The 69584-nt window shown below is 46.6% G+C and overlaps 4 protein-coding genes and 2 non-coding genes across 6 annotated transcripts; 4 read left to right on the forward strand and 2 right to left on the reverse strand.

Moving 5' to 3' along the window:
* The first annotated feature begins 1423 nt into the window (after positions 1 to 1423).
* Positions 1424 to 11057, forward strand: CCT6A (chaperonin containing TCP1 subunit 6A). Its single transcript, XM_056865244.1, has 14 exons — positions 1424 to 1581; positions 3641 to 3704; positions 4742 to 4876; positions 5482 to 5655; positions 5819 to 5922; positions 6522 to 6632; positions 6862 to 7021; positions 7159 to 7241; positions 7866 to 7962; positions 8573 to 8720; positions 9492 to 9625; positions 9882 to 9984; positions 10327 to 10399; positions 10962 to 11057. The coding sequence occupies exons 1-14, from the start codon at positions 1445 to 1447 to the stop codon at positions 11032 to 11034; spliced, it is 1596 nt and encodes a 531-aa protein (XP_056721222.1). The 5' UTR covers positions 1424 to 1444; the 3' UTR covers positions 11035 to 11057.
* On the forward strand, positions 5206 to 5332 carry LOC130491850 (small nucleolar RNA SNORA22). The gene has a single exon (XR_008933874.1). It is a non-coding gene; the product is annotated as a small nucleolar RNA SNORA22 (small nucleolar RNA).
* Positions 6280 to 6417, forward strand: LOC130491848 (small nucleolar RNA SNORA15). The gene has a single exon (XR_008933873.1). It is a non-coding gene; the product is annotated as a small nucleolar RNA SNORA15 (small nucleolar RNA).
* Positions 11058 to 19124: 8067 nt separating the features above from the next.
* SUMF2 (sulfatase modifying factor 2) lies at positions 19125 to 28320 on the forward strand. The gene is made up of 9 exons (XM_056864975.1): positions 19125 to 19200; positions 21417 to 21573; positions 23011 to 23125; positions 23384 to 23428; positions 24597 to 24747; positions 26128 to 26183; positions 26258 to 26342; positions 27055 to 27220; positions 28224 to 28320. Exons 1-9 carry the CDS (start codon positions 19125 to 19127, stop codon positions 28318 to 28320), a joined length of 948 nt encoding a protein of 315 aa, XP_056720953.1.
* A 2714-nt stretch (positions 28321 to 31034) lies between these two features.
* PHKG1 (phosphorylase kinase catalytic subunit gamma 1) lies at positions 31035 to 46303 on the reverse strand. Its single transcript, XM_056865178.1, has 9 exons — positions 46171 to 46303; positions 45168 to 45343; positions 41878 to 41932; positions 38389 to 38454; positions 36234 to 36397; positions 34772 to 34862; positions 34205 to 34358; positions 33378 to 33503; positions 31035 to 31314 (listed from the first exon to the last, which is right to left on the reverse strand). Exons 1-9 carry the CDS (start codon positions 46251 to 46253, stop codon positions 31063 to 31065), a joined length of 1167 nt encoding a protein of 388 aa, XP_056721156.1. The 5' UTR covers positions 46254 to 46303; the 3' UTR covers positions 31035 to 31062.
* Positions 46304 to 55762: 9459 nt separating this feature from the next.
* CHCHD2 (coiled-coil-helix-coiled-coil-helix domain containing 2) lies at positions 55763 to 62577 on the reverse strand. The gene is made up of 4 exons (XM_056865302.1): positions 62517 to 62577; positions 59480 to 59717; positions 56653 to 56806; positions 55763 to 55891 (listed from the first exon to the last, which is right to left on the reverse strand). The coding sequence occupies exons 1-4, from the start codon at positions 62564 to 62566 to the stop codon at positions 55881 to 55883; spliced, it is 453 nt and encodes a 150-aa protein (XP_056721280.1). The 5' UTR covers positions 62567 to 62577; the 3' UTR covers positions 55763 to 55880.
* Positions 62578 to 69584: the final 7007 nt, after the last annotated feature.

Below are 69584 nucleotides of genomic sequence, written 5' to 3' on the forward strand. Positions count from 1 at the left end.
TTCTCTTGCTTTCCTTCTTCACTCAGTTTGCATAAAGCACATACACAATACTCAATGTGCAACATAGCGCGTTATCTATTACAAAGACCGTGTCCCGGCAAAAGACTTTGCTTTGCAGAATTACTTGTTGATCTCGGTTGCCAAGAATGACACCCATGGGAACCGCAGGAGTGTATCGTATTGAAATCCATTGTTAGAAATGTATAAAGCTTGAACAATTCTAAACAGCAGTGTGACTCTTTCTTTTGCTTTTGGGCTGAGAGATTTGATCCCAGCTTGTATTGTTTAAATTGGTACCATTAAACGGCATAGCTGTAAAACTACTTCCTGATGTCCAGTGCGTTATCCTTTGATCTGACATACCTGGGATAATGGTTGTATATATACAAACATATCTGTGTAAGCATAAGCAAAGGTATTTATTACGGTCCACGACCAGCAAATACAGTAAAAATACACAAAAAAATGGGAACAATTCAAATAATCATGGTACACATCAACCACGAATACAGATAGACATAATATATTTAACATATTAACACTCCTAAAGAAATACTAAATATAAAAACACGACAAGGATTTAAAATCTGTACCACTCTAGATTAAGAACACTTCTTAGTTTTTTGGGGTTATAGACCTGGGCACAAAACCTGGCAACCCTTTGTGTCGTTTGAGACATATATGTGTATATATATGTCTGTATATATACAAACACCTATTCACATAGATATGTACATGCATCTATATTTGTGTGTATGTATATCTGTGTGTGTATGTATATATACACATACAATTATATATATATATATATATATATATACACACACACACTCATAAATATTTGTAGTTATATATGTGTATGTATATACGCGTGCATATCTGTGTGTGTGTATATATATACACACATATATAGTGTGTATATATATACACACATATATAAATACACATATTTATGAGTATGTGTATGTATATATGTGTGTGTGTGTATACATAGCCACACACATAGTACATAGTATACATGACTATACACATACTCATATAAAAGTGTGTATACATAGCTACTATACAATTTACATATACACACGCATGACTGCGTACAACGTGAGCGGGTTTTAAAAAAGCAACTAATTAATATTCCTAACGTACTTTCCACGCCCAGGCCCGCCATTTTGCCTAGCAACGGTTTCCAACGGCTGCAAGCAGCCGCCTCCCAGCCCGCCGGGCAAGGCTTGAGTGACGCGCCGCCGGCCAATTGGAAACGGGTTCGGGTTGGCGGCCAAGCCAGTGAGCGGCCCCGAGCGGCGGTGGAGCCTTCCAGAAGGGGGCGAGGAAATGACGTCGGGTCCCGCCTCCTCTCTCTCCCTCAGTCGGCCGGCCGCGAGTTGCGCGCGCAGCACCTTCTTTTCCCCTTCCCCTGTCTCTCTCTCTCTGCGGCTGAGGCGAGATGGCGGCGGTGAAGGCGCTCAACCCCAAGGCCGAGGTGGCGAGGGCTCAGGCGGCTTTGGCCGTCAACATCAGCGCCGCGCGGGGCCTGCAGGACGTCCTCAGGACCAACCTGGGCCCTAAAGGAACCATGAAGATGTAAGGGCGAGCAACGGAATGGAGGCGGGGCTACCCCGCGTGCCGTTCAGGGGCGGAAGTGGGGGGGAGGGGTGACGCTGCACGAGGGCCTGGCGGGACCTTTTGTTAGAGGAGGGGGAAAGCAGATCTGGCTTCACTTGTGTTGTAAGCTTTCCCCTCCCCAATCTGTGATCAGAATATTATTGGTCCAGGTTGGTGGAGTTGTCTTATTTATTTATTATTTTCATTTGTTAGCCCGCTCTTCCCGGCCAAAGCCAGGCTCAGAGCAGCTTGCGGAACTTACTGCCACTAGATGTAGCGACGACCGCTAATTTACAGTGCATTCCTAAAGAGAGTTGCTCCAGTCTAAGCCCATTCATTTCAGTGGCTGGTGGAGTTGTCTTGCGGAACATGCTGCCACTAGGTGTAGTGACGACCGCTAACTTACAGTGCATTCCTAAAGAGAGTTGCTCCAGTCTAAGCCCATTCATTTCAGTGGTTGGTGGAGTTGTCTTGTGGAACTTGCTGCCACTAGGTGCAGTGACGACCGCTAACTTACAGTGCATTCCTAAAGAGAGTTGCTCCAGTCTAAGCCCATTCATTTCAGTGGTTGGTGGAGTTGTCTTGTGGAACTTGCTGCCACTAGGTGCAGTGACGACCGCTAACTTACAGTGCATTCCTAAAGAGAGTTGCTCCAGTCTAAGCCCATTCATTTCAGTGGTTGGTGGAGTTGTCTTGCGGAACATGCTGCCACTAGGTGTAGTGACGACCGCTAACTTACAGTGCATTCCTAAAGAGAGTTGCTCCAGTCTAAGCCCATTCATTTCAGTGGTTGGTGGAGTTGTCTTGTGGAACTTGCTGCCACTAGGTGCAGTGACGACCGCTAACTTACAGTGCATTCCTAAAGAGAGTTGCTCCAGTCTAAGCCCATTCATTTCAGTGGTTGGTGGAGTTGTCTTGTGGAACTTGCTGCCACTAGGTGCAGTGACGACCGCTAACTTACAGTGCATTCCTAAAGAGAGTTGCTCCAGTCTAAGCCCATTCATTTCAGTGGTTGGTGGAGTTGTCTTGTGGAACTTGCTGCCACTAGGTGCAGTGACGACCGCTAACTTACAGTGCATTCCTAAGGAGAGTTGCTCCAGTCTAAGCCCATTCATTTCAGTGGTTGGTGGAGTTGTCTTGTGGAACTTGCTGCCACTAGGTGCAGTGACAACCGCTAACTTACAGTGCATTCCTAAGGAGAGTTGCTCCAGTCTAAGCCCATTCATTTCAATGGGCTTAGACTGGAGTAGCTCTCCTTAGTAACGCACTGTTAGATGGGAAGGAGAGAGGGCTCGGACAGATCCATCATGGATGAGAAAAGGAAGTTCATCATGGGACGTAACTTATCATAGCCCGGATGGCTAAGTGGAACCTGGGACGGGGGTGGGTGAGGGAGAGACCAGAGGAAGACTTTTGGCTCGATGCAAAATAAGAGTCCTGTATCACCTTAAAGACTAACATCTATTTCACTACGATGGGTAGCCGTGTTAATCTGTCCCATCGCAGGGGGAAAAGAGCAAGAGTCCAGTGGCACCTTTAAGACTAACAGCATTTCTGGCAGGGTATGAGCTTTCGTGAGCCACAGCTTACCTCTTCAGATATTTCACTAGGAGGCTTTCGTGAGTCAGGGCCCCCTGCATCTGGAGAAAGAGTGCTGTGCCTCCTGAAAGCTCATAGTGAAATAAATGCAGTTAGTCTTTAGGATGCCACTGACTTTTGTTTAATCTTGCTGCATTGGACTAACCGCTGCCCCTTTGCAAGTGTCATTGTCTCTAGGCTCTGCCCTTCCAGGGGGGCAGCCAGGCCTCAGTTGTGAGAACAGGGATCGAAAAGCAGGATATAAATCTTAAAAGTTTACAGGAAAGCATCGGTGTTGGGAAAAGCTTGGCAGCTGCTGATCAAACTGGACAGTGCTGGCCTACTTGAGTGAACAGTCAGGCTCCAAATAAGGGGATGGGCTATGTTTTCGGTAAATTTTCTTAATAACCTGTGCCTACAAAGTGAAACTAGAAGTTGATGGTTCTTTTTTATCCTATAGGCTTGTGTCTGGTGCTGGAGATATCAAGCTTACCAAAGATGGCAATGTACTGCTTCATGAAATGGTGAGTCCTTTCTTCAAACAGAGTGGAAATGTGCTATGGCTTTTAGAGTGCTGGATTATGGCCGGGAAGCTCTGGGCTCAAATCCCCTCTCTGCTATACAGCTCACTAGGTGACCTTGGGCCAGTCGCAGTTACCAATGCCTACACTACCTCACAGAGTTATTAGGGTAAAGCTGAGGACAGGAGAATCATCTATGGGAACCTGAACTCCTTGCAGAAAAGGCAGGGTAAAAAAGGGACAGATAAATAGTGCACCAAAAATTTAAACACAGTGTAATCTAGGGATGTAACATTCTTCTTTTGAAGACAACAGAATACTTTTCATCTAAGTCTAATTTAGAGATACTGTAGCTTGGTCATTTTTTTTATTTTTTTTAGCAAACAGAAACCACACTTTATTCGTTTGCATTGCTGTTATGATCAGTATGGCAGCTTGAACATTTTATAGAAGTCTATGACAGGGGATAAAAGCCAGAGTGGTGTAGTGGTTATGGTGTCGGACTAGGATCTGAGAAACCCAGGTTCGAATCCCCACTCTGCCATGGAAACTTTCAGGCTGACCTTGGGCCAGTCACACACACTCAGCCTGGCAAGTATTTGGATGGGAGACCTCCAAGGACTACTAGGAGCGTGACTCGGAGGCAGACAGTGGCAAACCACCTCCGAACATCTCTTGCCTTGAAAACCCTATGGGGTCGCCATAAGTTGGCTGCAACTTGATGGTAAAAAAAATGACACAGGTTAATGTTTTCCTTTATACTGTTAAATTTTTATTACAAGTTGTGAAATGCAAATTTAGATGCACACCAGGAGTGAGTAGTACAGCCATCTGTGAAATGTCTCACATGTTCAAGAGGCTGTTCCTGATGTTTCATTGGTTAGGTTTTGATGGTGGCTGGAGGGAGGGTTCATATTGATGCGTGTCTGTGGATTGGCCAAGTATGGCAAGGCTCGCTGGGAAGCGCAGCAATCCTGGCCTGTCGCAGTAACAGGAACTCGACAGTGCTGCTGTTGCTCACTACGTCTTGCATTTCTCAGCAAATCCAGCACCCAACAGCCTCCTTGATAGCCAAAGTAGCAACAGCGCAGGATGACATCACTGGAGACGGTACCACTTCCAATGTCCTCATCATCGGGGAGCTGCTCAAGCAGGCCGACCTCTACATTTCAGAGGTACGTCTGTGTGGTTTCTATACTTAGACAGCTCTACTTAGACAGCCTTCAGGGATTTGACTGCATTTAGCTTATTTTGCAATCATTACGTTTTGGAAGCAAAGTATGAAATTTTGCTCATTCGGATCGAGGCCCTTCATATGAGTGCCGCTGCTTAAGGAGGAATTGAGGGGTTGTTGGTTTAGTCTCTGAAACCAGGGTTTATATTTCGACAAGGACCAATTCTCCTGTCAGGTTGGGCTTTTTCATATGTTCAAATCATGTGCTGATTTGTGGCATAATTGACTGTGGCAGCACGCCGATTTGCTGAGCCTTGTAACACCCCAAGTGTGCACAGTGAACACCCAAGTGGGCTTCGTAGCTCTTTTGGCATAACTCTGTGCTAGAATAATGTGTACTTTACCCTCTACGTAGAAAGGAACCTCTTTCCTACGTATTCAAAAGGACAGTACAGATCACGTAGACTCATGGAAATGCCATCTTCTTGGATCCAAGGTGTAAGCATATCCAGAGATCCAGTGTCTTAAAGCATTTTTCCCCCTTTTGCCAAATAAAGCAGCCCTAAAAATCAGGAGGGAGCATTCATTCTTCTATTCTTGTATCAGGGCTTGCATCCTCGAATAGTTACGGAAGGATTTGAGGCTGCAAAGGAGAAAGCCCTTCAGGTCTTGGAGCAAGTCAAAGTAACAAAAGAAATGGATAGAGAAACACTGATAGATGTTGCCAGAACCTCTCTTCGCACCAAGGTGCATGCTGAACTCGCTGATGTCTTAACAGAGGTAAGTGTTCAGGTAGCTTCATGTTTTCTCCTTTCTAAGTAATTGTGTGCAGCTTTCATATTTAAAAGGGAGGAAGGGTAGATGATGACAATCTGGGGAATGGGTAGAAGATTATTTTTTTAATAGTACCGTCCTCTTACCCCACCCCACCCCCAAACACCAGGCTGTAGTGGATTCTGTTCTGGCAGTCCGAAAACCAGGCGAGCCGATTGATCTCTACATGGTTGAGATTATGGAGATGAAGCACAAATCTGAAACTGACACGACGTAAGTGCAAAACTTGCTCTTTTGACAGGGATGAAAGTGGCCCTGTGCTGCTGTTCTCTTTTGTCTTTATTTTTGTTTTATCATTTTTGTTGGTTTGAGTATGCTGCATTGAATTGCCTTTGGGATGGAAATGTTTTGGAACAAAACAATCTTCCCCAGCTGGTATGACACAGCTGTGTGCTTAGCCGGCGGTTAGTCTCAGCTATCCAGCGCTTTCTCTTTAGCCGAAAGGTGAACGGCAGGCAGAGCTCTTTGATTTGTCTGCCCAGCCCAGGCTGCAGTTCATCGCCAAAGCCTTTTCATTAGGCATTTGAAACGAAAGAGAATGGACCTCAAACTGTAAATATTTGTCTGAGGGCATGGACGAATTCTGCATTGGCTTTTATAATAGCTAATGGAGTCAGACACCATGCGAGAGCAATGTTTCTGTCTCGGGCATTGTTGGTGGCATGCTGTGCCTCGGGCAGCATGCCTGCGTCAGAAGCAGATACACAGGTGAGTTGTTTGCTGGGCAGCAGGAGTCCACATGGTGGGAGGCGCTTGTGACCGTGTGTCAAGAGAACTTTAATTCCTAACAAAAGTGAACCGCTTCTTACCAGGTTGATCAGAGGGCTTGTCTTGGATCACGGCGCTCGCCATCCCGACATGAAGAAGAGAGTCGAAGATGCTTTCATCCTTACTTGCAATGTGTCATTGGAATATGAAAAAACGTAAGTTTTGGGCATGCCTGCACACCAGGATAGAAGGCTCAAGTGGGGGGAGATTTGGGCATCTTGCGCACTGCTTCTTCAGCAGTATCTCTGGGTACTCCTGGCTCTACCAGCCTTAGCCTCCCCTTATGCTGCATTAAGCCCTGGTCCATTTTTGCCTGTTCACTCAATGGATATGTACTTTTAACTATTTAGCATCCAGACAATGTGGTTGGTTGCTTGTTTTCAGAGAAGTAAACTCCGGATTCTTCTATAAGAGTGCAGAAGAAAGGGAGAAGCTAGTGAAAGCAGAAAGGAAGTTCATCGAAGAGAGAGTGAACAAAATTATCGAACTGAAAAAAAACATCTGTAAAGACTCTAATAAAGGCTTTGTTGTGATCAACCAAAAGGTGAGATTAGAGGTTTGGAGATAGTGACCTGATAGGCCACAAATGGACCTTTTCCTAATGTGGATGTGCACTAGTGCTGTGGAATACATTGAGAAGATTGCCTCAGCTCTGACTGGTCGTCACTGTTTCTTTTTCAGGGGATTGACCCTTTCTCCTTGGACTCCCTCGCGAAAGAAGGGATTATAGCTTTACGCAGAGCAAAACGCAGGAACATGGAAAGGTCAGTGCCTAGAAGGAAGACTTGTACAGAGTGACCACAAAATGACCTCCATTAGCTAATTGATCACGCTGCTTACCCCCGTTCCCAAAGAGTTGCACCCAAACACCTCTGGGAGAAATGTGCAGGGCAGCCACATGGGCCTCGCTTTTGTAAAGAATTATCAACTAGACAGTTTGCATGCCTGGTGATGTAGTTTTTCGAAGGAAAGTGCTTCAAGTTCTTTCCCATAAATCATCTGATTGCACGTCGCTCCACCCAGGATGTGTGCATTGCTGTCCGATAGTCCAGCCTGGACTTCCTTTTTGCCTGACACAGATCAGAACATTTGGAGGGAACCCATCCTGCTTGGGGTATTTCTGCCATGACTGCAGCATATATAGGCAGTGATGCATTTGGTCTTCAGTTCATCTCCAATGCTTAGTTTGTTTGTTTTTCTGGTGCTTTTCTCTCCTGTGTACCAGATCCACCTGCCTTGTGTTCTTTGGATACTAAAGTTAACGTGGCTTTTATTAGGAGGATGGTGTTGTAAGACATCTTGAAACTGGGATGTTCCTCTGCCCCCTCCACCCCTCGTCTGGGATTGTAGCAATGCTAGAAATACAGTTTCTTTGCTTCCTCTTCCAGGTTGACCCTTGCTTGTGGTGGTGTTGCTATGAATTCAGTAGAGGACATCTCTGTTGACTGCCTGGGACACGCAGGCCTTGTCTATGAATACACACTGGTAGGTGTGACTTAAACATTTATCTCTCTCTTTTGTTATAGCTGGCTTCCAATGGAAGCACTGTGAATTCGGCTGTACTGTTGCTTGACAAATATGCAAAGGGTGAAACTACCTGTTGGTGCTTTTTGGATCTGTGATGGCTAATAGCTGGTTAGATGCTGGGAAAGGAGTTGCACTGGTTTTAAAACAGCACAGTGTAGGTGTTAAGAACAGTGGTTTGGAGCAGTGGACTCTGATCTGGAGAACCAGGTTGATTCCCCACTCCAACACATGAAGCCAGCTGGGTGACCTTGGCCAGTCACAGGAGCTGTCTCAGCCCCACCTACCTCACAGGGTGTCTGTTGTGGGGAGGGGAAGGGAAGGTGATTGGAAGCCGGTTTGATTCTTCCTTAAGTGGGAGAGACATTTAGCATATAAAAACCAGCTCTTCTTCTAACTGGCAGATGGGCCGAGGTTGTGTCAACCACCCTTTTGGATTTTTTTTCTGTGTTCCTCAGTGAATTGGAAGAGGCAGTCCAGCATTTAGCAGCATGTGGTCAGTGGTCTGCTTTGTGTCTGCAGTCAGCGGCTACAATGCTTAGGTGTCCTCTTGCTCTTTCTCTTTGGACAGGGCGAAGAGAAGTTCACCTTCATCGAGAAATGTGACAACCCTCGTTCTGTGACTCTGTTGATCCGGGGACCCAATAAGCACACTCTGACGCAAATCAAGGATGCCATCAGGGACGGGCTTCGTGCTGTCAAAAATGCTATTGAGGATGGTGAGTATCGCTCCAGAGCGCCTCCCAAAATGTCAGTAGTGTGGGCTACTGCTTCAAAAGGGAAATGGATTTGACTGTAGAGCCGCTTGCTGTTTATCCATTATTCTGATGCGGCTGCAATCCTGCTGGCAGTTGCATCGCAGTTAACGGGATGTTACATATTCATTACTATCTTGCCTGCCTTCTGTTCATGGAACTTCAAGGCAGTATGCCACAGGAATCAACCCGGGAGGTCTCTTATCTAGGCAGTGACCAAATCCGCACCGCCTTAACATCAGAAAACTCCCTATACCTTCAGTTGTACTCTGTTACCTTCAAGTTCACTAGTAAGACATGTTAAAACAGTCCATAAATCTCTGTTGTCCAGCTGGGTACGTATGTCTCCTTGTGTGGTTCCTCTAAATAAATGTATGTCCCTCTAGATGGCCATCTGTCAGCAATGCTGATTCTATAACCTTAGGCAGATCATGAGAGGGAGGGCACCTTGGCCATCTTCTGGGCATGGAATATGGGTCACTGGGGGTGGGGAGAGGTAGTTGTGAATTTCCTGCATTGTGGACTAGGTAACCCTGGTGGTCCCTTCCAACTCTATGATTCTAAAATTTGGGGTGTTTTTTACTTAAAATGATAACTCCCAGCAAGCTTTTCTTCTATGGCTTGCTAGCCGCTGAAGATTGTTGCCGCTCAGGACTGAATTTGAGTAGAGCAGGTGCCTCGTGTGTTTTCTGTGGCTCATGTAGCTAGTTTGATTATTGTGGTGTCCTTTCACAGGCTGCGTAGTTCCAGGTGCCGGAGCTGTCGAGGTCGCCATAGCCGACGCCCTTGTGAAACATAAGGCCAGCATCAAAGGAAGAGCCCAACTTGGGGTTCAGGCTTTTGCCGATGCACTGCTTATAATTCCTAAGGTATGGAACTTTGGCAAAAACTACTTATCTTGCTTTGCAACACAAGGGCGTGGGTTGATACAATGCCCCAAAGAGGCTCAGTCTGTAGAGTGTGAGGCGAGGGTGCAATGGCAAGTAAAATCCCCGATGCATTTATGTAATTTAAACCCGCTGCTCTCCTGTGGTTTAATTGTTTACAGTGGACATGCAAGGTGATGACAAATTACTTGAGCATCGTGAACGAAACTGAAGAATTTAACTTGTTGTTTTTTGTCAGGTACTTGCTCAGAACTCGGGCTTCGATTCTCAAGAAACACTCGTGAAAGTTCAGGCTGAATATGCCGAGTCAGGACAACTTGTTGGTGTTGATCTAAACACTGGTAAGAGTGCAGAAAAGCATGTGTATGGTTTTGGGCCAAACGAACTGCAGTGTGCTATGCTCAAAGCTAAACTGCGCTACTCAAACATTTGTGTCAGTGAGTAACTGCGTGCAAACTTTTAAAAAACAAGCAGTCAGCTTGGACACATACTGGAGAATGGGCATGTATCTTTGGCCAGTCCCCGAGTGTTTGGCTGACCTGCTTGTCTCCATGGGAGCCAGTGGCACCACACTGAAGTGCTGTGTGTGTGGGTGTGTGTGTGTTTGAACGGCTTCTGCAAAAATTCTCTTTATTAAATAACTGAAGCACAGTTGGTTGAGAGCACATCTTCTGTGTTTGCAGGTGAGCCAGTGATGGCAGGAGCAGCTGGGATCTGGGATAATTACAGTGTTAAAAAGCAATTACTGCATTCATGGTAAGCTTAACACAAAGGGAATCGTTTTCATTAGCAATAACTTAGAAAAAGGTACTCTCGGTATTGCAAACCGACTCTTCAGCTAATAGGTGGGTTTTTTTAATGGGTGCGTTTTTTCTAGGGGATAGTAAGGGTTTCCCTCTAAAACATACACACAAAAGGCTCCAACTATCTTAGAAATCTAAGGACAGCTCCTAAAGAAGCAGAAGAGTTGGTTTTTATATGCTGACTTTCTCTACCAGTTAAGGGAGACTCAGGCCAGCTTACAATCATCTTCCCTTCCCCTCCCCACAACATACACCCTGTGAGGTAGGTGGGGCTGAGAGAGTGACTTGCCCAAGGTCACCCAACTGGCTTCATGTGTAGGAGTGGGGAAACAAATCCAGTTCACCACATTAGCCTCTGCAGCTCATTGTGGAGGAGTGGGGAATCAAACCCAGTTCTCCAGATCAGAGTCCACCACTCCAAACCACTGCTCTTAACCACTACGCCACACTTGGGTCGGGTCTTGGAGGCAGTACAATTAATACAAACTCCCCCCCCCTTTTTTTTTCCTTTTTAGCACCGTGATTGCTAGCAACATTCTCTTGGTTGACGAAATAATGCGGGCCGGAATGTCGTCTCTCAAAGGCTGAGCTGAAAAGCCCCTTTGAGCAGCCAGCAGCTGTGCCAGGAGTCTCTAAATCCAGTACAAGGGCCACGTCTTTCTCCCTCCTCCCCCCCCCCAGCATCCAGCTTCAGAGTAAGAGGAGGGATTGTTTCTCTAGGAGTTTGGCCACCCATGCTTCTGTTTTCAAATTGGCTAATTTATTTTTTACATGCACTGAAGTAATACATCTGAAGTTACTGTCTTTCTACCCAATAAACAGTTCTGCTCTAGGCTTTGGCTGCAGCATTTTTAATATCTGAGCTTTGACTTTTAAGAGCGGGATCTACTGGTGGAAGAAGGCAGTGAAACTGGAGAGCCAAGAGGGCCCATTCAGCTCACTCAATAAGAGCTTATAGAGCCTCCATTGCCCACAGTTGTACCTCTCCGTCATGCCACTGCTGACTTTCTGCAGAAAGGAAGTGATTTGTTTTCTGAGCTCTTGGGCCTGGGCGGATTGGGAAGGGCACCTGGAAGTTTTTTTTTCTGGGTCCTCTGCTATCCATTATTACTTTCCATTTGAGCTTGTCCTTTTACCTGGATCCCCCCCCCCCCCAAGGAGATTGATTCCTGGAATTGAAAGGTTCCTTGAATAATTACGTTTGCACCTCTCGGAGCTCTGGGCAGCACATGCAGTTATTCTCATGCCTCAAGTCTCTGAGATAGGAGGGAAGAAGGGGCTGAGGTCACCCAGGGAACAACAGAGACTTGAACCCAAGGCAGTCAACTTTACCCAGCTTCAATGCATAGTAGTATAGCCTTGAACTGGATTTGCTGAGAAAGGGTCACTTCTCTGGACATTCTTCATCCAGCAAGATGAGGACAGCAACAACTTCTACCTCTGCCACTTTCCTTAGAAATGCCACCTGAAGTGGCCAAAATCAATCATCTCCAGGATGTGACAAAGAAGCACAGGCTAGCCCACGGTTAATCAGACGTCTTGTTGGGCAAAAACCTTACTTGGCTCTGCCCGCTTTCTAAAAGCACAAGAAAGGTGTCAGCGGCTAGCATGGTGCCCACAGGCACCACGTTGGAGACTCCTGGGCTTCAGGAATACACTGACATGGGATATGTGCCAAAAATGAAGGGTTGATTCTCTTGATTGAATCTCCTCGATTCCCTGCACATATGTAACTTTCAGAGCAATGTACACCACTGCCCCCATCTTAGCCTGAAGGTCTCCTAGACGTAAAGAGGAGAGAATTGGGGTGGGGGGAGGCACCTATGCACACTTATTCCTGAGCCAGCCTTATTAGGCACAGTAGGACTTCCGATAAACAACAAAGGATTGGACTACAAGGCTGCAATTTCTGGGCTTACTGACTGCGAAGCTGGGGCTGAAGCTGGTCTCTTGCAGCAGAAACGGTCAACAATAGTTAAATTGTGGAACTCTCTGCCCCAGGATGTGGTGATGGCTGCCACCTTGGAAGGCTTTAAGAGGTGTGTACATGTTCATGGAGGAGAGGTGTATTCATGGCTACTAGTTAAAATGGATGCTGGTCATGATGCATACCTATTCTCTCCTGGATCAGAGGAGCATGCCTATAAGGGGCGGTGAAACACAGGCAGGATGGTGCTGCTGCAGTTGTCTTGTTTGGGGGCTTCCTAGAGGCACCTGGTTGGCCACTGTATGAACAGACTGCTGGACTTGATGGGCCTTGGTCTGATCCAGCAGGGCTTTTCTTATGTTCTATTAACAGTTTTAGTCCACTATAAACGTTTATGGTTTAGAGCCCATTGTTTCCAATGCGATTAATGGATCCTCACTGTTCAGGTATTCTATATACAGGAAGTGTGTGTTTTTAACAGGTGGGATAAAAGGGCCATGAAATGCAAGCATACAACATTCAGATGGAATCAAGAAAAGCTCTGTGACCACTAGTTATATACTAATAGCAAAGTTGGCCAAATCTGAAGATACTTAAATTCAGTGACTGGAGTTGTGAACAGGAAAGACTGATCTTTGCAGGTTTGCAGGAAAACGTGAAATTGAAAAACACATACATTGATGTTTATTTTTAAAAAACGGAATTATAAAAGCAGCACCTGTAGCTTTAAGCAATGGATTCCCTCAGTGGTTGTTGCTAGGCAACCACAGTATTCCTCTATTTCCTTTATGTGAGTAAAAGACAGGGAGAGGGCAGTATCCTTTCCAGGCCTGTTTTGGTCTTTGAATGAGGACTTATTGGAACCAGGCTTGACTTAGAGTTTTGCCAGCTCCAGGCTGGGAAATTCCTAGAGGTTTTGAGGTGGAGTTCACCTGGAATTACAACTGCTGTTCATAGGGTTGCCTGCTCCTGGTTGAGAAATGCCTGTAGATTTGGGGGGGGAGGCGGAGCCTGAGGAGGACAGGGTTTGGGCAGGGACCTCAATGGGGTATAATGCTATAGAGTCCACCTGCCAAAGCAGCCATTTTTTTCCAGGTCAACTGATCTCTGTCACCTGGAGATCAATTGTAAGAATCCCATGAAATATCCAGCCACCACATGGAGATTAAGCCAAAATTCACGCAGAAACCATATATTCAATTTATGCAATTATATTCCAATACTTCATCCCCCAAAAACCATAAATGCAAAAAACCTCCACAATAGTTGTATAACACAATTTCATCAATTGTATATATTTTCATCAATTGTATATACATATTTCTATCTAATATTGTTTCTTTAACAGCAATATATTCATCAGATGTCCAACAGGCATCTGTGATGAATGAATATATTGCTGTTAAAGAGAAATATTAGATAGAAATATTTATATACTTACAATTTCAAATATGATTAACAGGTATTATACAACTATTGTGGAGGTTTTTTGTATTTATGGTTTTTTGGGGGGTGAAGTATTGGAATATAATTGCATATACTGAATATATGGTTTCTGCGTGAATTTTGGCTTAACTACTATATACACAGAAGTGTCTATCTTCTACCACCACCTGGAGATTGGCAACCCTAGCCAATGACAGAGATCACTCCCCCTGAAGAAAATGGCTGCTCTGGAGGGTGCTGTCAGGCCTTGCTCCCTCCTGCAGGGGCAAAGGCTCTTGACATGAGTAAGGCCAGTTTCTGGCTACATGTCAAGTCTTGGTTCTCATGCCTGTAAGCGTCTGTGTACAGTTTCGTTCGTCCAGTTTTCCACAGCTGTGCTGATGTTTAGTCTCCCTGGGAAGAGCTATCGCGGCGCTGCTTGGCCATGTTTACTTTCACAGCCTGTATTGCTTATCAACATGTAACCTGCCTATGTTTCCTCATTAGTAGCCTCACCTGCCTCTAGGCAGTCAGTCCTTTAATCTGTCTTTTTGCTCCTAATAAAGTATTACTGCTTCAGGAATACCTGCCTGGATGAGTTTGCTTATGGGATGCTAGGGACAGACACCTGATCCTCTCATCAGTCCACAGGTTTCAGCCCCTTCCAGGTGATATATGGTAAAGACTTTGGACACTTTGGTAATGTGGATCCTACGGGGGAGGTGGCCGACTGGGTGGACGTAATACAAAACACTTGGCCCTGGTTACAAAATTTTTTAGAACGGGCCAAACACAAATACAAAGCACAAGCAGATAAACATCGGTCTCTGGGGTGAGACATCAAGGTGGGGGACCAGGTATATTTGTCCACAAAGAACCTTCGCTCCTTACACCCGTGTAAGAAACTCAGAAGTATGTGGGACCCTTCCCAGTCTCACGGCTCATTAATGAAGTCACCGTGGAACTCAGCCTTCTGAAGTCCCTGCGGGGCATCCATCCAGTGTTTCATGTCAGTTTACTAAAAAGGCACGTGCCTGCACCAGAATGGCACCCCGATCTTGCTCCCGGTGTTAGTGGGGGTGAGAGCAGCATTTCAAGATGTCCAAGATCCTGGATTCTTGAGTCCGCAATAAGGTGCTCTACTACCTGGTTCGCTGGAAGCACCTAAGTTGCAGTCATGATGAGTGGGTAGCAGAACACCACATGACTGCTCCCTGTCTGGTTTGCCAGTTTCCCGATGCTTACCCCCCAAAACCTCGCCCGATTGCGGGGAGGGGGGTTCTTAGGGGGAGCAGAATGTCAGACCTTGCTCCCTCCTGCAGGGGCAAAGGCTCTTGACACGAGTAAGGCCAGTTTCTGGCTACATGTCAAGTCTTGGTTCTCATGCCTGTAAACGTCTGTGTAGTTTCGCTCGTCCTGTTTTCCACAGCTGTGCTGATGTTTAGTCTCCCTGGGAAGCGCTACTGCGGGGCTGCTTGGCCATGTTTACTTTCACAGCCTGTATTGCTTACAAAGCATCACCAAAGCCTAAACAGAGCACACTTTCCCAGGCTTTGGTATGTGGAGCTGTCCTTGAGGTCTGGACGGTTCAGCAAAGGAACAGAGGCAACATAGAAACTGAGATAACAGCCTGACATCCTGCTCCCCTTAAGGCCCCCTCCCATTCTGCAAGGGGGCTGGTCTGTCTGGGTAGGCAATGTGAAAGGCGTTGACGAGTTTGGGGGCGGAGACATCCCGTGCACGAACCCATTCGTCATAGGCAGGGGGGAAGTGTTTCCAGCGGACCAAGTATTGCATGTCAGGCTGTTATCTCAGTTTCTATGTTGCCTCTGTTCCTTTGCTGAACCGTCCAGACCTCAAGGACAGCTCCACATACCAAAGCCTGGGAAAGTGTGCTCTGTTTAGGCTTTGGTGATGCTTTGTAATCCCCCGCCGTTTTCAAGCCTTATATTGCCAACTAGCTAGCAAGACACTCATAGCTGTCATTTTATCTTCTGTGCACTGTATTGCCTATTTGACCAGTAAAAGCCATCTGCTTGGATTCTAAATGTCTCTGTGGTGATTTCTGGTTCTTTGGGTCAAGAGCTCACATTCTTTAATGTTGAAGACATCAGCAAAGTCCTGGTATACATCAGGGAGGGATGGCGGTGATGGGACTTCGGAGATTAATGCCGAAGCGGGTGGAGACAGCACCGCAACTTGCTGTCGGTGCTGGTCGCATTTGGGGCTGGCAAAGGAGATCGTGTTCGTGTCCCAGTCTATACTGGGACTATGACCTTTAATCCAGTTAATTCCCAGGACCACTTCAAATCGGATAGGGGCTATGGTAAAGTCTATTTGCTCCCAGTGGGAGCCAATTCCCATCGCCACCCCTATAGTGCGATGATCAACTGGGCCCCCTCTGCACTGGTTCACACCCTCTGCACTTCTGTTCAGAGACTCTCCCGATCTTCCTGTTTCTACAGACCCCTCCGGGTCTCGGATTATAAGTGCCCCAGTGGGGGACCATTCTCCATCTTCGCACAGGGATCATCTCCAGGATACCCCAGTGCTAAACCTGGACTCGCCTCTTGACCTGTCTAATAACTGGTCACAGTCTGCGGTGAATGGAACGTCCCCGCAGACCCCCGCAGTTTCTCCTGTAAAACCTACGGAACCGACGAAGGTGAAAGAAGTAGAAAGTACGGTGTATGTGGACGCAGTGTTACAACACTATAAAGGGGGCCCCCAACTGCCTGTCAAGGCACTTATTGACTCCGGTTGCGCTCGCACTCTCATCAATGAAGCCACATTTGCAGCACTCAAAGTCAAGTCCGAGGCTTTACCAGCCCCCGTCCATTTTGCCCAAATGGATGGGAGCCATTTCAAAGGGGGCCCAGTTGATCATCGCACTATAGGGGTGGCGATGGGAATTGGCTCCCACTGGGAGCAAATAGACTTTACCATAGCCCCTATCCGATTTGAAGTGGTCCTGGGAATTAACTGGATTAAAGGTCATAGTCCCAGTATAGACTGGGACACGAACACGATCTCCTTTGCCAGCCCCAAATGCGACCAGCACCGACAGCAAGTTGCGGTGCTGTCTCCACCCGCTTCGGCATTAATCTCCGAAGTCCCATCACCGCCATCCCTCCCTGATGTATACCAGGACTTTGCTGATGTCTTCAACATTAAAGAATGTGAGCTCTTGACCCAAAGAACCAGAAATCACCACAGAGACATTTAGAATCCAAGCAGATGGCTTTTACTGGTCAAATAGGCAATACAGTGCACATAAGATAAAATGACAGCTATGAGTGTCTTGCTAGCTAGTTGGCAATATAAGGCTTGAAAACGGCGGGGGATTACAAAGCATCACCAAAGCCTAAACAGAGCACACTTTCCCAGGCTTTGGTATGTGGAGCTGTCCTTGAGGTCTGGACGGTTCAGCAAAGGAACAGAGGCAACATAGAAACTGAGATAACAGCCTGACACTGCCTATGTTTCCTCATTACTAGCCTCACCTGCCTCTAGGCAGTCAGTCCTTTAATCTGTCTTTTTGCTCCTATTAAAGTATTACTGCTTCAGGAATACCTGCCTGGATGAGTTTGCTTATGGGATGCTAGGGACAGACGCCTGATCCTGACATGGTATTATACCCTATATGCCCTGTATGGTATTATACCCTATTGAGGTTGCTTCCCTCCCCCAAACCTTGCTCTCCCAAGGCTCCACTCCCCAATCTCTAGGAATTTCCCAACTGGAAGCTGGCAACCCTAAAGGGGAACCGATCTCTATACGAGAAAGATCTGTTGTGATTCCAGGAAATCAGGCCGCACCTGGAGATTTAGGCAAAAAGAACAGCACAAGCTCTGGTTTCAAAAGAATGCAGTGTCTATATTCACTAACAAATTATCCAGGAAACTCGCACCAACATATATACAATATACACAGCTGTACCATGGACATTCAAAAAGGCAAATATAAGCACGCAAACACCTACCTTCCTTGAAGATAATTCATAGTGGGTAGCCGCGTTAGTCTGTCTGCAGTAGTAGAAAAGAGCAAGAGTCCAGTAGCACCTTAAAGACTAACAAAAATATTTTCTGGCAGGGTATGAGCTTTCGTGAGCCACCAGATACAGCTAGAATGTGAATCCATCTGTCTTTAAGTAGAGGAGAGTGAATTCAGACAAGCATTCGTATGTAAATGTTAACAGTATGTACATGTGAATAGCAGGCGTGATGGGATTAGGTGTGGTGAAGAGTCTGTGATGTCCAGGGGAGAGATGGGTGTGGAGAAATCAGCATTGGTAACAAGCCATGAACCTTCCTGTTTGTGTGCTTATATTCGCCTTTTTCTATGTCCATGGTACAGTTGTACATATTGTATAGACGGCGCGAATACAATTCCCCGTGGGGAGCCATGTTAGTCTGTCTGCAGTAGCAGAAAAGAGCAAGAGTCCAGTAGCCCCTTAAAGACTAACAGAAATGTTTTCTGGCAGGGTACGAGCTTTCGTGAGCCACAGCTGCCAGACCCTGCCAGACCCTGCCAGAAAATATTTCTGTTAGTCTTTAAGGTGCTACTGGACTCTTGCTCTTTTGTACTACTGCAGACAGACTAACACGGCTACCCACTGTGAATTATATTCGCACCAACATATGTACAATATATACAACTGTACTATGGACATACAAAAAGATGAATATAAGAACGCAAACAGGAAGGTTCATGGCTCATTACCAATGCTGATTTCTCCACCCTCATCTCTCCCCTGGACATCATAGACTCTTCTGCAGACCACACCTAATCCCGCCTGCTATTCACATGTACATACAGTTAATATTTACATACGAATGCTTGTCTGAATTCACTCTCCTCTACTTAAAGACAGATGGAGTCACATTCTAGCTGTATCTGAAGAAGTGAGCTGTGGCTCACGAAAGCTCAGACCCTGCCAGAAAACATTTCTGTTAGTCTTTGAGGTGCTACTGTCACTCTTGCTCTTTTCTAATGTTGGGGCGAGTTCCCTAGAGAATTTGTTAGTGAATATAGACATTGCATTCTTTGTGGAACCAGAGCTTGCGCTGTTCTTTTTTGCCTGCGCGTGTCAATCACCCATCTGGAGGTTGGCAACCCTGGAAGGAGAAGAAGCAGGCAGAAGGGGAGAGGCTATGGGGGGGGGGCTTTCAGGAAAGCGTGTACAGCAGGGATGCAACAGGCAGTTTGCGCCTCCCTCCGCCTTCCCACGTGGCGATGCTGCTTCCTTGATCCCGGATGCAGTCGGGCTGCAGCTTGCAACAGTCGGGGGGAGCAGGAGAGCAGCCGCGGTTCCCCCTTTCCACCCATGCGATCCCCCGCGGCTCTGTGCGGGGCGCTGCTGGCCCTTCTGCTTCCCGCCGGGGCCAGCTCCAAGCAGAAGCGTGAGTCCCCTTACCTTTCCCCCCTTCCTTGGGTTGCCAGCCTCCAGGTGGGGCCTGGAGATCTCCCGGAATCGCCACCCGTGTTCGGTTCCCGGGAGGACATGGCTGCTTGGAGGGCGGGCTCTGTAGGATTAGGGTTGCCAGCTGCCAGGGAGTCGCCAAAAATAGTGTTGTTGTTGTTTTTTTTAAGTTTATTTTTATAATTAAGGGGATACAAAAAGGAAAAAAAGGGAAGGGTACAAATCGCTTGATATACAAAAACAATAGAGCAGATTCAATAGAACAGGGGTGGGGGAACCTTTTTTCCGCCAAGGGCCATTTGGATATTTATAACATCCTTCGCGGGCCATACAAAATTATCAACTTAAAAAATAGCTGACCAATATGCTTCTCCATGGCCCCGGGTGGGAAAGGGTTAACACAGTTTCTTGGGCGGTCCTAGTAGCTCCATAACTAATGACTCTTCTGCAAGGGGGGGAAAGGTTCCTTTTCTCAGCAAAACAAACTCACCTCTGCCTTGAATAGAGGTTATTCCTGTCCGCGGGAGGGTGCAGATCACCAGTCTTAGAGCCTTCTGAGCTAGAGATCTGCCAGGACCCACGAAAGGCCAGATCAAATTATTGCGCGAGCCTTAAACGGCCCCCGGGCCTGACATTCCCCACCCCTGCAATAGAAGAATAAGCTTAGTCGAGTACAATATCATATCGTGAGCCTGAGTATCGATCAAACACTATAGTTTATCTAAAAATGTAATTGTAAAAATATGAAAATCATTCAGACTGTCTACCTGTTACTCAATGAAAGTATATTGTATCGTTGGAAAGCCCAGAAATTACTTAACGGTTAAGACATATTAGATAAAACATTATCTATTACTCATTCTAGTACTGTTCAGTATGTGTCAATCATTTGATTAGCTAGAAGTCATATAAGTGTAAAATGATTCCCACTTTTCGTCAAATTAAAAATAGTGTTGATTTGGTGTTGACTTGATGTAAAAGAGTGTCCATTGAGTGTTATGTTTTGCTTTATTTGATTTTGTTTGTACTTTGTATCTAAAGTGTGCAAGTAACATTGTTGCATTTTGAAAACACTAAAAAAGAATAGACACTATTGATGGTTGAACTTTTTTTTTTTATTAGACTTGAGCAAGTGTGCTGTAATATCTTCCAATAATTATACCAGCACCAGAGGTGGATTTTTTTGATTACTAAATAGCTGCCAGGTAGTAGCAGGAGATCTCCTGCTAATTCAACTGATCTCCAGCCGATTGAGATCAGATCACCTGGAGAAAAATGGCAGCTTTGGTCATTGAACTCTATGGCATTGAAGTCCCTCCCCTCCCCAAACCCTGCCCTCTTCAGGCTCTGCCCCCAAAATCTCCCCATCCCCGGTTGCAAAGGGGGACCTGGCAACCCTAGGTATTCATTTTGACTAGTAGCCATGGATAGCTATATCTGGATAGCTAGTTAGCTTTTGTAGGGTTCAAGTCCAGTAGCACCTTAAAGACTAACAAAAATATTTTCTGGTTGGGTATGAGCTTTCGTCAGCTGTGAAGTGAGCTGTGGCTCACGAAAGCTCATACCCTACCAGAAAATATTTTTGTTAGTCTTTAAGGTGCTACTGGACTCTTGCCCTTTTCTACTTTTGTAGGGTTGCCAACCTCCAGGTAGTCGCAGGCGATCTCCTGCTATTTCAACTGCTCTCCAGCTGATACAGATCAGTTCACCTGGAGAAAATTGCTGCTTTGCCATTGGACTCTATGGCTTTGAAATCCCTCCCCATCCCAAACCCCGCCCTCCTCAGGCTCTTCCCCTAAAAGCCTCCTGCCTGTGGCGAAAAGGGACCTGGCAGGGAACCCTAACTTTCTAGCACCACCACCAGCCTGGGGAGGGTGCAATTGGGAGATGGGAGGGACCTCATCGGGGTATAATCCCTTTTGCCACCTTTTGAGAGAAATAAATAGGGGCTTCGACCTGCAAAAGAAAAACTCTTCTTGTCACTTTTTTTGTCCAGTTAAATATTTGATTCCTGGGAATTTACACTTCTACCTAGTGGGGGAGTGTCCTTCTTTAATGGTTACTTCTGCTAATTGGATTTCTGGGGCTGGATGTTCCAAAATTTGTTGTTTGGTTGGCTTGTTCTCTTTATGCTCGCACAAAACACATGTCGTGTTTCCAGTTTTCTTTGCATTTGATTTTAAATCTTTCTCTCAGCGGTCAGAAAAGATGAAAACCTGGTGCAGCTCTCCGGTGGGACGTTCCAAATGGGAACAAGCTTATTTGATAGCAAAAGTGAAGATGGCCCCCCCAGGGAGGTGACGGTCAAGCCGTTTCTGATGGACAGATATCCGGTCAGCAACCGAGATTTCCGGTAAGGGCCAGACGCCACACTTACTTGCGTCACGGATGAAATGGGCCGGGATGGTATTTGCAGGTGAATACTTTGCAAATCCTCTGAAACAATAATTGCACTATTATATGTAACACTTGAGCGGGGACAAGGTGCTTTGCATAGGCAAATTTACTGGTCCCTACAACAGCCCTGTAAGGTACGCTAGTATATTTAGCCCCCGGGGGTAGGGACTTAAGACTGTCTGACTAATGATGAAGTTGGCATGGTATTGCCAGCATGGTGTAGTGGTTAAGAGCAGTGGTTTGGAGCGGTGGAGTCTGATCTGGGGAACCGGGTTTGATTCCCCACTCTGCCACATGAGCGGCAGAGGCTAATCTGGTGAACTGGATTTGTTTCCCCGCTCCTACACACGAAGCCAGCTGGGTGACCTTGGGCTAGTTACATCTCTCTCAGCCCCACCTACCTCACAGGGTGTCTGTTGTGGGGAGGGGAAGGGAAGGTGATTGTAAGCCGGCTTGATTCTCCCTTAAGTGGGAGAGAAAGTCGGCATATAAAAACCAACTCTTATTATTATTATTATCATCCACGTTTCAGGGTTTGGGGCGGAAGATCTTTCTGACACTGACCTGAAATCCTTTAACGAGATGCTGGGGATTGAACCTGGCATCTTTGGCATGCATGGAAAGTGATCTTCAGCTTGAACTCTCTTTCCTCTCCTTGCTACCTCAAGAGGGGGGGTCAGGAGCAAGATTTGAACAAGGAATTTCCTGGATCCCAGCTGAGCTTCTTGGCCATCGGGCTGTGATTGCTCTCGAGCTGCTCACAAGTCATTAGTATACAACTCTGATATCTTGGTGTGCAATACATTACAATGAGTGTTTGTGGAAGATGAAATCTGTAGAAGTCAATGGGATGAAATGGGATTGAGTCCAGTCTGGGTCCCCTTAAAACAGGGGTCCCCACCCTTTATGGGGCCTGTGGGCACCTTTTGAATTCTGACACAGCATGATGGGTGGTGTCACAAAAATGGCTACTGCAGGAGGCGGAGCTAGCCACAAAATGTCTGCTATAGCTTACCTTCAGTCACACAGCGGAGATCCTTGTGCTGTGGTGGCAGCTGCTGCCCAAGCAGTATTTTAAAAAATCTGCACAAGCAACCAAATCTCCAACGGCCAATCAGAACCCTTGCTGGGCCACAGCACCACATGACCCCACCCATTTTCCAAAAATACTTGGTGGGTGCCAGGAGAGGTGTTGGTAGGTGCCATGGAGCCCGCATTGGGAACCCCTGCCTTAAAAATAGATGGGGAAATAAAGGAAAATTCGGTCAAGCCTTCAAGAAGCCAGTCTTGTGTTTGCAGCAAGATGCTTCTGCCAGATAAGGAAGAGGGTGGGAAGACTTCTAGAATTTGTGCCACAGCGTTTTAACTTCTGGGGGGGGGTATCTGGCAACAGGGAGTTTGTGCGAGATCGGAAGTACATAACAGAAGCGGAGAAGTTTGGATGGAGTTTCGTGTTTGAGGATTTTGTACCCGAAGAGCTTAAGAAGAAAGTGACACAAAAACTGCAGGTAAGACAATGGTGCTGGAGATTAGCACCATCCTTCAGGATGTGGTTGACATGAAACTGAGGCTAATGTATGTGGTAGTTTCTATTGCTTAATATAAGTAAAATGCTGATAGCTGGATATGTTCTGTCTGTGACTTCTCCTCCATTTCTAAAACTAACGGAGACCTAGTGCTGTTATTCTTAGTGGGAAGGGGCTTTGTTGCATTATTGCCAGTGAGAGTTTTACTTGCCTCAACCCTGCCTGCATTTCTCCTTTCAGTCTGCACCCTGGTGGCTTCCGATAGAGAAGGCATTTTGGAGACAGGTGAGCCTTTCCCAAAGGTAAGGGAATTTGGAGTCCGGTGAAAACTTCACAAAGGCCGGGTTCATAGTCCAAGACTTCAGTCCACAAACAGTCATGCTGGAGGTTCAGTGGTGGAATTTGGCCATGCAGGAAATCTGGATTGACATCCCAGCTAATATACAGTTAATTTGGGAGAGGGATGTGGCTCAGTGGTGGCTTTTCATTCCCGATTCAATCCCCGGCATCTCCGGTTACAGGAGCAGAGGATAGCAAAGACCTTTTTCTGCCTAGCCAGACCGAGGAGACAATGGGCACTTTCACACATGCCAAATAATGCACTTTCAATCCACTTTCAAAGCACTTTGAAGCTGGATTTTACTGTGTGAAACAGCAATCCGCTTGCAACCGATAGTTAAAGTGCATTGAAAGCACATTATTCAGCATGTGTGAAAGTGCCCAATCCGCTTGCAACCGATAGTTAAAGTGCATTGAAAGCACATTATTCAGCATGTGTGAAAGTGCCCAGTGGCTAGATGAACTGAGGGTCTTATTTAATAAATGGCAGCTTTATATCAAAGAGGCAGTGTGGTGTAGTGGTGAAAGTCCCTCCTTTCCCCAAAACCCTGCCTTCCTCAGGCTCCACCCCCAAAATCTCTGGGTATTTCCCAACCTGGCAACCCTATAATTTGGTGAGTGCCATGGTTCAGTGATAGAACACCTGCTTTGCGTGTGGAAGGTCCCCAGTTCGATCCTTGACATTTCCACCCAGCAGCAGGGGTTGAGAAAAGTCCTCTTTATACCTGAGCATTTGGAGGGCCACTGCCAAATTAGGTGGGGAAGGACCGCAGCTCAGTGGTAGAGTATCTGCTTGGCATGCAGAAGGTCCCAGGTTCAATCCCCGGCATCTCCAGTTAAAGTGACCAGGCAAGTAGGTGATGTGAAAGACCTCTGCCTGAGATTTTGGGGAGCCGCTTGCCGGTCTGAGTAGACAATACTGAATTTGCTGGGCCAAGGGTCTGATTCAGTATAAGACAGCTTCATGCGTTCTGTGCTACTAAGCTAAACAGACAGATGGGCTGACTCTGTACGCAGCTTCGTCTCTTTGCATGGACCACAAAAGCCGTATCCAGCTTGTGCCATAGCGATGCTGTGAACGGATGCCCAACCCGCTCAGAGAAATTCCCATCAGCCCGCAGGTCCTGGATCTGGCATCAAGGACAAACTGGACCACCCGGTGTTGCACGTGAGCTGGAACGACGCCAGAGACTTTTGCACGTGGAAAGGAAAGAGGCTTCCGACGGAAGAGGAATGGGAGTTTGCTGCCCGGGGAGGACTGGAGAGTACGTAAGAAAAGGCCTTCAGTAGCCCCGAAGGCTCTGCCAAGGCTTTGTCAGTCCCAGAGAAAAACGGCCAAGGCTAGATGAGTTAGTCAGATGTCGTTGTCCCAAACAGACTTATTCCTCATCCCTCCAAGCGCTTTTTTTCCAATTGCAGCTTCTTCCTTTTTTAAAAAATATTTTTTATAATTTAACATAGACATACACATACCCATTCACATATAGATTGGGCTTTTTCCAGGGAAACTGATTAACAATTTTAAATAATAGTATACATCACACATTACTTCATCTATGTATATAGAAGCTTCCTGTTCTTTACTAGCCACACTACTAGTCTTCTAATTATTCCAGATTGCAAAGCTCTGATTTCTAACATTATAAACCTTGTCTATTTGCTTCTATTTTAGCCTTATATTTGCTTTTTACCCCTCAGAAAAAAATCTCTTATTCTATACTTTCAAGTTAGCATAATCAAGATAGCATTTCCATTTCTTTTGAAATTCTTCTATCGTTTTCTCTTTCAACATGCCGGTTAATTTGGCCATCACCGCATATTCTCCCATTTTTCATTGCCATTTCTCTATTTCTGGTACGTCTTCTTGTTTCCATACCGTTGCTAAAACCATTCTTGTTGCAGTCGCCATATAGCTAGGTTCTTTATGGTTCTTTTCCAAATTTTCTGGTTCTATTCCCAATAACATAGTTTCAGGATTTAATGGAAATTTAAATTTTAAGATGTTCTGCATTTCTTGATGGACCTGTGTCCAAAAATTTCTTTACTTTTTTGCAAGTCCACCAGGAATGAAAATACGTCCCGTCCTTTCCTTTACATTTCCAACAGTGGCCATCGTATGACATCCATCTTTTTAATGTCCATAGGCAATTGGAGCTTCTTCCCTGTGCACCATCCATTGCTCCAGAATAGCACATGTGCAATCAGGGACCTTTCTATTTTCGGTTGTTTCCACCATCCGCTGCTATATAGCCTCGCTTTCACAGTGGTGTAAAAGAAAATTAAAAACCCAGAAGATTACCAGAACCCTGTAAAAATGACGCCCAAGCGCAGCCATTGAAAGCATGCAGAGCCAACAGCAAATGGTCCTTCGTGAGGTCAGCCCCTTTCCCCCACCTTTGAAAATTATATAAATTTGTTTTTGTAGAGTTCATTCGATACAGGCCTCAGTTTTGTATTCTGAAAGATACGAGCCGACTGAGATGTCCAGGCCAAACTAATCCTTTGTGATTGTCTGCCACTGTCGTAAGGAATTTAATAACAAGAGAAGAAAATCCCTGCTGGCTGATAACCTTGTTAGACAAGGGAGCAGGAAAGTTAACTGCTAAGCGATGGGCTGACCCGATCTCTCTTTCCATTTTTGGTAGACAGGCTGTATCCTTGGGGAAACAAATTCCTGGCCAACCGAACAAACCTGTGGCAGGTAAGAAAACGTATCCTTTGTGCCACTGAGGCAGCCTAAACTGTTTGTGAGAAGATAGTTCTTTTTGCCCACAGGGCAACTTCCCTTACACGGACACAGCTGAAGACGGCTACCACGGAGTTTCCCCGGTGGCAGCATTCCCTCCACAAAACAGCTATGGTAAGGAAGCATTTCCTTGGCCTCAGCCCCCGGCATTTGTAGATGTATTCAGGGGACTAGATGGGAGTACCCAATGTGTTTGTGTGTGCATAAAGTCGCACAATGTATTTGTGTTTCATTAATTGTTGGGGAGGTGGAAGGTCACAGTTCTGTTCCCTGGAAATCCAGCTATTTCCTCTGAAGAAGAATTGGTGTAGTGGTTAAGAGCGGTGGTTTAGAGCGATGGATTCAGATCTGGAAAACCGGGTTTGATTCCCCACTCCTCCACATGAGCAGCGGAGGCTAATCTGGTGAACTGGGTTTGTTTCCCCACTCCTCCACATGGAGCCAGCTGAGTGACCTTGGGCTAGTCACACTCTTGGCCCCACCTTACCTCACAGGGTGTCCGTGGTGGGGAGGGGAAGGGGAGGTGATTGTAAGCCGGTTTGATACTTCCTTAAGTGGTAGAGAGAGTCGCCATATAAAAAACCAGCTCTTCTTCTCTAAATTAGAAAAAGAACCCCTACACACAATGGCTGATCCTTATCACTAAACAAAGTCTTCTTAGCTCAGCTGTAGTTCTCCTGAGCGTGTTCTCTTCCCATTACATCCCCAGGGCTAGAGCCGGTGCTTCTGGGATGAGGGGCAAGACCTACAGAAAGACAGGCGTGGATGTCTTCAGCGTGGGCTTGAAGCTCTCACCAGGGAATCACTAACCGTTTCTGTATCCCAGGGATCTATGACCTGCTAGGAAACACCTGGGAATGGACAGCCTCAGCCTACCGCCCTCCTGGACGCGCCTCCCGCCAGCCTCCTCAAGAGATGCGTGTCTTGCGGGGAGCTTCTTGGATCGATACGGTGGATGGGTCAGCAAATCACAAAGCTGGGGTGATGACACGGTAGGTGTAGCCCGTGGAAGCTCTGCAATGGCTTTTGTTGACTAGTTGTTGCCCCGCTTCCTCCCGCCAAGAGGTCATCTCTTAGAAGGAGCATTCTGTCCTGTATGTGAGAAAATCAGGACCGCATCTTTTACGATATCGCCTGCTGGTCAGGATTTTTGCACATTTCTTTCAATAGAAATCAGTTTTGAGAATGCACACATATTCTTCTTAGGTATAGTTACTACAAGGAGGATAGGGAGAAGATTCTTGTCCCTTTTTTGAGAAAGAGTACTGGTTATCTGTTAGTATTAACATCCAGATTCGAGTCCGCCACTCTTAACCACTGTTAAGAGTTAACATCCGTCTGAAGGATGGATTTTCTCAGGTAACAAATTTGGTGGCCAGGTTTTGCAGAATATTATTTAATTTTCAGAAATCTAAATAGAAATGAAAAGTTGTAGGACGGGATTGGTTGTTCAATTTATATTGTTGACCAGTTTTTAACCATTTTAAAGAGAGTAGTATTTTGCGTAGTGTTTTAACCAAAAGGCATTGTTTTATGTTTGGTCTAAGGACCGTAATAATAAATCTTTACTCAGCTGGAACACACACACGACTTAGTTAATCAGGGGCAACCTTTTAAGCAACCCACAAAAGGAGTAACGTAAGCACTAAATCATCTCAACCAGAGCTCCCCAACGTGGTGCCCAATGAACTTTTTAGAATGTGGGTGTGACCATTGTTGTAAGGTATTGGCTGCCCTCCTTCAAAGGAAGGGGTTTCCCCCTGGAGGATCAGGAAGACTGGTAAGCACCTGGTTCATCCTCAGCCAGTGTGTGGTTCCATTCCCTGTTCAGGCTTTCCTTCTTCCCAAGAGGTGTTAGGAGGGAGACAGTCCATTTGGCTGTGCCTCCCGCAGCAGCCGTTTTAGGGTTGCGCTCACCACTCGCAGAATTCCAAGGGTGCCCACAAGCTCAAAAAGGTTGGGGACCTCTGAGCTAAATGCTGTTTTGCTCCTTAGGATGGGGAACACGCCAGACTCCGCCTCGGACAACCTGAGCTTCCGTTGTGCTGCTACCCTCTCCTTGGAAAGCATGAACAGAAACACAGAACTCTGAAGAGGGATCTTCTTCTTCAAAAAAAGTGGGGGCAGCTTAGATCTTTTCCCCTTAAGAGACTGGCATTGCTGCTCTTTGTGGGAGGAGGAATATGGTTTCTCGTTCGGGCGGTGAATTTTAGGCTGGATCGAGATTCGTGTTCTGACGCTCCTAATTGGGACCAAAGACTGTGATGCAGTAAAGAGAACACTTCCATTGGTTGTAACATGGACAACAACGTTCTATGCAGTAACGTTGTAGAAAGGTATTGTAAACAGATTGTAGCTCCCAGCTCTGTTTCTGTCACTCAGTGTCAGAAATGATGCTTTGTGTATAGAAGAAGATTCAACTTCAGTTCCTGGCACCTTCTGCTTGAGCCTGGGGCGACACACTGTTGGTCAGAAGCGACCAAACCGGGCTAGAGCCAGCGTAGTGTAGTGGTTAAGAGTGGCGGACTCTAATCTGGAGAACCGGGTTCGATTCCCCACTCCTCCACATGAGCGGCGGACTCTAATCTGGAGAGCCGGGTTCGATTTCCCACTTCTCCACATGAGCGGCAGACTCGAATTTGGAGAACCGGGTTCGATTCCCCGCTCCACCACATGAAACCAGCTGGATAACCTTGGGCTAGTCACAATTTGCTCTGAACTCTCTCAGCTCCACCGACCTCACTAGGTTCTGTTGGGAGGGGAAGGGAAGGTGATTGTAAGCTGCTTTGAGACTCCTTAAAGGTAGAGAAAAGGGGGGTTACGCAATAAAGAGAACTCCTCTATTGGTTGTAACATAAACATCATCATTCCATGCAGGAACACTGTGGAAAGGTGCCAAAAACAGATTGTAGCCCCCAGCTGTGTTTCTGTCGCTCAGTGGCAGAACTGATGTATAAGAGGTTCCAGCATCACTTCCTGGCACCTTTGGCTTGAGCCTGGGGAGAGCCACTGCCGGTCAGAAGCAACCAAACTGGGCTGGATGGAGCCAAGGTTTGACCTGGGCTAAAGCAGCTTTGGGTACTGTATCAAATCTAAGTATTCTAAGAGCCAGCATAGTGTAGTGGTTAAGAGGGTGGTTTGGAGCAGTGGGCTCTGATCTGGAAAACTGGGTTTGATTCCCCACTCTTCCACGTGAGGAGGCTAATCTGGTGAACCGTGTTGGTTTCCCCACTCCACATGAAGCCAGCTGGGTGACCTTGGGCTAGTCACAGCTGTCTTAGAGCTCCCTCAGGCCTCACCTACCTCACAGGGTGTCTGTTGTGGGGAGGGGAAGGGAAGGTGATTGTAAGACAGTTTGATTCTTCCTTAAGTGGTCGAGAAAGTCGGCTTATGAAAACCAACTCTTCTCAGTTGGTTCTTTCAGCAGCAAAATCTCATCACTCATCCAGACCCAAATCACGTCCGATAAATAAAGCACATTTATTGATGTTTTGGTAGATGTTTAGAAAACAGATACATTCCCTTTCCAGAGGCACAGTGGTAATAAATAGTCAATAAATATTTCAAACCCATTGGCCTTTTGGGGTTAACAATATATCTTTTCTGCGCTAAATACGGCAGGGACTTGTGCAAAGCAGGGTGGGTGGCATTTTGTTAACTGTCGTTATGATGCAATTATTAATGGGGGCAGCAGACTCTTTTTACAAGTTTCTGTTCCTTTAAGAGCTACAAACTTGGTAAACAGCTGATTGGTGATTACCTTTTAGATGTCCATCTTACAACCTTTGATGGGGAGAGTAGTACCGTCTGAACATCTGGAGCTTGGGTCCAAAACCAGGGTTTTAAACCAATTACTGCAGGGGCCCCCAACGTGGTGCCCGGGGGTGCCACGCTGCCCAAGTGTTTTTAGGAAGTGGGTGGGGCCAGCCAGGGCTTTTGCCCAGCAACGATTCTGATTGGCTGTGCAGATATTTTTTAAATGTCGCTTTGCCAGCAGCTGACATCACAGCACAAGGATCTACGCTGCGCTACCGAAGTCAAACTGGGGCAATCATTTTGTGGCTGGCTCCGGCTCCTGCAGCAGCCCTTTTGTTCCTGCGCCCGCCATGATGTGTCAGAATTCCAAACGTGCCCTGCGGACTCAAAAAGGTTGGGGACCCCTGAAGTAGTGGATGATTGCAAATAGTATTTTAATATTATTTCATTTGGCTAGCAGGGCAGGGGAACGTAGCAGTTTGCGTCTACTTACCCCTCAAGTCCTTCAAACAAAATGAGAGAGATTGAAAGGAAATAAAATGTTTTAACACTACAGGCCATTTATGCTTGGTAATTATCAGCGCGTTCCAGTCTGAAGTGCCCCGTGTTGTTGTTTTTTCGTTTTTCACGCTGAACCATCATTTATGAAGTGACTGGGAAGCCGGCGCATACCAGCTTCGCATTTCTTAAGAGCCCCTTCAGCGCAATCTTTTGTGTTTGTTCTGCCCCCGCCTCGAAGAATCCCCTCAAGGAAGCATGCAAAATCACAGCCCCTCATTAGCTATGCAAATGGCAGTTGCTAATGGAGGGAACGAAGGAGCAGGCGAGTGTGGGGGGTGGAATCTCTCCTTTTGCCTGGACCGTGAATAGGCATTTTAAAGGTCGCATTTAAAAAAAGAGCTTTGAGCGAGCATCAAAACTGACCCTGCATAAATGGCCTAGGGGAAGGCTTCTGCATTCTGGCTCCTTCTGCTAAGTATCAGGCTGCTGAACAAAGAAAGTACATATCACCTTTTTTTTTCTCCCTGCCTTAGCGGTTAATAACAGTCGAAGGCCGGTGCTGTCGCCACATTCAAACTCAAAAGAACTCTTCCTCAGCAGCCAAGCTGAACAGGATTGCTTTGGGTGTGTTTTCAAACAGAGCCGCCCTGTTCTGCGCCTCTCCCTTCTTCACCCAGTGGCCATAGATCCGGAAGGCGCAGGCGTCGATCAGCTTACGGACGGGTTTCAAGCCGTACGGGTCGCGCTGCATCACCTCCATGGTGACCGGCTTGACGTTACGATAGTTGAGGTAGATTCGGACCGACGCCAAGACCGTCAAGCAGATGACCTAGAGGGAAACCAAACTCCTAGCCTTAAAATCAGCAGCTGCTTGGGAATATCGACAGATTTCAGGAGGACTGAATTGTCTCTTAACTAACGGATTAACTGATTCCAGTTTAAGAGACTTTGAATATTACCCAACACAGGGTTCCCTGGATCTGTTCAAATATAAAAAGGTAAAGGTAGTCCCCTGTGCAAGCACCGGGACATTACTGACCAATGGGGTGACGTCACATCCCGACGTTTACTAGGCAGATTATGTTTACGGAGTGGTTTGCCATGGCCTTCCCCAGCCGTCTACACTTTTACCCCCAGCAAGGTGGGTACTCGGAAGGATGGAAGGCTGAGTCAACCTTGAGCCGGCTACCTGAAACCAACTTCTGTCAGGATCGAACTCAGGTCGTGAGCAGAGCTTTTGACTGCAGCTTACCAGTCTGCGCCACGGGGCTCTGTGCGTTCAACTATATGTCCACCATAAAGATCCATAGCCATAGTGCGTGGCTCTTTTGCTAGCAAATTTACAGCATGTACCACCTGCCGTATGGCACTTTTTTGAGCCACCCTGAGTTCCTTGGAGGAAGGGGGTGCGATAAAAATGTACAACCTCCAATGGGTATTCAAGGCTCACAAGCACAGTAACCTGAGCTATGCACAGATCCCCCTCTATAGATTGTGTGGTCAGGAATCCAGGGTAACTACCTCACCTCGGTTTGCTATTACTAACTGTTCATTAAGCACACAGTAGGGTGGTTTCTTTGGCATGTGTTCCCAGACTGAATGAATGGGCAAAGCCAAATCTATGCAAGGTTTGGTCTGGTTTTGACAGCAACCTATACCACACATTTAAACCAGTTTCAAGCCCCCTGAATTATGAGCACTTACACCAGAAGGATCTTGATAAATGTAGTTTTGCAATGGCACACGTGTGTGTGTGTGTGTGTGTGTGTGTGTGTGTATGCACACACATAGAGGCAGAGTATCCCTTATCCAGACTGCTGGGGACCAGCAGCGGTCCGTATTTCGTATCTTTCTGTACACTGGAACATTTTGGAATTTTTGCATATGCATAATGAGAGATTTTGGAAGTGGGATCCAAATTCTTTTATGTTTTATATACACTTTATACACACGGGCTGAATGTAATTTTAAACAATATTTTTAATAATGTGTACATTGAACCATCAGAAGGCAAAGGTGTAACTAATCTAAACAGAATATCTGTGTCAGCTGATAAACAAGAGCAACAACAAACTAACTAACCACGGCAGGCTTTCAGTCTCCACCTGGGATGCAGTGTACACTGTATTTTAATTTTTTTTAGGTAAGAGGAAACACTGAAAGCAGGCAGCACGGATCCTCCTGCATGCTAGCTCAAAGGGTCCGGTTTTCAGACCAGTTCGTATATGAGACGTCCAGATAAGTGATACTCTACCTGTATATACACACACCCAACACGCACACACAGAGACATAAAATCCCATTTCCCAAAGAACAGCAGTTTTGTGAAAGGGGGCCAGGAGTCTTATCCATTGTTACCATCCTTAGAAAATTCCACTTCCCAAGATTCTTTGGTGGAAGCCGTGGGAGTTGAAAGGGCCATAAAACCAGCATATGATAGCGGCGTACAACTCTATGCGGAACAATTCTCAGCCCTGTTCCCATTATTGACTGGGAGGGGCCATGGCTTAATGATAAGAGCATCTGCTCGGCACGGAGAAGGTCCCCGGTTCAATCCCTGGCACCCCCAGTTCTAAAAGGATCAGGCAGCAGGTGATGTGAAAGACCTCCGCCTGAGACCCTGGAGAGTCGCTGCCGGTCTGAGCAGACTCTACCCGCCCTGATGGTTGGGCCATCAGGGCGGGTAGAGTCTGCTCAGACCGGCAGCGACTCTCCAGGGTCTCAGGCGGAGGTCTTTCACATCACCTGCTGCCTGGTCCTTTTAAAACTAAGGCAGCTTCATGTGTTCAAAGCCATGGTGATCAAACCAGTTTTAAAGCTGGATGAGCAGTCTAGCACAGAGTCGTTGCTGGGCAGCCCTGGTTATAAGAAAGCAGGGATAAGCGTGGGTACCCGAAATTTCCGGAATGGGCTGAAGTGTCGGACTTCTTCCACTACGTATTGTTGGAAGAACGGGTGAGCGAGAGCATCCTCCACAGTGTAGCGACGTTCTGGTTTCACCACCAGGAAATGGGCAATCTACAAGGGAAAGCACAAGAAGAAGAGTTGGTTTTTATATGCCGACTTTCTCTGCCACTTAAGGGAGACTCAAACCGGCATACAATCACTTTCCCTTCCCCTCCCCACATCAGACACCCTGTGAGGTAGGTGGGGCTGAGAGAGCTCTAAGAGAGCTGTGACTAGCCCAGTGTCACCCAGCAGCCTTCATGGGGAGGAGTGGGGAAACCAACCCGGTTCACCAGATTAGTGTCTGCCGCTCATGTGGAGGAGTGGGGTAGAAGAAAAAGAGTTGGTTTTTATATGCCGACTTTCTCTTCCTCTTAAGGGAGACTCATACCGGCTTACAATCACCTTCCCTTCCCTTCCCCACAACAGACACCCTGTGAGGTAGGTGGGGCTGAGAGAGCTCCAACAGAGCTGTAACTTGCCCAAGGTCACCCAACTGGCTTCGTGTGTAGGACTGGGGAAACAAATCCAGTTCACCAGATTAGCCTCTGCCGCTCATGTGGAGGAGTGGGGAAATCAAACCCAGTTCTCCAGATCAGAGTCCACCGCTCCAAACCACTGCTCTTAACCACTACAATTGGGGAGGAGGGGATTGGTTGGTTCCGGAGATGGAAATGCTGTTCTTTCTGCTCTGCAATACATCAAGCGTTTGTAATGTCAAGCGTCGGAGTGTTGCGAGGACACGTAACCCTCCTGGCTTCAGGGTCACCTACCAGATCTTTGACCGTATCCGACTGGTCGTCCCACTCCGGGGAGCCGAACTTGTAATCTCCGCTCATGATCATCCGCAGCATCAGCATCTGTTTCCGGTGCCAGAAGGGTGGCGATCCAGCCAGCAATGTGTACATGATGACACCTGTGCTCCACCTGGGAACAAGCAACACCCCCCCATTTAGATGGCTGCTGGAGAAAAAAAATACCACATCACTTTCTTTTCCATGTTATGTTTGCTTCTCATTTTGAAAAATGAATGTTTTCAGTACAGCTTGCATCTCTGTGTGTGTGTGATTTCTGTTTCCTGAACAAACTGCAAATTGACCTGGTTAGCATAGGTTAGCCTGACCTCATCGATCTCGACAGCTAAGCAGGGTTGGACCTGGTTAGTACTTGTCTGGGAGACCACCAAAGAAATCCAGGCTTGCTAGGCAGAGGTAGGCAACGGCAAACCACTTCTGTTAGTCTCTTGCCTTGAAACCCTGCTGGGTTGCCATAAGTCAGGTGTGACTTGATGGCCTTTTTCTTATACATGCAAAAATAGGTGGCCACGCCGTTTTGCTTACATGTCAATTTCCTTCCCGTAACCTGGATGGTCTGGATCCATGGAACATTCTAATATTTCAGGCGCCAAGTAGCCAGGAGTTCCACAGATCTCTGCAAGAAAAGCAATAGGATTTTGTTGACTTAAACTTTTTGTGCCTTTATATTATTTAATTTTTTTAGAGCTGTCACCCTCCCTAGCCAGCTTATGGAACCAAGACAGGCCTTACTGCGGCAGGATTCTTCTTGTTTTTCTTAGTCATGAAAGCTAGGAACAGAAGCACCATGTTCAAAGCCAGTATGCCTCTGAATACTAAGTACTGTGGGGTAACACCTGACCTGGATGGCCCAGGCTAGCCTGATCTCGTCAGATCTCAGAAGCTAAGCAGGGTCGGCCTTGGTTAGTATTTGGATGGGAGACCACCAAGGAACACCAGGGTTGCTGTGCAGAGGAAGGCACTGGCAAACCACCTCTGTTAGTCTCTTGCCATGAAAACTTAAAAAAGGGGTCGCCATATGTCGGCTGCGACTTGAAGGCACTTTACACACACACAACAGCTGAAGAAGGTTTGTGCCCTTTATGAACTTCCCAAAGGCATCTGGCTGGCCATTGTTGGGGGTGGGGGGGGGGGGAAGAATGCTGGAATAACTGGGATTTTGATCTGATTAAAAAGACTGCTCTTATGGCTTAAGTTCAAATCAATATGTGAAAGTCAGAGACGGTTCTCCATTGGTCGGATCATTCTCACATCAGAAGGGCCTGCATTTTTATTGCAGCTTACCTAAGGGGAGGGGCTGTGGCTCAGTGGAAGAGCCTTTGCTTTATGTGCAGAAGGTTCAATCCCTGGCATCCCTGGTGATGTGAAAGACCTCTACCTGAGATCCCGGAGAGCCGCTGCCGTTTAGAGGAGCCCAATACTGACCTTGACGGACCCATGGTCTGATTCAGTATAAGGGAGCTTCATGCAGGACCATGTGTGTGGCTGCCACCTGACTAGAATTTCAAAACAAAGCACCTGCTATCAAAAATACATAGCTTCTCCGCAAGACTTGCAAAACCAGAGTAAGTTATTTAAATAACCGGGAAAAGCAGAATAAATAATTCAAAACGAGAAGTATTCAAGCTGGTTCAAGATGTACGCAATCCAGATCTTCGGATTGCAGGGCAGCAGCATCTGACAACGTGTGCTTAAGGGCCTCCTTATCCTTCTAGACCTAGGGGGGACCCAAACAGCCCCCCCATGTCTCTGCAATAAGTAGGGTTGCCAGGTCCCTCTTTGCCATCGGCGGGAGGTTTTTGGGGCGGAGCCTGAGGAGGGTGGGGTTTGGAGAAGGGAGGGACTTCAATGCCGTAGAGTCCAATGGCCAAAGCAGCTGTTTTCTCCAGGTGAACTGATCTCTATCGGCTGGAGATCAGTTAATAGCAGGAGATCTTCTGCTGTTACCTGGAGGTTGGCAACCCTAGCAATAAGCAGCTCATGTCACCTTTGAGTTTTTCATCTCTCTGCAGCTGACATGAGAAGCCAAAGTCGGTCAGCTTGATGTTCATGTCATCGTCCAGGAGGATGTTTTCCGGCTTCAGGTCTCGATGAACGATGTTCATGGAATGAAGGTACTGGATCACTTCCAGGAGGGCACGCATGATCTTTCTGAAAGGAGGAAAGAACTCTTCGGTCAGCTAAATTGAACTTTCCAAAAGGGGAAAAAATACAATATTGTCTCCCATTTTTGCCCATAGTTTGTTGGCAGAGCACATACAAAAATTCCCAGTTTAATCCCAGGTAACTCCATCGGAGCCCTGAGCTGGACAGCACAGGCTAGCTCGATCTCAGATCGTGGATGCTAAGCAGGCAGGGTTGCCAGCTCTGGGTTGGGAAATACTGGGAGGTTTGGGGGGGCAGAGCCCGAGGAGGGGGGTTGGGAGAGGAGAGGGACTTCAATGCCATAGAGTCCCATTGCCAAAGCGGCCATTAGTACTTGGATGGGAAACCACCAAGGAAGTCCAGGGGTGCTACGTAGAGACAGGCAATGGCAAAAACCATCTCTTGCCTTGAAACCCTACTGGGTCAGCATAAGTCAGCAATGACTTGACAGCAGTTTCCACCATATTTCCATTAGAAGGAACACGAGTTGCAGGTGTTGGGAAACAGCCTTTCTCTGCTTGGGGCCCCAGACAGCCACTGCCAGTCAGAGCAGACAATACTGAGTTAGAAGCCGCAAATACTGTAGTCAATACAAGACAGTTCTTTGGGTAAGGCCTTAAGTCAATAGCAGAGCACCTGCTTTCTATGCAGAAGGTCCCAGGTTCAATCCAGTTAAAAGCTCTAGAGTAGCAGATGTTAAGAAAGACCTTCCTCTGTTGAAAAGCTGCAGCTAGAGCTACAGGAATAGGGTTGCCAGGTCCCTCTTCGCCACCGGCAGGAGGTTTTTGGGGAGGAGCCTGAGGAGTTTGGGGGAGGGGTTTGGGGGAGGGGATGGACTTCAACGCCATGGAGTCCAATTGCCAAAGTGGCCATTCTCTCCAGGGGAATTGATCTCTATCAGCTGGCGATCAGTTGTAATAGCAGGAGATCTCCAGCTATGACCTGGAGGTTGGCAACCCTATACATGAACAGGCGGACTTAGATTATGGCAGCCTCATATGTTCAGCAGCATATTAAAGGGGCATCAGGAGTCTCCTTGGAACTAAAGTCGGTGTGGTGCATTGTTAGATTAGGACCAGGGAGTCCCGGGTTCAAATCCTGTTAAAAAGGCCAGTGGGTGACCTTGAGCCAGTCACTCTCTGTCAGCTTAAACTGTCTTGCAGGGATGTTGTGAAGGCAAAATGTAGGAACAGAGTACCATGTATTCTGCCGTGAGCTCCGTGGAGGAAGGGTGGGACAAAAATACAATACACAGACAAATTCCCTTCTCAAAGGAGTACACATGAACAAATGAAGCTGCCTTATACTGAATTAGACCCTGGGTCCATCAAAGTCAGTATTGTCTACTCTGACCAGCAGCGGCTCTCCAGGGTCTCAGAGAGAGGTCTTCCACATCACCTACCTGCCTAGTCCCTTTAACTGGAGATGCTGGGGATTGAACCTGGGACCTTCTGCATGCCAAGCGGATGCTATACCACTGAGCCACAGCCCCTCCCCTTTGATGCTTTCGTTCATAGCACATTAGTTTTCCAGAACTGTGTTCCAATTAGTGCATGAATATATAAAAGCTGATTCCCTACCCATGTCACACTGTAGAATGACCAAAATGCCAAACCCAAGAAGTATGCAGATGAAGGGACAAGGATATGCAAAAAGAAATAGTCTTCCTGTGCATGATCTTGGCAATCATTGCAACAGCCCTGTGTGTGTGTGTGTGTAAAGTGCCTTCAAGTTGCAGCCGACTTATGGCGACCCCTTTTGGGGTTTTCATGGCAAGAGACTAACAGGTGGTTTGCCAGTTCCTTCCTCTGCACGGCAACCCTTGTATTCCCTGGAGGTCTCCCATCCAAATACTAACCAGGGCCGACCCTGCTTAGCTTCTGAGATCTGAGGGGATCAGGCTAGCCTGGGCCATCCAGGTCAGGGCTGCAACAGCCCTGTAGGGGAGGCCAATATTATCATCCCCATTTCGCGTACAGAGGGTTGAAACCCCTTACCTGGTTTCCTTCTCGCTCAAGGTCACTTTCTCTGTGAGGTAATCAAAGAGTTCCCCTCTTTTCATTCTGCGTTTAGGGAGGAAAAGGTGCTTGAAAAAAATAAGGCAACTGAATCTTAGCATTATCTCAGTAAAAAAGAGAGAGAGAGAGAGAGAAACAACATGAAAGGGCAGCTCTGGCAATAGAGGGGGGTGTCACTGCTTAAGAGATAGCACGACCCCCTTTCTTTCAAAATTCAAACCAGTGTTGTAGACAATCTTGGCGCTTTTTAGCTCTACAGAGATATCCTGCTCCTTCGTTGCCCCTTATGCCTGGATGCCAGCTGACACCTCTCTTTCTTCAGATTTTTCATCAGAACCCGCCACGGTTAAAACCAGGATGCTAGATTAGATGGGCCTCAAAGCTCTTCAGATGTTCTCATTTCCAGCCGGTACATTGTAATTTAATATTCTGTGCCAGTTCCAGGAATTGACCATAAACACTCCCTGCCAATCTCAAACCCAGAGAGTAGGGCAGGGCGCAGCTGTTCTGTGTCCCGACCCGGGGCCGATTGCTCAGATTTCCCGTAACCTTTGCTAAGGTCTTTGCTGCTACAAAGATTCTTCGATTCTATTTTTAGGCATCTAGGGACTTGTGTGAGGTTTGGGGGTTTGCCTGTTTAGGGCTCAAGACTCCTTCAAAAGGAAAAGAAACAGACAAATGAACCCGTTTGAAGAAAGACCCCCCCCCTCTTCTCCTCTGAAACGAATAAAATCTCAAAGGGCGGAAAGGACCATGAAAGACTTTCCAGTAGGGTTGGGAAATACCTGGAGATTTCGGGGGTGGAGCCTGAGGAGAGCGGGATTTGGGGAGGGGAGGGACTTCAATGGGATATAATGCTGTCAACCTGGAGCTGGCAAACCTATTTACAATGTAATGTTAGAGACACAGCATTCCAAATGCAGCCACAACCATAGGCCTATAGAAAGGCCGGTTGTTTTATTGTCAATTCCTGTCTTTGGGTCGACATGAAATTCCATTCACAAATCCGTCTTGCTTCTGAACAGGAGACTCCCCCACCCCCTTTAGGTTACTGTCCTTCTCTCACACTTTGAAATCTGAACTCCTTACGTTACCTTTAACCAATCCCAGAATCTTCCTTAATGGCAACTCATGTAAGCCATCCAAACAACTGGCTTTGCCTGACGAAAGCAAACTTGGTTGGCAGGACGACTCTGGATGCCAACTTTACAGAACCCCAGCTGCTAGATTGACTCTCCCTTATGTGACCTTCATGACATGTGCCATGCAAAAGAATTAAGTACACATGAAGCTGCCTTATACTGTATCAGACCCTCGGTCCATCAAAGTCAGTATTGTCTACTCAGACCGGCAGCAGCTCTCCAGGGTCTCAGGCAGAGGTCTTTCACATCACCTACTTGCCTAGTGCCTTTAACTGGAGATGCCGGGGATTGAACCTGGGACCTTCTGCATGCCAAGCAGAGGCTCTACTACTGAGCTACAGCCCCTCCTCAAGTAGTTTCTTGGCTGTTGCTTGCAGATGTTTAGATGAATAACAATTTCAGTCTGCTATGCTCCAATATGTACATCAATACTTTGGAAACTAAAAATAAATAAAAGCAGTACTAGATGGGGGGGGCACACAGCCCTACACATCAACTTTGAGTCGATCAAGCTGCTGAGGATCTATAAAATTGGCATCCAGAGTTGTCCTGCCAAACAGGTTTGCAGGGAATAATCTATTAGTGATCCCTGGTTCAAGACTGTCTGGCTGTCCTTGACCAGAGCCAAGGCTGTCCAGTCCTGGCTAGGGTTGCCAACTTCCAGCTGACGGCTGGAGATCTCCCGCTATTACAACCGATCTCCAGGCGACAGAGATCAGCTCACCTGGAGGAAATGGTCATTTTGGAAGATGACTTCTAGGGCACTGAAGTCCCTCCCCAAACCCTCTTCAGGCTCCAGCCCCAAAATCTCCAGGTATTGTACAACCCAGGGTTGGCAACCCTAGTCCTGGCTCCAGGACTGGCAACCTGAGTCCTGGCTCTCTGTCAAATCAGACTTGCACCCTGCAGGCTTGGCCCATTTCTGCAGGGCCTGCAAGACAGAGATGCTCCACCAGGTCTATGGTTGAGGACAGCTATGTACACTAGGGTTACCAGGTCCCTCTTCGCTACGAGCGGGAGGTTTTTGGGGTGGAGCCTGAGGAGGGTGGGGTTTGGGGAGGGGAGGGACTCCAGTGCCATAGAGTCCAATTGCCAAAGCGGCCATTTTCTCCTGGGGAACTGATCTCTATCGGCTGGAGATCCGTTGTAATAGCAGGAGTTCTCCAGCTGGGACCTGGAGGTTGGCAATCCGAGCGACAGTAATACATCTTTGAGCTAGCCTCCCTTCCCCTTCCTTCCCGACCCCTCTCCCCTGTGTTTTCCCCTTTGTCTTCTGTCTCCTTCCCCTTTGATAACATAGACCTTGCCGTTTGGATCACGGCCACCATGCAGGAACATTCCTCTCTATAGCAAAACAGTGGGCATGGCGCCATCCATAGGTAATTTAATTTGGCATTGTTTTTAACTGTATTTTAAATTTGTATTTACTGTGTAAATTTAATTATGATGTTAGCCACCCTGAGCCCAGTTCTGTCAGGACAGGGCAGAGTGTAGTGGTTAAGAGCAGTGGTTTGGAGCGGTGGACTCTGAACCGGAGAACCGGGTTCAATTCCCCACTTCTCCACATGAGCAGCAGAGGCTAATCTGGTGAACCAGGTTGGTTTCCCCACTCCTCCACCTGAAGCCAGCTGGGTGACCTTGGGCTAGTCACAGTTCTATTAAGAGCTCTCTCAGCCCCACCTACCTCACAGGGTGTCTGTTGGAAGGGGCGATTGTAAGCCGGTTTGATTCTGCCTTAAGTGGTAGAGAAAGTTGGCATATAAAAACCAACTCTTCTTCTTCTACAAATAAAATGTCTATTCTATTCTAACCAAAACAGCTTGAGCGAAAAGAGCTAAACTTGGTTCCCTTCCGCAGCCTTCCTTGCCATCCTCAATCCTGGCTCCTTCCTGGCACTGGAGTCTGTGAAAAATGCTTCAAGAAACAGCAGTGAGCTAAAGTGTGGGAGGGGCACCCCTTGACCACAACTCTGTGGTAAGACCTCTCCTCCGCATCCTGTCACATCTAGGTTGGTCCTCAGTCACCACCTTGGAGGTCATCTGACTCCGTCATCAAACTGGCATAAAAATGTCTTGCTGGCATTCGGATTGGTATAGTTGCACTTTAGTACATTTTAAAAAAATGCTTTGCTGGTGTTCGGAGTATGCACAGTTGCACTTTAATAATGTTTTTACTGCCTTGCTGGCAGATCCATCTCTTAAATTCACATGGCCGTCTTGAAAATGGTTGTCTTGCAAATTTGTGCAAAACGTACTATCTCCATAAATGCTTGCCTGCATGTGTTCACTGAATGGTGCATGTTAGTCCCAAAATGTTTGGTACTTACAGGTCAAACACCAAGAAGAAGAAGGTGTGAGATTCGAAGCTGTCCTTCAGCTGGACTGGAAATAAAACAGTATCTTAAGAATGTGTGCTCATGTTGTAACCACATATCACTCCTGCAAACATAACATGCATTGTGCTGTAAAACTGTAAACTGTTATGGCCTCCTTTTGGGGTGCCTTGTAAAGCTCTAAGTTGCCTGGGTTCAGACTGTCTGCCCCTGTATCAGCCCAATTGTGAGTTAAGACTTCCTGATGCATGCTAGTTTATCATGCACAAGGAACAGGGGTCTTCATGGCCCCAGCCCCAGTGGCTTGAAATGCTCCTTGCCCTTAAGAGGTAAGAGGGATCCCATTGCTCGCATCTTTTAGGAAACTGACAAATATGTTCTTGTTCCTCTAGGCTTTTGAGAGGGAGGCCTCTGTTTGTCTGCGGCTTGCAGATCTGCTGATAGATTTGATTGATCTTAATGTTCGTTTTCGTGGGTTATAATCTCTATTATTCAAACGATGCATACCACTACAAATCAATACTTGAGATGCAGGTGAGTAAAATAAAGAACGGTTTCCTTGGATCCCTAGCTCAGAATAAACAGCTGAAGCCATGCAACACACTTTCTACTGCCTCTTTAGTAGTTCCAGATTAATGGCCTCCCCTGGTTCTATTCTCACAGTCATGAACGCAGCTTAAAAATTACCACTTGGTTCATAAGGATACATTGTGTGTGTGTGTGGGGGGGGGGGGAAATCCCTGTTTAACCAAACTGATGTGATTAGGTCAGGATAGTTAAAGGATATTAACTAATGACAGTAAACAGATCCTGAAGCCTGACACATATTCACCTCCAAAATAGGATTTTACAGTTACACTCTAATAGGGTTGCCAACCTCTAGGTAGTGGAGAAGAAAAAGGCACCTCTATACTAATACCAATTAGGTTAGGAAAACAGTACAGGGGCAACAGTCATGTACAAAAAAGTGCAATTTATATAAGCTATTGAAGTGAAAACATGTACAATATTGTACTCAACAAGGTAACCACACAACAAACTAACAATCAATATGTACAATATATATAGCAAGGAGCCACAATGATTTTCCAAAAGTCTCAGCGGAGTAACAGTAGCAATCCAGTTTCTGTGTACAAAATTTCATAAGGAGCCACAATCTTCCATAGGATACGGCCATTTCAGATTTACAATGATATGGAATCCTTCTTCAGTCCTTCAAATGCTTAATGATGCTCTGCTGACATCTTTTTGTAACCTGATTTATGCTTACCCTACATGGGATGGTATCAAGTTTGTGTATGATAGCACACTTTTTGGAAGCAATATTTGAAGGACTGAAGAAGGATTCCATATCATTGTGAATCTGAAACGGCCGTATCCTATGGAAGATTGTGGCTCCTTATGAAATTTTGTACACAGAAACTGGATTGCTACTGTTACTCCGCTGAGACTTTTGGAAAATCATTGTGGCTCCTTGCTATATATATTGTACATATTGATTGTAAGTTTGTTGTGTGGTTACCTTGTTGAGTACAATATTGTACATGTTTTCACTTCAGTAGCTTATATAAATTGCACTTTTTTGTACATGACTGTTGCCCCTGTTCCGTTTTCCTAACCTCTAGGTAGTAGCTGGAGATCTCCTGCGATTACAACTGATCTCCAGCCAATGGAGATCAGTTCCCCTGGAGAAAATGGCCACTTTGGCAATCGGACTCTATGGCATTGACGTCCCTCCCCTCCCCAAACTCCGCCCTCCTCAGGCTCCGCCCCAAAAACCTCCCGCCGGTGGCAACCTGGCAACCCTACACACTAAATTACCATTCCTGTGTTTCTTAGGGGAAGCCATAATGACAGGACTGATTTTGTTTATATCAGATGTCAGAATCCACCTAGAACAGCTCAGGGCGGGCCCTCCAGCCGCCTGGAGCAGAAATTCCTAATGACTGTGCCTCTATAAAATTTAGACTAGCAAACAATGGAGTAATTGACAATATGCTCAAAACCTGCCACCTCACTGGCTCATAAAACTCTGGGAATGCACACTGATTGATGGCACAATATAAAGAAGAAGTCATCATCCCGGATTCTGCCTTGGAACAGACCGCGTTAACTGCATTTCTCCAGCAAAGCTTTGCAAGCACACTTTGCAAGCACAAAGCTTTGCAAGCACACTCCAGTTAGGGAAGGCAAAGCAAAGCTTTGCAAGCTTTGCCAGCCCCCTCGGCGATGAGAAACGCTTCCAGGAATCACAAGCCTTTGTTCAAGAATGACAAACAGGCCCCAGACACTTGCTAGCAACATTTCTGCGTACCATTAAGTACACAACTGCTAGCTGGAACGGAAAGAACAGACAGAAATCGGACGTAAAAACGGCAACGTTCAAAAGCATTTGGAAATCTACTGGGAAACCCCCAACATGAAATTGCTGAAGGGGAATGTATCAACAGGTATTGACTGCATCAACCAGGGTTTTTAAACCAAGATGGAATATTTCTTATCCACTACAAGAATTATACTGCTTAATAGAACTATGCAGACTGTGATATTCCCATTTACAGCCATTGTAAATGATCATCACGTAGTACAGCACCCCTAAGCGGTGCCTGGATTTCTTCTCAGATTACAGCTGATCTCCAGATAACCTTGCCAGTTGCGGGTTGGGAAATACTTGGATATTTTGGGGTGGAGCCTGAGGAGGGCAGGGTTTGGGGAGGGGAATGACTTCAATGCCATAGAGTCCGATTGCCAAAGCAGCCATTCTCTCCAGGTGAACGGATCTATGTCGGCTGGAGATCAGTTGTAGTAGCAGGAGATCTCCAGCTAGTACCTGGAGGTTGGCAACCCTATCTCCAGACTACAGAGATCTGTTCCCCTGGAGGAAACGGCAGCTTCAAAAGGTGGTCTCTATGACATTACATTAGGGTTGCCAGGTCTCTCTTCACCATCGGTGGGAGGTTTTTGGGGCGGAGCCTGAGGAGGGCAGGGTTTGGGAGGGGAGGGACTTCGATGCCATAGAGTCCAATTGCCAAAGCGGCCATTTTCTCCAGGTGAACTGATCTCTATCGGCTGGAGATCAGTTGTAATAGCAGGAGATCTTCTGCTATGACCTGGAGGTTGGCAACCCTACATCACATCCTTTCTGAGTTCCCGCCTCTCCCCAATCTCCCACTTTCCCAACCACCCCCACCCCCAAATCTCCAGGAGTTTCCAAAGCCAGAGTTGTCTTTTCTGGGTATGAGAACTGAGCTACTCAGTTTTGGCAATGGGAACATCTGACTTACCGACATTGGGGTGTCCAGACACCTTCCGGAGGATGTCTATTTCCTTCAGAGTGGCTTCTCGCAATTCATGAATTTCTTCTGGTGACAAATTCCCAGCTGTGATGTCTATAATTTTAACAGCAAATTCTTCCCTGGTAATTTTATGGATGCACCGGCGAACCACGCTGCTTACCCCTCTGGAAGAAGAGACAAACAAAAGTGGCATTATGCAAATCCATCTGAAGAGAGCATCGTTCCCACATTTTTATCAGTAGCCATATTAAAACATACTTATTTAAAAAAAAAAATTAAACCAGCTGGATGAGCTACGGTTGCCAATCTCCAGGTACTAGCTGGAGATCTCCTGCTATTACAACTGATCCCCAGTTGATAGAGATCAGTTCATCTAGAGAAAATGGCCGCTTTGGCAATTGGACTCTATGGCATTCAAGTCCCTCCCCTCCCCAAACCCCCCTCTCCTCAGGCTCTGCCCCCAAAATCTCCAGGTATTTCCCAACCCGCAGCTGGCAACCCTATGAATGGAACTTCCACGTTCTGTGGCAGTGTACCTCTGAATGCAAGTTAAGGCCAGGGGGGTAAAAAAGGAAAGGGTTGTTGCCTTCATACCCTACTTGTGTGCTTCTCAGATACGCCTGGCTGTTCCCTGTTTGAATCAGGATGGTTTTTAAATAGTTTTATTCTGGCAGAAGCCCTGACCTGGATGGCCCAGGCTAGCCTGATCTCGTCAGATCTCAGAAGCTAAGCAGGATCAGCCCTGGTTAGTATTTGGATGGGAGACCACCAAGGAATACCAGGGTTGCTGTGCAGAGGAAGGCACTAGCAAACCACCTCTGTTAGTCTCTTGTCATGAAAACCCCAAAAAGGGGTCGCCGACTTGACGGCACTCTACACACACACACACACACACACACTATGGCAGAAGCTTTTAAGTGCCACAATTGTTTGATTCCAGTTTTGTGGGTTGAGCAACACAATCTCTAGCCAAACAGATCCATATTTTTACCTTCCCAAGATTTCCTTTGGCTCATATTTCTCATAAAATTCCCCAGACGAATGGCTGTCGGGAAGCTCCTCGGTTTTGGTCATCTTTATCTGTACTGTTGAGAACCTTCTTGAGGTTTATTTCAAGATGACAAAATGCTATGAGGAAAACAGGAAACGAACAGTCGTCTTCAGTATGTATTGAGTACTGTGGGATGCAAGTAAACATGAAGGCAAGCTGTCGCATCTCAAGGCTCTCCCTTGATCTATGTTTGCCCTCACAACAACCCTGCAGGGCAGGTCACTTTCCACCCTCACAGAATCATGAATGTCCTGCAAACATTGCCGAAGGATCTTGCAACAGCCCCTAGCATCTGTTGCCAACTTTCCATCTTTATAAGCCAATGGATTTGAAGAATTCACCTGGACAAACCCTTTTCTCTAAAAGCAATTGAAGCTGGGGGCAGGGCATCATTTGTGAACACTGGAAATTCTCTTGAGCCAAGAAGGAACATTGCGAGGGGCTGTGGGTCGGTAGCAGAGCATCTGCTTGGCTGCAGGTCCCAGGTTCAATCCCCAGCATCTCCATTTAAACGGTCCTGGTAGCACATTGTGTGAAAGACCACAACTAGACCCTGGAGAGCCGCTGCCTGTCCGAGTAGACAATACAGGCATATGTTGTTTTATTGAGCTTCACAGATATTGTGTTTTTTTACAAATTGAAGGTTTGTGGCAACCCTACGTCGAGCAAGTCTATTGGGGCCATTTTCCCAACAGCATGTGCTCACTTCTACTACAGCCAAAGATTGTTCATTAGATAATGAGAATTTTTCTGCCACCTCAACTTCTCCTCCCTTCAGTTTCACTGAAATGTGTTTTGCATGCTCATTGAGGCAGAGGCCTTCCTTCTGTATTAATCTGCATCGATATGTTTTTATTCCCCCCTAGGAACTCAGAATTCCCCCCCCCTTCCCTTTATCTTCACAATAACCCTGCAGGGTAGCTTATGCCGAGAGAGAGTGACTGGGCCAAGGTCACCCAGCGAGCTTCATGGGGATTTCAAAAATGGGTCTTCCAGATCCAAATCTGACACACTAACCACCACGCCACACTGGCTCACACCATACTATTGAAGTGTTCATGAATAAGTTCCCAGCATTCACATGGTCATGGGAATGAGCAGACACGCAAGCACCAAGCAAAGCCTCCCCTCCCTTCACTTGAAGTGCCTGAAAGCAGTACATACACACATTATAACCCCCCTTTCCTAGGCTGAAGCTCTCTTTCTCCCCTCCAGCTCGGGGACCCGCGGAACTCTCTTATCTGACATAAGGTACACTGTATTCCCCGGCTAGTGAAACTGACAAGCGAAGACGCGCCTGCGCTTAGAGAATCGCTGATCACTGAAATATGTGTCGCAAATGGAGAACAATGCACAATGAAGCACTGCATGTTCTAAAAGTATATTTTATTGTAAAACGTAAAACGTAGTAAGAGCCCCGTGGCGCAGAGTGGTAAGCTGCAGTAATGCAGTCCAAAGCTCTGCTCACGATCGGAGTTCGATCCCGACGGAAGTTGGGGGGGTTACCCCATTATGTATTCCCAGCGATGTATTAAGAGTTTGAAAATGTTACACAAAACACTGTTTGCACTTTCTATGTATTCCCACCGATGTATTAAGAGTTTGAAACTGTTATAAAAAACTACTGTTCGAACTTTGTTTGGCCCCTTTAGCTGTGAAGACGTCTTCTAATCATTTTTTAGCCGTGGCATCCAAAAACCCTTTTAAAGCGATGTTTTTTATAACATTTTCAAACTCTTAATACATCGCTGGGAATACATAATGTGGTAACCCCCTTCATTTCAGGTAGCCGGCTCAAGGTCGACTCAGCCTTCCATCCTTCTGAGGTCGGTAAAATGAGTACCCAGCTTGCTGGGGGTAAAGGGAAGATGATTGGGGAAGGCACTGGCAAACCACCCAGTAAACAAAGGCTGTTACCACACAGTATTTTTTATAACAGTTTCAAACTCTTAATATATCGGTGGGAATACATAGAAAGTGTGAACAGTATTTTTTATAATATTTCCAAACTCTTAATACATCGCTGGGAATATCTAGTGCGGTAACAGCCAAAGTCTGCCTAGAAAACTTTGGGATGTGACGTCACCCCATGGGTCAGGAATGACCCGGTGCTTGCACAGGGGACTTTTCCCTTTCCCTTTTAAAACGTAATTGCCTGAAAGTTATAAATCATACTGCTTGCCTCTTGGGGGGCGGGTGTCTGTCTCCCGCCTGTGCTTAGGTATGGAGCTGCACACCCGGTTCTATCTTTGATCAAAAAAGAGCTGTTAGTTTCATCCAACCTCCTCTCAATTGTCAGTCGTTGGGCTCTACGGATAATTGGGTTGCAACACTATCCCATTCCTTGCTTACATTGCAAAGTACCATCACATGCACTGATCAAGTTGCGTAAAGAAATAAAAAGAGTGACTGTTTTGCTATTGGCAGAATTTCGTTTTTAAGCCGAAGTGCTTCATTGAACTGAGACATTTGCTTTGCTAATGGAATTATTTGATGTATAGGGTTGCCAAACTCCAGGTACGAGCTGGGGATCTCCTGCTATTACAACCGATCTCCAGCTGATAGAGATCAGTTCACCTGGAGAAAATGGCCGCTTTGGCAATTGGACTCTATGGCATTGAAGTCCCTCCCCTCCTTAGGCTCCAACCCAAAAACCTCCCACCTATGGCGAAGAGGGGCCTGGCAACCCTGTTCATTTAACAATCACTTTAATTTCAGTCAGCCGCCTCCCTCTAATTGCAACACAATAGCTCTGCCCAGGAATTGCTCCATATGTACAATTAGGGTTGCCAACCTCCAGGAACTAGCTGGAGATCTCACACTATTACAACTGATCTTCAGCCGATAGAGATCAGATCACCTGGAGAAAAATGGCCACTTTGGCAATTGGACTCTGTGGCAGGGAAGTCCCTCCCCTCCCCAAACCCCGCCCTCCTCAGGCTCCACCCCAAAAACTGCCGCTGGTGGCAAAGGGGGACCTGGCAACCCTATGTACAATACACCTATGCATGTGCAGAGGGTTTTTCTATTGGTAGCCAATTAGACCATATGTACATCAGATTTGCATGCAGAGCTTCCAAGCAACGGTTAGTCTGGCCTGTTGACACGGACAGAGAGTTTTGACCTTGATTTGATATGACGTAGGGGCTGGTTGTGATGTCTTTGCAGCAAGAGAAAAAAAACAACACTCTGCACATGCTTAGAGGTGCTGCCATCTTTCATTATTACAACATTCATTCCTGGATCAAATTGTGGTCGTGGCTCAAACGAATCCCCATTCCTAGTCATCTTTACTACTCTTGGCTTAGAAATTAACAACTGTTATCTATGGAGTGGTGCATCTCTCTCTCTCTTTTTTTAACTGGATTGCTTGACCAAGAAAGCAGGCACTCACCATAACCTTTCCCTTTTCAGAATCCTCTCTCTTCTAACCGATCACCGAAATGTCAGGGAGGGGAGCACGGTGGGTAGTCCGGCGGACAAGGAGCCGAAGCCAAATTGGACACGTTTAGAGTCTCAGAGACAGTAACAAACCGGCCCCTCTGTCTTCTGTCAATTCACTGCCGGTCGGTTTCCCTGCGGGGACTGCAATGCCAAAAATAAAAATTGCAGTGCAACTGGGGCCCTGTTCCAAGTATTTATTTGAGTGACCCAAAGGCGAGGTGAGCCGTAGGAACTCTCCGGCAGGCAACAGCGCAGCCCCAAGCCGCTGAACGGGACTGCTGTTGTGGTTGCTGCCTTGTGGGAGTGCTTAAAATGACGAAAATCAATAGGGTTGCCAACCTCCAGGTGCTATCTGCTAGGAAAAAGCAGCATGAAGGCCTTAAGTCAATAACACAATAGTTTACTAAATTCCTATAACATCCGTTATAATTCTCTGCATTGCAAGACATAAATTACATAACGTGAACACAAATAAGGAACCATCAATTACTCAGAGGAACGAATTCCATGAGAGAATATGTCCTTTCAAGCGCTACTGGAGCTGATGTATGTGAAGGTGTCCCAAAGTTGTGTCAAGGAAGTGGTAAGCGGTAGCTGTTTCCACTGATTCCAAGACCGCGAATGTGCCCAGCCGGCGCACTCCGCGTCTCTGATGAGAATAAAGCAAGCAGAGTCCAATCAACAAGCTTCTCTAATTTCTCAACGTCTCGCAAAACCAGAGACTGGAACGTATTTACATAATGGCTAGGATTTTTAGGATTAAACGTTGATTTGGGGCAAAATCTGGGCTTCTCACCGCTCTGTCCCTGAAAGAACTCCTTAAGTTTAATGTTCCTAAATAATTTATAAAGATCGATTCGAGTTTGGAATCCTGAATAATTGGGGGTCGGAACAAATCCTAGCCCCAAATTAAGTATTCTTCTTTCTTCTGGCGTGAGAGCTCGAGATGACAAATTGACTACGAGATCGGTTTCCGGCGAGGACCCCTTTGGGGTCTCGGTGCGTAAGAAAAATCCCTTCCGCTAGGGCGTAGATAATATGAAGATCCATAAGATCTCCCACTGGAGATGCTAGAGTTGCTGAGTTCAGTAGAGGAACCTTCCGACTCGGAGTTCCTCTTATCCCTGGCCCTGCCTCTAAAGGTTTGTTGCTTGGTATTTTTTCCTTGCCAAAAATATACTCTGTCCTGGGCATAATCCTCCTGATCTCTCAGGAATTTGCGATTTTTATATGCCTCAATATCCGAAGCATATTTTGCTAAGTCCTGTTCCAATTGAACTAATTGGGAATCAAACTGTTCATCTGACATGGTGGGTTTAATTTCGGTTTTTAACTTTTCCGCCTCTTCTTCAGCTAATTCTGTTTCCTTGAGAGATTTTTCTATTATGAGCATCATTAGATCAACGGTACACTTATTCAAAATGGCTAGCCATTTATCATTAAAGTCCTTGTCATAGCGATATAATGCTGGTGATTTTTGCATTCTCAAACCCCTCGGTATAATGTCATTGTCAATGTATTCAGATAATGTTACAGCATGAGATTCAGGTACTAGCTGGAGATTGCCTGCTATTACAACTGATCTCCAGCGGATAGAGATCAGCTCATCTGGAGAAAATGGCCACTTTGGCAATTGGACTCTAGGGCATTGAAGTCTCTCCCCTCCCCAAACCCCCGCCCTCTTCAGGCTCCACCCCCAAAATCCTCCAGCCGGTAGCGAAGAGGGAACTGGCAACCCTAAAAATCAAGTGTTTCATCAACAAGAAACAGATGCCCAACAGTAATAAAGACATGTGTAGGCTAGGGCTCCTGGGTTAAGCCACAGCATATGACACGCACTGCAAAATTCAGCTACTGGTTTTTTTAAAAGTTGCTAGCCCTATTGCTTGGGCAGGTATGCTTTGAAGCCTGTGGACAACCCCTGCTGGAACCACCCCAGAATCCAGGAGTCCAGAAAGATTTTCAGTGATCAGTGTGACTTGAGAGGCATTTCCCTCCCTTGCCTCTCCCCACCACCACCACCCGCTGATTCAATAATGTTTTCTTTTCAAGATCATTTTTTTTCCATTACACATAACCAGTGATTAATTATATTGTAACAGTGTTTTCTTCTCTTATCAAATATATATTTCTTTGACTTCCCCTCTCCCCTCCTCTATCTCTTTATTATCATTGTTGCTCTCTTTGTAATTATTGTCTAATTCTGTTTTAACAAATCATCCATATCCCCTACAACAAATCAGAATTAGATCAAAATAAATTTCTTAATATCACAGTTAAGTTCATTCATACAGTAATTTGTCCATGCCTCCCATTCAGTTGCAAGTTCATTATCGTCTTTTTGATTTATTAATGCTGTAAGTTTTGCCATTTCAACTAGTTCCATCATTTTTTCTATCCACTCAGATTTATTTGGTATCTCAACCATTTTCCATCTCTTAGCATATACCAATCTGGCGGCTGTGGTGGAGTACATCAAAAAAGATCTCTGGGTCACTGTGGTATCTGGTATTATACTTAACAGCATCATTTCAGGTGTCTTGGGAATATTTTGTTATAGTATCAACCTTAATTCATTGTAAATCATATCCCAAAAGTTCTTAGCCTTCTTACAAAGCCACCAAATATGATGAAATGAACCCACTTCTTCTTGACATTTCCAACAATTCATTGACATATTTCCATACATTTTGGCTAATTTCTTTGGTGTTAAATACCATCTGTATTTAACCTGCTTTTCTCTACTGTAAGGAGTCTCAAAGCGACTTACAATCGTATCCCCCCACCCAAACAGGCACCTTGTGAGATAGGTGGGGCTTAGAGAGTTCTGAGATAAATATGACTAGCCCAAGGTCACCCAGCAGGTGTCATGTAGAGGAGCAGGGAATCAAACCCAGTTCTCCAGATTCTGCCACTCTTAACCACTATGCTGTGCTGGTTCTCTGATAGAACAAAACCTTTGCCCCACTATTCCACCCCATTATGTGCTAGATGGCAGAATGTGATTGTTCTAACTCTCATGCGTAAAGTAGTCCTAACTCTGCCTAGGCTAACCAGCGGAATGGAAATATGCTTGTATCAAACTTTCATGGCTATGGCAACCAACACCATCTTTTTTTGGGGGGAGGGTACATTTCAAAACTCCTAAGGGAGAGAGGCACCACTGTAGGAAGCCAGCCAAGTGTACTACAAGAGGCATGCAAGAGAGCAAGTAAGATCCCCTTCAACAGTTGCCAGAGGGAAAAACTTGGCAACCAGCCCTACAAACCGAATAATGTCATCAGAATAATGCCATTCGTGGGAACAGTGAAGACCAGCATGCCTTCCACATTCTTACAGTTGAAGGGTTTGCTTTCTGGGCTGATCTACGCACCTCCCAAGAAACTGGAAAAGTGTCTGCTGAAAGAAGAGACCCTTTGAAGTAACTGAACTCAAGCAGAATTATATATCCGGGGGCCACTCTGCATCCTTGCCCTGCAAGTCTGGAGCAAAAAGTATTGTGTGATTGTGGAGACACTTCAAGTATTGTGTGATTGTGGGGACACTTGCTCTCTTGCATGCCTCTGGAGCCTGACAGGCGAGTTACACCATCAGTTATAAATATCTCCTATTGGTCAAAAACCATCGAACGACACGGATTGCCAGGTTTTGTGCCCAGGTCTGTGTGTGTGTAAAGTGCCTTCAAGTCGCAGCCGATTTATGGCGACCCCTTTTTGGTCTATAACCCCGAAAAAACTAAGAAGTCTTCTTAATCTAAAGAGTGGTACAGATTTTAAATCCTTGGGGTGTTTTTATATTTAGTATTCATCAAGGAGTGTTAATATGTTAAATATATTATGTCTACTATCTGTATTCGTGGTTAATGTGTACCATGATTATTTTTAATTGTTCCCAAATTATTATTTTTTTGTATTTTTACTGTATTTGCTGGTCATGGGCCGTAATAATAAATACCTTACCATCACAGTAATGAGGCAGTTATGCAGAAATCTGCTCTGGTATGTTTTTTTTGCTCAAGGGGAAACTGACTAGATTCACTTCCCTGAGGCTGCACTCACATGACCAAAACAGAAAGAAGGAAAGTGCACCTTTACAAAGATTGTTCAGAATTACAAGTGGCTTTCCCCCTTTTACGCACCTCCCCACTTTCCCACTCAAAGTGAAGCCTGTTTCCAAGTCAAGCCAACTTCAATCCCCTTCCCTCAATTTTCTTTCAAGGGAAGAAATAGCCATTGCCACAGCTGGGCCTCCGATGAATTTAGGACTATCTTCACAGTCCTCTAGCCCAGCATGTGCAGCCAAGTGAAATCTACACCATCAGAAATGCTAAGAGCTGTATACAGAGACGTACACAGCAGTTTTTGGGACAGTGCAGTGAATATACCGCTAACCAAACATCCTGGTTCACTTGTAGTCCTACCCATTGCTTTAACAACGCTACAATATGAACATGCCCAATTACTAACATTGTCTATCCATTTTCAGAGGTAGGACGGGGTGGCTAGCTATTCTGCATTGCAACACTCCCTCTTTCAGATTCCCTTGAAGTATTCACTATTTAGGTACCAGGTGAAGAGGATGTCATATTCCCAGTTGTCTTGTTTGTAGGCTTCCTAGAGGCCCCTAGCTGGCCACTGTGTGAACAGACTGCTGGACTTGATGGGTCTTGGTCTGATCCAGCAGGGCCTTTCTTATGTTCTAGTCATCTTGCATACCTATTCTCTCCAGGATCAGGGGAGCACGCATATTATATTAGGGTGCTGTGGAACACAGGTAGGATGGTGCTGCTGCAGTCATCTTGTTTGTGGGTTTCCTAGAGGCACCTGGTTGGCCACTGTGCAAACAGACTGCTGGACTTGATGGATGTCGGTCTGATCCAGCATGGTCTTGCTTATGTAGAAAGGCACCAGCTGGTTAGGGGTGGGTGGCGGCCCCCCACCCAAGCATTTTGCTAAGGCTACTTCTACAGTATTCTACTAGCCACAGCTTTGGCTGCCTTACCAAGTTTATTTGGTTTGCGTTTATGGTCTGCTGCCGTGCTATTCTTCAAGTTTTAAGCTCCTTGGAGAGTCAAAGTGGGGAAGTACAGGGAACAGAATGTTACGCTGTATGGCATGGCACCTACTTTTTATTAGCAATATATGGAAGCATGCTGCTGTTGATTCTAGCCCTTTTATGTCTGCAAAAGTAAATCACATTCTGTTGTTTACCTGAACAAAGCCAGTTACAGAGTATGCCCAGGCAAAGATATGTTCGATTTTTTACCCAGCTCTCCTCTGAGAAGACTTTGTCTTTGTCAACTTTTGTCCTCCTGTGGTAGATTTAAAGCCTTCTAAAGCATCTATTTCGCTCCTACCCAATTTCTTTCAGTACCCGGCAGCCTGCTGGAAGAACACTAAGATGCTTAGCTATGGCACTCTGGTTCTACAATTTATTCAGGTCATAACTCCAGCTTTTCTTGTGTGTGTACATGTAAAGTGCCGTCAAGTTGCAGCCAACTCATAGTGACCCCGGTGAGGTTTTCAAGGCAAGTAATTAAGCAAAGGTGGTTTTGCCATTGCTTTCCTCTGCAGAGTCTTCCTTGGAGGTCTTCCTTCCAAGTACTGATCCAGCTTAACTTCCAAGATCTGATGAGATTGGGCTATACTATATCATTCCACATCCCTTTCCCAACCACAAATTTATTTTTTGTTTTCTGATTGTTTTGTGCACGGGGGAAAAATGCAGGCATTTGTCACATGAGGGAGGATGTGTGGGAAAAGACTGCTCTCCACAAGGCCGTTTCATAAAGTTAAGTCCAAAAGCAGAAATTCCCTCTTGTTCCCTCCTGAGCATTACTATCAAGAGACTGAAGAATATATGAAGTTCCCCCCATTAGCGACAGATCAGGTGCTTCAGGACACGTTTTTTTCTGCACAGCAATCAACTTTTATTCCAAGGCTCAAGTCAGAACACCACTAGCAGGCAGACGAGCAACAGATGGACGGTATTGTTGGGCCCACCCCTCAACCCCCCCAAGAGATGCTGAACTCTATCACAACAATCCTCTCCCCAGGGGAAGGCACTCCAGACTCTTGTGGGCGAATGGCTGGCCAACTGGTAGCAAACAAATGAGAAATGCTAGACGGCTTTTTAGGCTTTAAAGAGAATTTTACTAGTGAAGCATCTTTCATTAACGGACTTGGACTTCAGTCTGCTCAGCTTTGTTAGGCTAGACCTGTGGATTAAGAAGAACAAGAGAAAGACACTGATGAGTATCAGACACCAACTGCCGGAGAAACATCAAAGCAATTCAGCAAGTAACTACGTTATCCTCTAAGGTTCTCTCATTTTTTTCTTTAGAAAAACAAATGGCAAGAATGCAAAAACACCTTTTTGTGTTCAAAGTAATCAGCTCCTGCCAGTTTGGCCGCATAGGCAAGCTAGCCTGCCCCAACCCAAATACGCTCCTATCCCCCCCCCCACCCCCCGGTCAAGTCACAGCTGACTTATGGCAATCCCATAGGGTTTTCAAGAGAATAGACGTTTGGAGGTGGTTTACCATGGCCGCCTCAGCTCATGACCCTGGTATTCCTTGGAGGTCTCCTGTCCAAATAATTGCCAGGGTCAAGGCTGAGAGTGCAACTGGCCCTAGGCCACCCAGCACGTTTCTGTGGCAGAGTGGGGATTTGAACCTGGGTTTCCCAGATGCTAGTCTGGCTCCTTGCCCTAACCTGGATGGCCCAGGCTAGCTTGAGCTCGTCAGATCTCAGAAGCTAAGCAGGGTCAGCCCTGGTTAGTATTTGGATGGGAAACCACCAAGGAATACCAGGGTTGCTGTGCAGAGGAAGGCACTGGCAAACCACCTCTGTTAGTCTCTTGCCATGAAAACCCCCAAAAGGGGTTGCCATAAGTCGGCTGTGACTTGTCGGCACTTTACATACACACCCAGTCTGGCTCCTTAACCACCACACTGGCTCTCTAAAATACGCTCCTTACCGTTTGCAAAACGGCATTGCTTCAAGACCTCGCTGAAGCCCTCGCACAGCTTCAGATCAGACTGGTTCTGGGCACACTCCAGGAACTGCTTCATTTCGTACTGGCAAGGTGGGTACTGCGACTGCTGCACTGCAGGCTGGGCTGCCTGCGCCTCCTGAGGGGGGAAGCACAACAGAAATAAGACAACGGAAGAGATGTTAGAAGGAACATCCAACTCGATGATTCTATGAACACGCGGAAACAGTCACGTTTTCATTCTAGCGGCGGGAGGAAGACTTCCCAATTCCTATGGCTTTGCTGTGTCCTGCTGGCCAGGCCTCCTGCTAACAAGCAAAAGAGGGGGAAAGAAAGACCCAACCTAAAAAACAAAAGCTGGGAACCCAAAGGTTGGGTGGAGAAAGACTAAATAATATATAGAAATGTGTTTCTTTTACGGTGCTGTTATCTATATTAAAAACATCAAGTCATATTAAAAGAAAGCCCGATGGCAACTAATACAGGTTGATAGACTTAAACCACAAACCAAATGCGTTTCGACCCACTGGCCTTCATCTGTGGTATAATAAAATCCCTTGCAATGCACACATGCACTTTATACAGCATGTATAACAGTATTATATAAGAGCCCCGTGGCACAGAGTGGTAAGCTGCAGTACTACAGTCCAAGCTCTACTCATGACCTGAGTTCGATCCCAATGGAAGTTGGTTTCAGGTAGCCGGCTCAAGGTCGACTCAGCCTTCCATGCTTCCGAGGTCAGTAAAATGAATACCCAGCTTGCTGGGGGTAAAGGGAAGAGGACTGGGGAAAGCACTGGCAAACCACCCCGCAAACAAAGTCTGCCTAGAAAACGTCGGGATGTGACATCACTCCCATGGGTCAGGAATGACCCGGTGCTTGCACAGGGGACCTTTACTTTATAACAGCATTATAACAGAATTACAATGGCCCAGGTATGTATGTAGGGTTGTATTCCAATTTGACTCTTTGCCCAGTATATTTGATCAAATTAAAGAGCCCACTGTTGTGGAATACATACTACTTGTTCTTTTCTATGTTAGCCTCCTATACAAAGTGTGCATACTAGTATCAACCAGATAAACACTGATAGATATCAATGCCTTAAAATAAATACATTTCTATATACCATTTAGTCTTTCTCCACCCAACCTTTGGGTACCCAGCTAGGCCTCCTGCTAAGCAACAAGGGCAACATCAGTTTTACTATACCTCGGGCGGGGGAAACGGGACTCAACATTAGGTCCCAATGTTGCTAGTAAGGCTGATGTCCTAAGAGGGGCAGTGCTACAAGATTAGTCAGCATTATTCTGCTCTGTCTCCAATGCAGTAACAGGAGAGGGCATATTACATTGCAGCCATCTCCCCCAGCTGAGGGAACTCATGGCTACTAGTAAAAATGGATACTAGTCATGATGTATACTTATTCTCTCCAGGATCAAAGGAGCATGCCCATTATATTAGATGCTGTGGAACACAGGCAGGATAATGCTGCTGCAGTTGTCTTGCTTGTGGGCTTCCTGGAGGTACCTGGTTGGCCACTGTGTGAACAGACTGCTGGACTTGATGGGCCTTGGTCTGATCCAGCATGGTCTTTCTTATGTTCTTATCCAGTAGTAAACTGGCTGGCCCTTATTCGAGTGATGGAAACTGCAATATCAAGCAATCAACCTAGACTATCTACTCGGGAGACATCAGCTGTGCAGAAAACACAACTTTGAGAGGTCTTAATTTCATGAAAACCTGCTTGACAAAGACTGAAAATGCTTCAGAAACCTCCAAAAATGGGTCAGCCGAGACTCAGTTGAAAGTCAGTGGGTGGGAGAAATTAACCTAATCAAGCAACCCTTCCCCAAACCCTGGGAGGAGATTTTGAGGAGTACAGTGGGATTTCTCAGTTGTCTCCCCTTCTGTGATTCTTCACAGGTCTCCAGCTTGTTAAACTGTTGTATAGCTCATGGAAAGCTACGCTGCCTTCACTGTCCTAATGCATTGAGATTAAAAGATGACAAAAATCTTGGGAGCTGAGCTGTTACCATTTAGTATTCTGCTTTCACTCAACCTAGATTTAAAAAAAATGTATTGCAGAAGGGCTACTACATTTGATGACTTTCAGACCTCCAAATACTCTCGGATATAAAGACCATTGTGGGGCCTCATTCAAAGGAGCATTTATTTCCCATTTCTGTCTTTGACGCTGAACTGCAGTTGTCTCGTTTCTGGGCTTCCTAGAGGCACCTGGTTGGCCACTGTGTGAACAGACTACTGGATTTGAGGGGCCTGGGTCTGATCCAGCATGGCTTTTCTTATGGCTGCCAACTTGGAAGGCTTTAAGAGGGGACATGTTCATGGATAGGGCTATTCATGGCTACTAGTCAAAATGGGATACATGTCATGATGTATACCTATTCTCTCAAGGATCAGAGGAGCATGCCTATTATATTAGGGGCTTTGGAACACAGGCAGCACAATGCTACTGCAGTCGTCTTGTTTATGGGCTTCCTAGAGGCACCTGGTTGGCCACTATGTGAATAGACTGCTGGACGTGATGGGCCTTGGTCTGATCCAGCGGGGCTTTTCTTATGTTCTTATGTCAAAGTTGAACCCTACTAGCCAAACCTGTAGGTGATTGAAAGCATAATCCCTGCCCCTTGGAAAAGAAGTTGAGTGTTGGCCGAGCAACTTCCCATCATTTCTTTTTGGTGTGTGTGTGCTGGTGGGGGGAGGGGTGGCAGAAGAGTTACTTGGGACAAAGTTTTACTCGCAGGACGTAAGAACCGCCGAGCCAGAAAACTGCCTCCCTCCACTTACCTGGTAAGTGATGTCTGGCCTGGCCGCTTCAGAGCCGCCCCCAAATCCTCCAGTCATCGCATGCCCTAGTGTGTGCCCGACAGCCGAGCCCACAGCCACGCCAGCAGCTGTGGTGGCCATCTGGGCCATCAGGCCTGGCTGCCGGGGAGCAGGAGAAGCCACGGCTGATGCAGGGGCAGGCGCGGGGACCGGAGCACGTGCAGCCTGTGGTGGAGCTGCTCGCATTGGTGGTGCACGGCTGTGAAGGCAAGCATGAAAAAATGAACGGCCTGCTACTCAGTGAGATAAAACAGATTTCCCTGTTAAACAGGTCCTGGACTTGAATATGTAGGAAAATGTTCTCATAAACAATTAACTTCACTTCAAACTGTAACACCTTTTTTCTCTGTTGCCAATATAAGTGGAACTGAAATAAGGAGAAAGTAGGAATGTGGCTTCCCGTTTAAAGTACAGTGTATATTTTTATACTGCCCTCTCTCCAAGGAGGTCAGGGCAGCATTCAAGATTTTCTCTATTTCTGATCCCACAGGGCTTTTCTTATGTTCTTATATGTCCCCCCTTCTTAGTCTAACAATTTAAACACTAAACCACACATGCCACAACTTCTAACCTTTGCTCCCATTAACGTTTCCACAGCAAAAGCTTACTGTACATGGCTGTGGTGGAAAGTGCAGTCAAGTCACAGCCAATTTATGGCGATCCCATGGGGTTTTCAAGGCAAGAGACTAACAGAAGTGGCTTGCCATTGCCCTGTGTCTGCGTAGGAACCCTGGACTTTCTTCATGACCTCCCACTCAAGTACTAACCTGCTTAGCTTCTGAGATCCAGGTTAGGGCTTACTGTGTCTACCCACTTTTAATAAAAAGAAGAAAAACTTAGGGTAGTCTCACATGACTACGAGTAATCTCTCATGCGTAGGGAGTGCACACCTGTGTGAAACACATAGAATGCCTACCTATGTTCATGTGAAGACCTCAAAGACTTGCAGTTTGCCTCTCATTTGGAACACGTTAATTGCTTTTTGAAATCCACATGTCAGAGCCACTATTCAAGCCATAAATGGGCTGGCATAAGGTTTTGCCCATGGGGTGATCAATATCAATTGTGCTCCTCATCACAGACGGATCAGGTACCTCTTGCAAGAACCCAAAGTCCCAATTTTGTTGCATTTGCCCCCTCTACAGAAGAGAGACATCTGTAACATTTCACCGATGATATGCCTTTAAGATCTGTTGTCAAAGCTCCTTCAAACAGCCAAACGAAGGTGCTACAAAACAGCCTGTCTCTTTTCGCTGGTTAAACATTCACAGATAAGGCCACAGCCTGTTACCCAACCTGCCTTGCTCATCAGGACAGAGAAAACATTAAACAGATGCAAGAACTCTGATGCTCCTTAAACAGGAGGCCATGTTCCTGCTTTTTTATCAGTTTAGTCTTGGGAATGGGCTGAAGGCAGATATTGTGAGATCAACGCCAAGGCTAAGCAGGTTTGGCCCCATGAACATCCTAGAAAGGCGACTGTCTAGGAATCATACACCCTTTACTTCTCTCCCAGCTATTCACAATTTAACAGTCTGTCAGGCTAGTATGATCTCATCGGATCTCAGAAGCTACGCAGCGTCAGCCCTGGTTAGTACTTGGATGGGAGACCACCAAGGAAGCCCAGCATCGTTATGCAGAGGCAAACCACCTCTGTCAGGCTCCTGCCTTGAAAACACTACCGGGTTGCCTTAAGTCAGCTGCGACTTGACAGCACTTCACCGCCCCCTGATTCTGCTATTACCACATTGATGTATATGGAAAGGGAAAGACACCACGCTGCCCAGTCCTATGCTCCTTTACACAGCGGGAGACCTTGCTCTGGTCAACCAGGGCTACCTTCCAAAAATAGACATATATAGAAAAAGAGTTGGTTTTTGTATGCCGACTTTCTCTACCACTTAAGGAAGACTCAAACCGGCTTACAACCACCTTCCCCCTCCCCACAACAGGCACCCTGTGAGGTAGGTGAGGCAGAGAGCAGTGGCTAGCCCAAGGTCACCCTCTTCGTGTGGAAGAGTGGGGAAACCAACCCAGTTCACCAGATTAGCCTCCGCCACTCATGCGTAGGAGTGGGGAATCAAACCCGGTTCTCCAGATCAGACTCCACCGCGCCAAACCACTGCTGTTAACCACTACACCACGCTGGTAGGGTGTAGGGTGGATCCTACCACTCCGAGCAAATTTCTTTACTAAAACAATTGAGTGTGTGTGTGTGTGTAAAGTGCCGTCAAGTTGCAGCCGACTTATGGCGACCCCTTTTTGGGTTTTTTGTGGCAAGAGACTTACAGAGGCGGTTTGCCAGTGCCTTCCTCTGCACAAGGAGCCCCGTGGTGCAGAGTGTTAAGCTGCAGTACTGCAGTCAAAAGCTCTGCTCATGACCTGAGTTCAATCCCGACGGAAGTCGGTTTCAGGTAGCCGACTCAAGGTTGACTCAGCCCTCCATCCTTCCGAGGTCGGTAAAATGAGTACCCAGCTTGCTGGGGGTAAAGGGAAGATGACTGGGGAAGGCAAACCACCCCGTGAACCAAGTCTGCCTTGGAAACGTCGGGATGTGACATCACCCCATGGGTCAGGAATGACCCAGTGCTTGCACAGGGGACCTTTACCTCTGCACAGCAACCCTGGTATTCCTTGGTGACCCCCCCATCCAAATATTAACCAGGGCTGACTATGCTTAGCTTCTGAGATATGACGAGATCATGCTAGCCTGGGCCATCCAGGTCAGGGCCCTATAACAATTTGACCCCCCCATTTTTTACTTTTCGCTCAAGTTTGAACCTTCTTCCGTTCTAAGGAGCTCCCCCCCCACACACACACCACTACCACCACCACCAAATTCAACAGCTCTTCCCTTTGAGAAAGAGCCACTTGGACTCCTTGGAGACTGGCTGGATCTACCCCAGCGAGGACTACATCCATGCTGGGCCTCGTTGGGCCTCTTCCTTCAACAGATGACCACCAGCATGCTCTTTTTGAGTCCGACCCTCCCTTTTACCTGGCCGGTGGGGCCATGCGGGATGTTCGGCTTCTGCTTCCCCGAGGCATAACGACGACGGCAATAAGCTCGACTCTCCGATCCCTTCCCCTCCCCGGTTTTCCTGCCTCCGCTGCGTCCTGCGTTTCCTCTTATCCTTCCGCTTCCGGTCAACCCGCAGCACGCCCCCCCTCCCTTTCCTCTCAAGGTCACCGGCAAACGACTCCCCGCTTCCACTGCGCCTGCGTGCGTTTTAATGACGCCATACGGCCCGCGCCGTGGCCTAGAGACGGGAGGGAGGCGCTGGACTCCGCCCTTACTACGTCAGAAAGGGAGGCGGGGCCTGGATACTTTCCCGCTTGGGAACGGGCGGGGCTACGCCTGAAATTGACATGAGAGGGGCTGGTCAGGCAACGCGGTGGGAGGGGCTGCTTGGCTTAGGTCATGAGTTCGATCCCAGCAGAAGTTGGTTTGAGGTGTGTGTGTGTTAAGTGCCGTCAAGTCGCTTTCGACTCATGGCGACCCTATGAATGAAAGTCCTCCAAAAGGTCCTATCTTTGACAGCCTTGCTCAGATCTTGCAAACTGAAGGCCGTGGCTTCCTTTATTGAGTCAACCCATCTCTTGTTGGGTCTTCCTCTTTTCCTGCTGCCCTCCACTTTTCCTAGCATGGCTGTCTTTTCCAGTGACTCTTGTCGTCTCATGACGTGACCAAAATACGACAGCCTCAGTTTAGTCGTTTTAGCTTCTAGGGTCAGTTCAGGCTTGATTTAATCTAGAACCCACTGATTTGTTTTTTTGGCACGGAATCCGTAACCCTCTCCTCCAACACCACATTTCAAAGAAATCTATTTTCTTCCTATCAGCTTTCTTCACTGTCCAGCTTTCGGTTTCAGGTAGCCGGCTCAAAGTTGACTCAGCCTTCCATCCTTCCAAGGTTGGTAAAATGAGCACCCAGCTCGCTGGGGGTAAAGGGAAGACGACTGGGGAAGGCACTGGCAAACCACCCCACACACAAAGTCTGCCTAATAAACATTGGGATGTGATGTCACCCCATGGGTCAGGAATGACCCGGTGCTTGCACAGGGGACCACTTTTACCTTTTACACTGCTTTGGGGGAAGGGAAAAGGCCTGAGGCAAACCTAGCTTGAGGGCTGCCTTTGCTTGCCATGCTGTTCCTGCGTCATCTGTCAGGCAGAAACTTGGCCAGTAAAGCTTTCCCTGTCACTTCACGCCAAGGAAAGCTCCACTGTCCCCCTGTGCACCGCCACAACAGCTTCGCTCCTCTGAGCAAGGTCTTCTGCAGGTGTCAAAGGGCAAAACCAACAACAGCCTGTACAGTGCCTTCTCTGTTGTGGCCCCCACCTTGTGGAATGCCCTGCTTGAGGAATGCCCCACTGTCCTGGCTTTCAGCAAACTATGCAAAACAGATTTGTTCAAGAGGGCTTTTCTACCCAGGCAATAGGGTAGTGCTGTTACAAAAGGCTTCACCAAATTACCTGGATAAATTATTCGGGACTGTGGTATAGCTTGTGTATAGCTTGCTGAAACTGGGATCCTACTATGGGATTTTGCATTGTTTAATGTGTTAATACTTATGCTTTGCTTCAGTTTTTTTTTTAACTTTTGGTTGGTTCTACAACCCTAATTCCAATTGCGTTGTTTATTGACTGTCCCATCCATCAATTGTATAGTCACACTCTGTGTAATCTGCCTTGAGTCCAAGTGAGAAAGGCAGACTAGAAATAAAGTAAATAAAATTATTTGATTTCTGCCTGACAAGCTGGTGGACATTTTCGCCTTCTTTCTTAAGGGGTGATTTCTGCCAGAAGCTTAAACCTGAAGGGAATTGTGTATTTTTTTTTAAAGCACACACATGAAGGATACACTATAAAATGACAATGAAATTTATGCCTTGCAATCGATCGCTGGGTGGGGGGCATACTTTGGGGCCAATTTACTGTACTGCTTACTGAAGAAAAGTTCCAGCCATTGAGTTTAGGATTGCAGATATGTGGCCCCACCATCCCAAAAGTGTTTTGCTTCATAAGGTACTCATGGGGAGTTGAATGACTTGAGGCTTAGTCCAGAGCCAAATACAGCCTTGCAGGAAAAAGTCCCACTGGAGCCATTTGAACAAACGTGAATGAAATGATTGTCTGATCCCAAGCGGCCGGAAGCAGAACTTAAAGAAGAAGAGTTGGTTTTTATAGGGCGACTTTCTCTACCACTTAAGGGAGACTCAAAGTGGCTTACAATCACCTTCCCTTCCCTTAACAGCTAACAGCTGTAACTTGCCCAAGGTCACCCAGCTGGCTTCATATATGTGTGTGTGTGTAAAGTGCCTTCAAGTAGCAGCTGACTTATGGCAACCCCTTTTGGGGTTTTCATGGCAAGAGACTAACAGAGGTGGTTTGCCAGTGTCTTCCTCTGCACAGCAACCCTGGTATTCCTTGGTGGTCTCCCCCATCCAAATACTAACCAGGGATGACCCTGCTTAGCTTCTGAGATCTGACGAGATCAGGCTAGCCTAGGCCATCCAGGTCAGGGCGGCTTCATGTGTAGGAGTGGGGAAACAAATCCAGCTCACCAGATTAGCCTCTGCTGCTCATGTGGAGGAGTGGGGAATCAAACCCAGTTCTCCAGATCAGAGTCCACCGCTCCAAACCACCGCTCCACTACACCACGCTGGTGGTTGATTTAGTTTCAGATTGTAAATATTCTGGACATTCAGGTCCCGGTTCTGTTCCACTCTCTGGAAGAGTTACTGGACTGCAAAACACAGTAGAAATTACTTTTAAATCAATGTGCATAAGATCACCGTGAAATATTGGTACTGAGACCTGCTTCTAAAGACAGTGTGGGCATGCCTGCTCCAAGCAGAATCAAGGTGACATGCCGCTAGATTCTAAACATGTTTACTCAGAAGGAAGAATATCTTCCCTATCAGAAAGGAGGGGAAGAAACGAAAAACCCTGTTTGAATGGGGCAGTGCTAGTAGCACTAGGAAGATGGATTTCAATCCTGTTATCTTGGCTGGTATTATTATTCTTGTAGATATTGCCTTTGTGCACACTTGACCAACCCAGTTCAAGCAGAAAGTGCTTATGGCACCATGGGGCTAAGCTAGGGCTGCCAGGTCCCTCTTCGGCACCAGGAGTTTTGGGGGGTGGAGCCTGAGGAGGGCAGGGTTTGGAGAGGGCAGGGACTTCAATGCCATGAATTCCAATTGCCAAAGCGGCCATTTTCTCCTGGTGAACTGATCTGTATTGGCTGGAGATCAGTTGTAATAGCAGGAGATCTCCAGCTAGTACCTGGAGGTTGGGAGAAAATAAGTACCAAAACAACGTAAATGCAAACTCAATTTAGTGCAGTGGGAAAGTGCACAGTGAACAAACACTGTGAAGTCCATAAGAAGGACAGTGGACTTTGCTTGCTGAAGCCTTTTGGATTTGGACTTGGTTAAGAATATCTATGAAGAGTGTTGAAGACTCCTTGAGAGCTACGTATTTTCCTTGTTTGTTGTGTCTGTTGTTTGTTCACTGTGCACTTTCCCACTGCACTAAATTGAGTTTGCATTTACGTTGTTTTGGTACTTATTTTCTCCCGACTTCCTGTTAGTACCAAGTGCCTTTTTTCTCCAGCAGTACCTGGAGGTTGGCAACCCTAGGCTGAGCCAAACACTGCAAGTTGGCTGATCTGTCCCAATTTATATACTTGTGAATGCCAGTTGCTGGGGGAGGAGAGGCAGTTAAACAGGTAAGAATTGTTGCTTCCATACCCTACTAGTGGGTATCCTTGAACTGAGTACTATTGGCAACAGGATTCTGGACTAGATGGACCTACACTGACTTGATTCATCTAGCATTCTTAGGAACTCAAAGCATGAGCAGTAAAAACAATTCCGCCCTGTCTATGAACAGATTTGACTGGAGCACTCCTGATATAAGGCAGGCTTACCTAACTTAGGGGAGGATACCTGTTGCAGCTTTGCATGAGTACACTTGCTTCCTTCAACAGGAAGACACTCAGAGTTGGGGGTTTTCTGAGAATAATTCACTGTTATGGGCTCTTAAGAGTAATGTTCTGATGCAAGGATGAAGGGGGCTTCCAATTCTCATTCAGAAAATAACCTTTCAGAAGATTGGAGCACAGAGCGTTAGAGTGATGTCAGAGTCTTGCATTCCAACACATACTTTGATTTTTGTCATCTTGGGAACAGTTCCCTTTGGAAAGGTGGCTGGCAAATATTTTTTTAAAAATGAATTAAAATAAATAAAAAGTATAAATGGGATGCAGTAACACAAGAGGATGCTGGCCAGGTGCCCTGCATTTTTGATGTTATTGAACAGACAGGGTCTCAGGAGTGGAGATCCTGCAGTACAGGAGATCCAAGCGAAGGTTTCTTCAGTTACAGAGCAAGGTTTTCATCAGTCGGTTTTCCTGCAGCCTGCAAGAAAACAAAAGATATCTGGCATGATGTCAGCCCCACAGATGGTCTAGGTTGGCACTATTAATCTTCACTGACATCAACTCTCTGGGATTTAGGCACAAAATCAGAGCTCTCCTGCTCTGCAGGAGTCATGGCACTTGCATATGAAGATATACAGGAGTTTTGTTTTCCTTATACTGAGCTAGATACAGACCTAGGGTTGCCAGCTCTGGGTTAGGAAACACCTGGAGATTTTGGGGGCGGAGCCTGAGGAGGGCAGGGGTTTGGGGAGGGACTTCAATGCCGTAGAGTCCAATTGTCAAGGCAGCCATATTCTCCAGGTGAACTGATCTCTATTGGCTGGAGATCAGTTGTAATAGCAGATCCCCACCCATCACGTGGAGGTTGGCAGTCCTAATAACTGGGCAGATCTAACGTCCTGATGTACTTTTTCATAGAAATAACTGCACGCAAGAGGACCCCTCCCCGGAGCCTCCCGGTGAGCTGTGTGGCATGGAAGTGGGTGCACGCCAAGAAGGGGGCTGTGGCTCAGTGATAGAGCCTCTGCTTGGCATGCAGAAGGTCCCAGGTTCAATCCCCGGCATCTCCAGTTAAAGAAATTAGGCAAGTGGGCGATGTTTAAGACCTCTGCCTGAGACCCTGGAGAGCCGCTGAATAGACAATACTGACTTTGATGGACCAAGGGTCTGATTCGGCATAAGGCAGCTTCATTTGGGGAGGGGCCGTGGCTCAGTGGTAGAGCCTCTGCTCGGCATGCAGAAGGTCCCAGGCTCAATCCCCGGCATCTCCAGTTAAAGGGACTAGGCAAGACGGTGATGTGAAAGACCTCTGCCTGAGACCCTGGAGAGCCGCTGCCGGTCTGAGCAGACAATAGTGACTTTGATGGACCCAGGGTCTGAGTCAGTAGAAGGCAGCTTCAGGTGTGTCCCAGGTTCAATCCCCGGCATCTCCAGTTAAAGGGACTAGGCAAGACGGTGATGTGAAAGACCTCTGCCGGAGACCCCAGAGAGCCACTGCCGGTCTGAGCAGACCATACCGACTTTGATGGACCCAGGGTCTGAGTCGGTATAAGGCAGCTTCAGGTGTTGAAGGGCTACTCCGGGAGGAGGAGCGCACCTTGGCCTTGACCGGCTTCCTGGCTCGCGCCCTGCCCGTCTTCTGCTGCTTCCGGCGCCGCTTCGCCAGGCTGGCGCGGATCTTGTGGGTGATCTTGCGCTCGTGGCCGGCGGGGACGGGCCGGTTGGTGAGCTGCTCCCTCTCGCGGCGGCTGCGGCCCTTCCCGCCCGAGCCGGGGCCCCGCGGCCCGCCGCGGCCAGCCGCCTCCCGCAGCGCGTCCACCCGCTGCTCGGACTCCGTGTCCAGGGCCAAGGAGGACGCCGCCTCTTGCAGCGCGTCCTCCGGCTCCATGTCCAAGGACGACGCCGACTCCCCCGGGCCGGCCAGCGGGGCCTCCGCCGCGGGTTTGGAGGCCGCCTTCGTACGGCTCCGCCCGCGCTGCAGGCCCATGGCTGGTCGCCCCGCCCACTCGGCTGCCAATGGCCCGCGGCTCGGGACCCGCCCTCTGCGCGCGGTGGCGTCGGCGTCACAGAGCAGCACGTGACCGGCGCTTGCCTCTCCGTCCCCCTGCGTTGCCCTGGTAACGAGGGCCTAGCGGTGGGATGGACGGCCCAGCGTCCTGCACTTGTTCAGTCCAAACCCATACTACAAAAGATAGGACTCCAGCTGTTACCTAGCTAGAGTCCTATCTTTTTAAAAAATATATATTTATATATATCCCAAACATTTATATATATATATATATATATATATATATATATATATATATATATATATAATGTAATTATTAAATATATTATAATATAATATCTTATATATATATAATATATATATATCTTATATATAATATATTTATATATTTTATATATATTATATATATATCCCAAAAATTCACACCCCAAAATTTTTCAATAATTACTATATATATCATTTGACAATACATCCTATATACCAATCTTTGAATCAATAAAAATTTTTAAGAATTATTAGGTGTATGTCTTCAATATTAGGTATAATTAATTATAGTTGACTTCCCCACCGACTTCCTCCCTCCCTTCAAATATCTGGTGTCTCCTTCGTATTAATATTTTCTAATCCTTATAAATCATTATTTTAATGTTATGCTTTCCCCTTATTTCATACGTTTCGCTAAACAATAATAATATAATATTAATAATAAAGAGAAAAGAAGAAGAAAATCGTTTTAAAAAAATGAAAACAGAGACATAGCAAAACTCAGCGTAATTTTCTCCAGTCGCTCATCTCTGTCATAAAGAATGGAGTAGGTCTTTAAAAGCTTTATATACCCCCAAGTAGAAAATTAAGTTGATATCATTTTTCCTCTACACCCCCCCTTTCCCATATAAGAGCCAAATTGGTATTCTTCCGGCTTTCTTAACCCTTCTTTTTAAACTTTTTCTTCTGTTCTGTTGCCATCTGCACTGAACTGCCATCAGTTCGTTTCAAGTCCATACTTAGCATTACTGCCTAGATTTACTATTTTGTAACGCTTTTTGCACTGTTCTATTGGGTCTATATTAGACCAATTGTAAACTTCCTGTTTGCTCAAATGAGGTTGT

Source organism: Euleptes europaea, chromosome 19, assembly GCF_029931775.1.
Source record: "Euleptes europaea isolate rEulEur1 chromosome 19, rEulEur1.hap1, whole genome shotgun sequence".
Classification (NCBI taxonomy): Eukaryota; Metazoa; Chordata; class Lepidosauria; order Squamata; family Sphaerodactylidae; genus Euleptes; species Euleptes europaea.

Excerpts from the sequence above, each read along its gene's own strand:
- CCT6A (XM_056865244.1), top strand. The coding sequence starts at position 1,445 with ATGGCGGCGGTGAAGGCGCTCAACCCCAAGGCCGAGGTGGCGAGGGCT. Across the intron at positions 4,877-5,481 it reads CCGACCTCTACATTTCAGAG|GGCTTGCATCCTCGAATAGT; the intron begins GTACGTCTGTGT and ends TTCTTGTATCAG. Across the intron at positions 9,626-9,881 it reads CACTGCTTATAATTCCTAAG|GTACTTGCTCAGAACTCGGG; the intron begins GTATGGAACTTT and ends GTTTTTTGTCAG.
- SUMF2 (XM_056864975.1), top strand. The coding sequence starts at position 19,125 with ATGCGATCCCCCGCGGCTCTGTGCGGGGCGCTGCTGGCCCTTCTGCTT. Across the intron at positions 26,343-27,054 it reads CCCTCCACAAAACAGCTATG|GGATCTATGACCTGCTAGGA; the intron begins GTAAGGAAGCAT and ends TCTGTATCCCAG. Across the intron at positions 27,221-28,223 it reads AAAGCTGGGGTGATGACACG|GATGGGGAACACGCCAGACT; the intron begins GTAGGTGTAGCC and ends TTTGCTCCTTAG.
- PHKG1 (XM_056865178.1), bottom strand. The coding sequence starts at position 46,253 with ATGACCAAAACCGAGGAGCTTCCCGACAGCCATTCGTCTGGGGAATTT. Across the intron at positions 38,455-41,877 it reads TTCTTCTTGGTGTTTGACCT|AATGAAAAGAGGGGAACTCT; the intron begins GTAAGTACCAAA and ends CCCTAAACGCAG. Across the intron at positions 34,863-36,233 it reads GAGAGATGAAAAACTCAAAG|AGATCTGTGGAACTCCTGGC; the intron begins GTGACATGAGCT and ends CTTTTCTTGCAG.
- CHCHD2 (XM_056865302.1), bottom strand. The coding sequence starts at position 62,566 with ATGCCTCGGGGAAGCAGAAGCCGAACATCCCGCATGGCCCCACCGGCC. Across the intron at positions 59,718-62,516 it reads CGCATGGCCCCACCGGCCAG|CCGTGCACCACCAATGCGAG; the intron begins GTAAAAGGGAGG and ends TTGCCTTCACAG. Across the intron at positions 56,807-59,479 it reads GGCCAGACATCACTTACCAG|GAGGCGCAGGCAGCCCAGCC; the intron begins GTAAGTGGAGGG and ends TTCCCCCCTCAG.